Source organism: Anabrus simplex, chromosome 6, assembly GCF_040414725.1.
Source record: "Anabrus simplex isolate iqAnaSimp1 chromosome 6, ASM4041472v1, whole genome shotgun sequence".
NCBI classification, from domain to species: Eukaryota; Metazoa; Arthropoda; class Insecta; order Orthoptera; family Tettigoniidae; genus Anabrus; species Anabrus simplex.
The window spans coordinates 350,811,773-350,883,861 of record NC_090270.1 but is presented as its reverse complement, the minus strand read 5'-3'; the positions used below and the strand labels follow the sequence as shown (position 1 = coordinate 350,883,861).

The following is a 72,089-nucleotide window of genomic DNA, read 5'->3' as shown; positions in this document are numbered from 1 at the left end:
GGGGGCCTCCACTCAGTGCACCAGTGTGAGACAGGTCTCGGTACATTGTAGCCACTGTAAGTTCTCAAGTGTCAACAATGTAGCAAGATCAGGTGATAAGTTAAGTGCTTCATTCTCAGATTTAGCGCAGAGTATTACACTGATTGTTTATGGTGATAGAGCCCATGCAGTGAGCAGCACATGAGGTAAGTGTTTAGTTTGTCTTGTCTTTCTCTCTACAGAATGCACATTGGTGAACCAAGAAATACTCCATAAGTCTGGTCTTCACAGTGCAGAGGACTCTGGATTAAATATTGGGGGAACTTTATTGGGCTCCACCTTCTAAATTTGCCCCAATTACAAGCTGGGATGTTGAACATTCATTTTGAGCATACAGACTTTACTGCTAAATCGTATTCCTTTGAATTTGAACTACAACAACATTTCTTCAAATTACTGCTGTAAATACATTATTAAACAGAAGTTTGTGTTCTACACTACAAGTATGATCTAAAATTATTTTAAAATCTCATTTCCTGTCTCCTCAACCTTTAATTCTATACTCCATTTATTTGTTAACAATTTAAAATTTGAAAGAGCTGTCAGATGGCATTCTTTTGCAAATCCAGGCCACGAGAATATGGCAGCCTTAGTTCTGGTATTGAACTAAGTAGTGGAGAATCCAGTCAAGTACCTATGCAGGGGCACCACGTACGGGATTCAGTTGTCCAACTCGCATAAACAGTTCTCTTGCACATGTTTGACAAATTCCACCTAGGAATCACAATGGCATTTGTCCAAGGAGTGTAAAACTTACAAATATGTTAAGCCGCCGGTGTAATCTCATGTTCCCCAAACATTGTTCATCCAGCTGTGTATGTGGATGACTTCAATAGTCATCATACTCAAAGTAGATGTCAGATAAAGGATTTAACAATATGCATCTATATTTGATCCCAAAGTCAGAAGTACTTTCAAGTCCGGCAGTTGGAGCTGAGAAACCAATTTCAAGTGACCATCAGGGCAACGGTCTTCCTGCTGTATGTAGAGTGTTCTCAAGATTCGCACAAAGTCAACACTATCCGGTTCTTCCAGAAATTAACATTTCCCACCAGCGTAATTCTAAGCCCACTTCGGCAGCCCTGAAGATGCTTTTCCCATTTTCACAAATGCCGGGGCTTCTCTATCCCTTTGTCGCCGGAAAAGCAATCTCTGTCGGTGCGACAAAATCACCACGCCGCCCTCGAAATTCCATAACGCTAACTGGGAGAACTTCCTCTTGTCAATAACTACTACCAATTTGTAAACATGGGACTATGGGGTTATATCCCAGGGTGGACTGAAGCATGGGAGAAGCTCTACAGTGACTTCCAGCAGAATCGTGAAACATGTACCTAGCCGATGAATTCCATCAAATAGATGAGGTCACATGAAGGAAACAGACAGAAACTGTAGAGACTTCAAACACTCCAGCTGAAAGTCTTTCCAAGCAACTAGGAGCAGCCTCCAACACCTCTCGAATTAATTCTGTGTGACAGCCAACCATATTGCTGGTCACATTTTTTACAACATGGCGTCAGCGAAGGATGTAAGTGAAGATAGCTCCCGGTTCTCTTGCGAAATAATCGGGAATAAGTATGGTGTAAATAAGAAGCGAGAAGAACGGTATGCAGCATGAAAAGTGTTTAATTTGATACCATTTTCAGTGTATATGTAGTGCTGGTTTTGCCAAAAAATGAAGATACTTGGACCTGTGTGACCTTCGGCGAGAGCAATTTGAATAGCGGTAGCCAACCTACGCCTACAATGAATGGTCAACGAATCACTGGCGTCTCATTCCTTGGAGGATGGAGGTAATGATAATGTACTTGTAATTGTCTCTTTATTGCAACAGGATTTACAAGCATTAAAAGCGGAGAATGAGATTTTAAAGGAGAAGATACGTTTAATGGAATCGAAAGTACCGGTACGGTACCAGTAAACACTCAGAACACAGGTGGCTCCGTGAATTCTAGCGCGTGGTGTCACGTTGCTACAGATTCTACGGGGAAACGTGTACAGTTAAATAAGGACAACTTTGTAATTGACACCAAAAATAGATTTTCAGCCCTGAGGGAAGTAAGCGATCACAAGGACTTATCCGTATGGGAAGCAGTCAAACGTATAGCGCAAAATCCGTTACGAGAAGCGACAAAGTTAGGCCTAAAATCCCACACAGTGCACCGACGAAAGTGTCGAACATTCTTATATTTGGTGATAGCCAGGCGAGGGGAATTGCGGAGAAAATGGTCAATGAAGATATTGCAGCATCAGCCGTCAGCTATCCTGGGGCCCCAATCAAGAAGGTATTGGAAAACACGGAACAGGCAGCAAGAAATCTCGAAAGTCGTGATGCAGTAGTGACCATGGGCGGGACGAACGTCGGAGCTCACAACGACGCTAAGAATGTCATTTCTCAACTTAACCCTCGCACTGCACACTGGGGCCCACCGACCCAGCGAAAATTTTAATTGCATAAGGTGTTTTTATTTGTGAGTGAATTATTTTCTTTCCCACTTCTAAACTCAGTTGGCATCCCTGCGCCACCCTTACCAAGGTATGTCAAGGTCACTGAACATTAGCGAGGGAGTGAAAGCAGTTGAGTTCGGGTGAGCTAGACCCCGTGTTACGAACTTGTACATCTTGTGATCGGTGTTTATTTAGTTATACTCAACAGACTTGTTTCTTGCTATTGGCTTTACGTCTCACCGACACAGATAGGTCTTATGGCGACGATGGGGCAGGGAAGGGCTAGGACTGGGAAGGAAGCGGCCCTGCCCTTAATTAAGGTACAGCCCCGGCATTTGCCTGGTGTGAAATTGGGAAACCACGGAAAGCCATCTTCAGGGCTGCCGACAGTGGGGTTCGAACCCACTATCTCCCGAATAAACAGTGTTCCTATGTTTTCATCTCGTACTGAGGACATTATATGCTAAGTAGCGGTAACCTACTATGGCTTCAACATCTAAACTTTTAATAATAATAATAATAATAATAATGCTATTTGCTTTACGTCCCACTAACTACACTTTTACGGTTTTCTGAGACGCCGAGGTGACGGAATTTAGTCCCGCATGAGATCTTTTACGTGCCAGTAAATCTACCGACACGAGGCTGTCGTATTTGAGCACCTTCAAATATCACCGGATTGAGCCAGGATCGAAGCTGCCAAGTTGGGGTCAGAAGGCCAGCGCCTTAACCGTCTGAGCCACTCAGCCCGGCATCTAAACTTTTAACGACAGAGGAGGAAATATGCGATGTTCTAAACAGTGTGTTAAAAGATGAAAATTCAGACAGAGTATATTTTGATGAAGATGGAGGAGAGGAGGAAGAAGAGGACAATGTAGAGACTCATGAACAAAGTGCAGAGGAGGAGGAGGCAGGGGAAGAAGACGATAATCACGAAGCCGTAAGACGGAACATTCAAACTCTAAAAGGGAAGAATGGATACGTTTGGAGCACCGTTCCTCGAAAACGAACTGGGAGAACCTCTGCTCGAGACTTAGTCAAACGCTTCCCTGGACCTATAGGACCAGCGAAAACAGCTAAGACTCCGTTAGAATCTTGGTCTCTTCTAATAAATGCCCAGATTATTGACACTATTGTTCAACATACTAATGAGGAGATTGAGCAAAGGCGTTCTGAATGTCGACAGCCACTCAGCTACCACACGAATACCAGTTCTAATTAAATAAAGGCCTGCATTGGACTACTATATCTTGGCGGTGTTCAGAAGTCAGCCCACTTATATCCATAAGAGATATGGTCTGACAAATTCGGACATACTCTGTTTAGAGCTGCTCGCATGCGGCACTTTCAGTTTTTGCTATCGTGCCTTCGGTTCGATGACAGGACAACTCGCAACGAAAGACGAGAATCTGATAAGTTTGCACCCATCCGAGATATCTGGGAGATTTTTATTAGTAATTGTAAAGCATTTTATACTCCCTTTGAATACTGTACGATAGATGAACAGCTGCTAAACTTCAGAGGAAACTGCCCATTCCGTGTTTATATTGCATCAAAACCAGGGAAATACGGAATAAAAATAGTCATGATGAATGACTCAAAAACATTTTATATGCTCAATGCAACGTAGGGAAGGTACCAATGGAAAGAAAAGAGAATGTTCCTTCTTACTATGTGAGGAACCAATACACAGCACGGGAAGAAATATCACCATCCATATCGTTGTTTGACACAAGGTCCCAGGATTTCAACTTGATGATGCTGGGTACCTCGAGAAAAGACATCCTGAGATACCACCTAATTTCCTGCAAGGGAAAACTGTAGGAGAATCCCTGTTTGCATTCGACAGCAACAAAACTCTAGTGTCCTTTACACCAAAAAAGAAGAAAATAGTTCTCATCTTGTCAACCATGCATGATTCACGCACCTTTGACAACACCACGGAAAAACCCGAAATGGTAATGGACTACAATAATACAAAAGGGGGTACGGATACATTTGATCAGCTATGTGGAAATTACAGTACAGCCCGAGCGACAAGAAGATGGCCTCTGAGAGTACTATTTGGGATGCTTGATCAGGTAAGTGTAAATGGTATGGTACTCTTTTTCCTTGCAAACCCACAGTTGAAAATACCTCGGCGGAACGTCATCAATGAACTAGCATGGGGTCTCATTGAGCCCTACCTCCAAACCAGAGTGGAAATTCCAACACTGAGAAGACCTTTGAGAGTCGCGCTTCAAGAATTACTGGGAATCGAACCGAGACCACAACCACAGGAAAGACTTTTGAGGAAACAGAGATGTTCATTTTGCCCAAGAAGTAAGGACAGGAAAACTAAATTGACCTGCCGTTCCTGCAAGAGGCCAATGTGTGATGAACACCCTGCACAGACCTGCGAGGAGTGTGTGTGAAAAAGTGACAAGTTCAAAGTGCTGTGTAAGATCAAGTACTGTGATTTTCATGTCCATATTTGCTCTTGATTTTCATCAAAGTCTATTATATACTATTTTATATCTTATCATTTACAGAACTTATTACTTGTTTCTAACAAAAATAATAACTTTTTTTGTGTGTTTTCTATCAGAAAATTTATACTATGTAATTTTTTGTGTATTAATAAATCTGTATTTAATTCAAATTCTTCTTTTCGATATCATTCCTACAGGAGAATCTTTAAAAAGATAATTTGTAAACATTTTCATAATACACAGGTAATTGATAGCAGCAGTTTCGAGAGACACAAAGCATGGCCTCCATCTGAACAATTCCGGTAAACACAAGATAGCAAATATTGCTCGAGATTTTATTAATCTTAAGATATGTACGGTACTGTAAAAAGTTGAGTTATAATACTGACCAGGAAAACTAGTAGAAAGAGCCAGCGGTACTTCAAGCTGCCTCAGTCAACTAGAAAATGAAACTCAGAAAAGTAAGGAATTTCAAGTTACTCAATTGAAACAGTCAAGTTTTAGGAAGGAAGCGGGTCTGAGACTGCTCTTGGTAAACTGTCAGAGTGTAGTAAATAAACAATTCAAATTCAATACATTGATGGAATCTTATGAGACTGATGTGGTGATAGGAGTGGAATCGTGGTTGAGAGAAGGGGTGGGTAATAGAGAAGTATTTCCACAAGGGTACACAGTCTATCGTAGAGACCGAGGAGATACAAAAAGGAGGGGGGGTGTTTGTTCTGGTGAAGGAAACCTATTGTTCACATGAATGGTTTACCGATGAAAGGGATGAAATATTAGGGATAAAATTAGTTTGTGATAATATGAAGGAGGCGGGAATGATAGGAACATACAGGCCTGGAAGAGAGGAAAGAGACATGGAAATATTTGATAAAACAATAGATTATACTCATAAAAACAATAATAATGATGTGGTAATAATTGGGGGAGATCTAAACTTGCCTGAAGTTGAATGGAATGGAGCTGCAAGTGAAGCCCATGAACAGAAACTGGCAAATAAGTTTAAGTAATTTGGGAGGGAGGATTTACACAAGTAATACAAGAACCGACTCATCTCAATAACTTACTAGATGTATTCTTGGTTAAACCATGGGAAATTGTTGAAAAAACTGAGGTAATTGAATGAATAGGTGACCATAAGGCTGTAATAATGGATGTAGGACTCGTACAAAAAAGGCTTATTAAGAGGGTCACACAAGAAAGAAATTGCACAGAAAAACTAAAGTTGATAAATTTGGGACTTACCTTAAATCACAATTCAGTTCTTGGATAAGTGAAGGGAGTAATGTGGATACACACTGGGCTAATTTTAAAGCAATCACATGGAAAGGAGAGAAGAGATTTGTACCTGTTAAGAAGGGTAAAATGACCTCAGACCCTGTTTATTATACAAGGGAAATAAGAAAATTAAAAAATAAAATGTAGAATAGTAAACAGGAAAATCAAAGAAGGTAGGGAGAGTAGAGAAAGTAGAAAACAGCTAATGATGAAACTGAATAGAGTGAAAAAGGAAGCAAAATAGAATTATATGAATGGCATACTTCAGGAGGGTAATGACCACAAAGGGAAATGGAAAAAGCTGTATTCATATATCAGGAATCAGAATGGAAACGGAATCCAAATTCCTACAATGGTGGGAGAAGGGGTGAACACTAACAGATACTGAAAAAGCAAACCTATTTAGTAGGGAATTCAGAGATTCAGTAGAAGAGTGCCAGGAGTTGGAAACCGAAACAGAAGATAGAGAGGGAGAGAGACAGAGGGAAACATAAAGCTTCTCATTCACAAATGAGGATATTTTCAGAGAAATCCAACTGCTTCAGCAAAGAAAAGCAGCAGGAAGTGATCAAATTACTGGGGGGGGGTACTAAAGACAATGGGGTGGTACATAGTGCCTTATTTAAAATTTCTCTTTGACTATGTCATAAATAACAGAGTAATACCATAAGAATGGAAGGAATCTATAATAATACCAATTTATAAAGGAAAGGGTGATGAAAGGAAACCAGAGAACTACAGACCAATGAGCCTGACCAGTACAGTTTGTAAAATACTGGAGAGTTTAATATCGAAGTACATCGGAGTGATATGTGATGATAAAAATTGGTTCATGAGGAACCAGTATGGATTTAGAAAGAAATTTTCTTGTGTGGCACAACTGGTGCGATTTCAGCAGGACATATCAGATCAATTGGATTCAGGAGGTCAGTTAGATTGCATAGCCATAGATCTTTCCAAAGCCTTGATAGAGTGGAACATGGAATATTATTTAAGAAATTGGAGGGAATAGGATTGGATGTAAGGGTTACACGTTGGATAAAAACATTTCTAAATTCAAGGGTTCAGAAAGTCAAAGTAGGTAATAATGTATCACAGGAAGAGAAAGTTTGGAAGGGTATTGCACAAGGTAATATAATCAGTCCGTTAATTTTCTTAATATACGCAAATGATTTAGGGAATAATATAACATCATAAATAAGACTGTATGCAGATGACATAATTGTTTATAGGGATATAAAATAACATTGAGGATTGTTCAGAATTACAAAGGGACCTTGAGAGTATCCAACAATGGGTTGAAGGTTAATGGAGGCAAATCAACTGTTACAACATTTACAAACAGGAGTTTTAAAACTGAATTTGAATATAGTTTGGATGGGGTAGTTATCCCAAAAGATGGCAAGTGCAAATACTTAGGTGTGAGATTTGAAAGTAATTTGCACTGGAAGGGTCATATTGGTGACATTGTTGGGAAAGCATACAGATCGTTACATGTCATAATGAGGCTACTTAAAGCATGACACAAAGAATTAAAAGAGAAAAGTTACTTAAGTATGGTTCGTCCATTATTGGAATATGGAAAGTGTTTGGGATCCTCACCAAGAATACCTAATAAAAGAAATAGATACCGGAAGTGTGCAGAGGAAAGCAGCAAGATTTGTAACAGGGGATTTCAGGAGAAACAGTAGTGTATCAGAAATGTTAAAGGAACTTGTGTGGGGAAGCTTTCAGAAAGAGAAGGGAGAAAACTAGACTTATAGGATTATATAGAGCCTATACAGGAGAAGAAGCATGGGGAGATATTTGTGAGAGGCTTCAGTTGGAAAATAATTATATTGGCAGAACTGACCGCAAATATAAAATTAGAGGGAATTTTAGCACATGCGATTGGGGGAAATTTTCATTCATTGGGAAGGGTATGAAGGACTGGAACAGTTTACCAGGAGCAGTGTTTGATCCTTTTCCAAAATCTGTACAGATATTCAAGAAGAGAATAAACAGGAACAGAGAAAATAAATGAAATGTTAGAGGGCATTCGACCAGTTTAGGTTAATGTAAATAAAAAATGTGTGTGAATAAATTAATTCCATCCCCTGGTCTAAGGAGTTTGGACAGCCAAAGTAGGGGACTGCGTGTAGGGGTGAAGTACAGTGGGGACTTCGAGGGCCCTGGGACCGCTACGGTAGCTGTGAAGGCCCTTCAGGAACTCTGAAAAGCGGTGGCAAAAGGGGCTCTGGTTAAGACGCAGCAGGTCGTTATGCTACTTAGGTTCCAGAATGGGTAAAAAATAATGTAAATAAATGCAATGCAAATTTTAATCATAAACCAGTTGTATAGCATCATTTGAATAAATTCCACATACTGTATATCAGTTGACTATATTTGTAAGTAGTACAGGAGATATTATAAGTAGAATTTTTTAAACAATATAAATTTATTAAGGACGAGCTGTGTGTTTAATAGAAAAAATTGTTAGCGTAAATTATATAATATTGTATTATAGGAAAATTTTCTTCTCTTGTTAATTTAATATTTAATGCTTGACAATAATGTATTTTAGTGGACCATTTGCCACTGAGGTAGACACTTCATTTGCAAATAAAGAGATTTTGATATGATTTGACATTATAACAAGTAAAAATTCGCACCTGATAAATACCATTAAGACAAATAAAAAAGGATTTAGGAAAGACAAGGTGGTGCAACACATTTTTACTGATGTGCTCTCTGAAATTTTGAAGGGAGTGAAGAAGAGGTCTCGAATATATGCACCCAGCATTCCTGATACACTGTGTGAAGAACATACGGAAATCGCACAGTGTCAATTCTTCTGTGAAATCTTGCTCACAGGAAAGATACCTCCAGATTTTAAAGCTACATATGCTAAACTCAAGCAAACCTGAGGTTCATCCAGGAAGCTATAGACCCATTGCATGAGTGTCTGCCATAGGTATTTGGAATGTCTCACCTATAATAGTATAATCGAGGGTACAAGTGCTCCTTTGTGCAAACTGATTAAATAACTGCTAAAGTTGAATTGTTGTTTATAAAATGGGAGAGTTGTTTTCAAAATGTGTAAGTCTGTGTATATTTTTATGTACGGTTGGTGATGGTAGTGCCCCTGTAAAACACTTGTATTCCTTTTAGAGTAAAGCAGTGGAAACGCAATTTAATATGCATGCCCATCATGGAACAAGGATATGTGAACAATTGACATAACAGGCTGAAGAACACAATAGATAAACAACAAATAATGTAAAAACATAAAATGAAAATATACTGGTGTGTCTCCAACACATGAGACACTGCTGTATTCATAGGTGCTTTCCATATTTCCCCCACATCAGTGTTTACACAATCATTCCCTTCTGTGGTATCTCTTGAACAATGTCCTTCCTGAGACAACACTCGTAATGCTGTACCATTTTGTTAGGCTTTCTTCAGACTTCCATGTCCTCGTCCCCTTCTTCCTCCATGTCCTCTTGTTTCTCCTCTCCGTCTTCTGCATTCATCGTAACTGCTGTCTGAGAACTTATTTCCTTTGGATCCTAACTTATTTCAAGGGACATTAAACTCACGAAATCTTCATCAGACGCAAGTAAATTGATCTCAGTGCTCGCATCTAGAAGAATTGTACCGTAATGCATGTAAGTTAACATAAAAAACAAACCAAAACTCCTGGGCACTACAGCCCTTGAAGGGCCTTGGTCTACCAAGCGATAACTGCTCAGCCCGAAGGCCTGCAGATTACGAGGTGCCGTGTGGTCAGCACGACGAATCCTCTCGGCCGTTATTCTTGGCTTTCTGGACCGGGGCCTCTATCTCACCGTCAGATAGCTCCTCAATTCTAATCATGTAGGGTGATTGGACCTCGAACCAGCCCGCAGGTGCAGCTAAAAGTCCCTGACCCGGCCGGGAATCGAACCCGGGGCTTCCGGGTAAGAGGCAGGCACGCTACCCCTACACCACGGAGCCGGTAAGTAAGTTAACATAACCTGTGAATAATATTATAATTATTGCATAAAATAAGCTATGGTTTATAATAATTGTACCGGGAGGTACACCCCAACGCCGCGCATTTAAATCTTGCGCCCAAAAAGAACTCCTTTACTGGAGAAACCGTGAAGTTGAATCTGGACCAACTTATAAATTTACTCAGAATATGTCGCTACTGAAATTTAACGTAATTTTGTTATTGTGAAGTTCCCTGTACTGTGTGATTTCTACTTGTTTTGTTTGCCATTCATCAAGATGTTTGGACAGTCTGCCATAGATGTCACTGCTAAAAAACTATGATCATGCACCCTGGTGTGAAGTGAAAGAACTTTTGATTTAGATAAGTTTTGTATTCATAAGTTTTTATTGATTTGTTTTTGGGTTGGCAATATGTAGTTAATTTTCCGCCTATCATAGGCTTCTTCCTCGGTTCTGAGTGCCACTTTTGAATTTAACCAATAACATCCTGTGGGTGTGTCTTGATTATTTGTGAAAAGTCTCGAACTTTCCCCGAGGGTTTATAAACTGCGGATTTTCACGTCTCTTGGCCACTTGACCGTGTCAGGAGGCGGGAGGCGCCTCTTTCATCAGGCAGCAGTTCTTCAGCAAGGTAATGGCCATCTAACATCTTACTATTTTGCTAGCTCCGCAGTTTAACCCGAGGGAAAGTTTCGAAACTTTAACTATGTAACCAACTTCTCTAATATATAAATCTCCTTTCGCTTCACGTAAATTAACTGTCAATCGGGGATAAAGAGTGATGTACCTTCTCGAGCTCCCCTTCATCTTGGTTTGAGGTGACTCCATTCTGTACCTTCTTATTCGAGTCACCTCCATAGCCTCTGTTTCATCGGCCTAGTGCCCCTGAGGTTTTAAGAATGCAGATTTAGGAGTGCAAGTCCTCGCCTCCATTCAGTTTGTGTTTCAGGGCCATTTACTTAACCTGTTCTTTTCCGCAACGGCCCAATAGGATGGGTACTAGATACCTCTGTTTCGAATTTGTAAGTTGTGCCTTGATGGCAAGTGATTGTAAGCTGCTGATATCGCCTAAAATAGGCTTGGAAAACTGAAAGCAGGTCAGCTCTTTTCTAGTGTTGTAGAAGTGCCTCTGGGAGGCTTGATATCGTGTGTTGGGAGCGAGCGCTCCATGTATTTAGGGATTTCTGCCCTTGTGTAAATTTGTACTCTTTGTAAGTTTGAGCGGAGAACTCTAAAATTGCAAAACTAGGGGCTTGTAGCCCAAGAAAGTTAAAGTTCTGTAATCTTGGATTTTTCTATTATTGTCATTGTTATCTCACTAAGTGAGCATTTGTTAACTTGTTGCTTTCCCAAAAATATAACCTTCCATTTCAGTTTAAATTCTTCCTTGACATGGTATTTAGACCCATTCACTCCGATATCTTCTTTCACCTCTGCGTTCCACGGGTAACCCCGTAACAATAATAATTAAACAAATTGATTACATGTAAATAAAATGCATGTGAACTGAAAATTGCTAATGGATCTGATATCGCCAGTTGTGTCCTAATAACACAAACCTACCATCACAGACAGGAATTGTATCACATACGCAGTATTTAAACGTGCATTGAACATTACCCTAAGAACTCTGTGCGCTACTGCTGCACAATAAAACATTGTATTCCTGAATCTTCATTCAGGAGAGCAGCGATGTGTCTTTTCTCTGCCATGTCACTTGAACTGGTTGTATTAAATTCGCATCAAGTGTTAGAGCTTAAAGCACAGGAACTTCCTTTACTCTGAAGACTTTAGCTTTCCCAGTGTGCACTTAGGCCTCTTGTACTATCAGCGCCTCCATTTCCGAGATTTTAGCACTCCTTCAGTTGAATAAGAATGTTTTTGATCTCCGTGGAGTTGCGAAGACCAAGTTCTTGCTGTAATGACATACAGTGAAGGAGGCTTTGAGAAATGATTAACTAAATGTGGAGCAATGTTTGTAGATGTGACAGCTGCATACAATACTGTCTGTAGGGAAGTTGTCGTGTATACATTCTTCAAGCTGGTGGGATGTAACTTGCTCTCCTTACAGTACTGCATAATAGGCGCAAGAAGATAAAATTCTAAACATTCATTTACCTGAAGAGTCGGAGCTATGTCTACTGATTTAACCTCTAGAGTACAAGAATATATAACACCATCTCCAAAAAGTTCGCTTATACTGACGATCTGCCATTAGTTACTCAAAGTGTTTGTAGGAATGTGATAGAAACAAATCTTGCAACTCTCATGGTGTACTTTAGAAAGTGGTGCTCAACACCAAGTACCATCTACACAAAAACATTCATATACCAAATTTAATTGCTCATTCAATGGAATTTCTCAGCCTCACGACACCAATCCCCAATAGCTTGAAATAACTATTGACAGGTTGACGTATTCCAACAAGAATCTCCCTAAAGGTGCTGCTATATAAACTTGCAGGTTCCACATCCAAACTACGTACTGCATCTTACTGGGACGTTAAGAAATAGATAAAGTGGGTCGAGAAGGCATTCTTATTCCTGTCCTTTTCTTACCTGGCTAGTCAGCGATGACTTGATCGCATTAACTAAAATTCAACTTAAAGATCTAATAGGACAGGAATCGCGATTGGTTGAGTGAATGAGGATAAGATTTATACAAACTATTTTTAATGTTCGATAACGTAAGAATCGGCCAAAAGTAGCATCCATAGACTAATGAATTTATATACATAAAACACAACTTCACGTCAGTGGCAACTCAATGAAATAATTTCGTCGGAAGCCGTGTGAAAATTAACGTAAAGTATAAGTACACTTCAATGAAAAGTATGAAGAGATTCACTTCTGAAATCGTTGTAAAAACGTCCTGATTCACGAGATTAGGAACAGAAATTCTTCGCACATAAAGAAATTAAATTTAACCTTACTCCCTTAAATTGGGGATACAAATATACATGAACACAAACACAGGACTATGATTTCCCTCCAAAGCACTGAAGTTAAGATGAGACTTCGCTCATTTGCACTGATGAGTCTTGAACTCAGAACTCTACCTAGCATACGTGCTATCCCTCTTTCAAAACATAATCAGATGACAACATAGAACAAAAGTAACACGATGCACTGCACGTGAAATACACTCATCTTGCGGGCTTAATGAAACAGATCTTTCTCCGTCGTAAGAACAACGACCTTCCTTGGGGTAGTCGTCGGTCCCTCGGGTAGAAAGAAAAATTACATCATCTGACGTTCCGCTACACGCAGCTGCTGGCCTCTCATCCTTTCCACTGAGCTGTCAGTCAGGGAAACATTCATCCCTTCAGAGCCTGGGTATCTTGCAGGCGCTCACGGCCTTCATTACTTGTTATATGAGAGTCGCTTATATGTCAGACCCCATTTCAGGTCATTCACATCTCTTATATAACTCTCCCCAGTTCAAGCCACTTGCACAGTCATGAGAAACGATCCTCTTTTATACAACGTTGAGGATACATGACCCTCAGCCCCTGCTGCATCTGTGAAGAAACTTATAGCGTGCAACTATGTCCTTAGATTTTCTGGTCTCTCACTCGACGTTACAAGGCATCTATGCTCTTCATATTTGAAAGATCCTAGCTCCGCAAAACTGCCATACAATATAACCCAAAGTAATAACATAACATTACTGACACTAAATCAAACCTAACTCCCTTATTACCGAATAAACAAGAGATACCGAGCCACTACACTTACTATACATGCTAAATTCCTATGTAAATATACGATTGCCGGAAAAGCTTATTAAGTAATTATTTATAAGCAAAATATATGCAAAGCTAACTGTCCCTATCTCATGATAATGACTTCACGGCTCCCCCATGCCGGACTCAGTCACTGGACTTAGCCCAACATCAATCTATCGACGTCCTGGGTCGATTGTCATCGGTTCAGCTCCTGGAGTTGATTCATCGTGTTGCCGACTACTTGACTAATGATTGTTGGGAGGACTCGTGCTATTGGCAGCGCTTGTCGTAGCTTCCACGCCGTCCTGACTGCGATGGACATTCAATTAGACGTCTGCCGGCGCATTCCAACCACTCCTATATCCCTATTGATTCGTTACGGCTGAAACTACTGCCTAACTCACTCCAAAAATTATTTGGCAAATTCCTAGTGCTCAACCGCACACGAACTATGAGCTGAAGTATGTATTCGTTAGTGCTGAATGTATCGCCTAAACCGTTTTCACAACGTAATTTGCCCGAGGTGAGTCCACTGGACACTGTTAAGAAACACGGCTTTTACTACGCTTCATATCCATTTAATACAAATTTGTGTATCACTACACTGTATTGAAATACATTCTGAAACAATCTGTGCATATTTGAAAAATTCTAGCAGGTACCAGCTTACAAGAGAATATGTACTAAAAGTTACAGACAGTACATGAAATTACTCATCCTACAGTGCCACATACAGTACCTACTTAGACCCGTTTGCATATCAAGCATTTTCTTGCACAAGCAGTGTGTTCCGAACATACATTTTTCGTACACTGGTCACATACTTCTCTTTGTATTCGATCTTTTTTAGCAACGCATAAGTAGCACCTCTTTTTCTTGGGGATTCTGCTGGTGAAGATGTCGACGAAGTTTCAGCTGGATCTCGCACAGTAGCTTGAACAGCTGCCAACGTTGCTCTTTGCAAACAAATTCTTGGCCTTCGATTTATATTTACTTCAATAAGACTTTCTACTAAGTCGATCAAAAATAACCTTCTCCTTGTCTTCGTTATGGATTTCTTCCACTCCGGGTTTAGAATTAGCCACACTACGTAGAAAGCCACACCACAAACCTCAATCAGATTCATAAAGAATGCTACAGGCCAGTGGTTTGTCTTTCTTTTGCAAGAAGAAGCATGGACCATCTTGTCCAGAGTATCTACACCAGTATTCATGTCATTGAAATAGAGAATAATAACAGACTTCCTTTGCTCTTCAACAAATATATCATTTGTGTTGTGCATATTACTATGAAGAATTACTGCTTTATGTTTTGCAGGCACAAGAGTGAAATCCGTTGTGAAACCAAACAGGGATGACTGAGGTGCTCGTCTTGTATTAGGCTGAAATTCAGAAGGAATAAATGTCTTGTTTTTTCCTAACAGTGCCTATTATTGTGAGACCAGTGTTGAGCAAATTCTTTCCAAGTTCCAGACTTGTCACGAAGTTATCACACGTAACATTTCTATTAGTGTGATTGTATGGCTCAGTGAGATTTTGAACAACTGTCGAACCTACGTTTGTGGCAACAGTACTACCTTCCTTCCAGAGGTATGGAGGACCTTTCAAAGGGTAGAAGGTTTGTGAGTCTCAGACCCAAAAATTTTTCATTCCATATTTATCAGGATTAGATACCATATACTGCCGAAAGGGGCAACGTCCTCTAAATGGTACTAATTGTTCATCTACTGTGATATTAGTACCTGGAAGGTGATGTCTGGTGAAATTTTTTCAGACTGCTTCCCAGACATCTCGAATCGATGCCAGCTTGTCTTTTTCACGACGAGCACTTCTGGATGATTTGTCATGAAATTGCAGAAAAACTAGCAGCTACTTGAATTTTTCTCGGCTCATGGTAGCACGGAAAATAGGAGGGACGTATTTGGAGCTACACAGTCTCACGATTAGATTTCAGGTGGCCTGCTGTTATGAGGAGTCCAATGAAAGCATTAATTTCACTGCGTCACACATTCTCCAAGACACATTTTTATTCTTCAGGCTGTAGACACTCTCAGCTTCCTGGTTAGTGAATTTTACTATGTCCGTTTGAATGGTCGTTGTAATGAAGAGTTCAAAACTGTCCCTCAGACTGTCTATTGTTTTGTGTGGTGGAAGAACAACCTTATGTGTTGGTGTCTTTATTATATTAGAAGCTCTTGTCTTTGACGTAGAAGGTGGACATTTTTGCCATTCAAATTGGTTTCTACCTCTGTAGTATCACCCTAGGAAGTCACATCTTCAGTTTCACTTCCACTTGCAACATCACTGTGTTCACTGGCAGTGTTAGTATGATCCTCTTCATCGTCACCGTCTGATAACAGGGCAAAACTTCGTTTCTTTCTACTACTTCTGACTGCATTATTTCCTTGTCACTAAGTGTAGACATTGTAGAACATCACAAACAAAACCAAGGACTGTGCATATGTAATTTATATAAACACAACAGTTAGTATATGAATTAGACCCATTATTGGCACTTTGTGTAATATAACAAGCACGTCTACCAACAGTTGTAAAATAAAAAGGTAACTGTCATCTGGAGAGCTTAGAGTCCAAGAGACTCACGTCAGGTGTTAAAGTTATGAAGTTACCTTTCAACAAATAAATAAAGAACCATTGTTTGTGAATCCACAAGGAAACATTATTGATAACATATTTCAAGTGTTGAAGAATACTTAGGATAATTCATGAAATAGAATTGTCGTGAGTCCAATCGACTCACGTTAGGCTTTCCAGGGTTAATGCTCAACCGCCCAAGAACTATGAGCTGGTCTATAAATTGCTCCCTTTCAATATCAGGTACTAGAAAATAAGCACGACACAGCCTCCTGCACAGTTAACTTCCCTAATGAGCAAGCCTGAACACATGAATGTTCGTCTTTGTGTATAATGCGAATTCACACCGCAACCTCGTGCGTGGCTGACATACACACTGGGCGAGACTGAAACAACAAGAAAATCTTACTTCACTTACCACGCGCTATTTATTGATTCAGATAGAAACGCCATGCCAGAGAAACCACCGAGATACACACTTGACTCCTTTGTGCAGAGAAGAGTTTCGTTCCCACGCTACTTGTATAATGGAAGGCAATGATTATTAATACCAGAAATCGAGTCTTAGCACTCAGAAAAATATGACCAGTTTTTCTGTAGTCTCCATTTACGTGGATTTGAACCATGAGTTAAGATATTCTCCTCCTCTTATTACTTGCCAGACATGCATTCTACCACCTTTCTTCTTATCAGGGTGGCACCTGTAGTTGCCCTAACAGCATTTGAGTCGCTCTCTCCTCTCCAATACCAATTGAAATGGTCCGTTATTGGGCATTGTAAATTTTCCAGCTAACTCACTCTTGGTTGCCAGTGTTTCGCTCTCATGTGCTAGGCGGGCCTCATCAGTTGGTACCTAGCACACCTACCAAGATGCTGGCAAGTGCATACCGTAGAGGCCACTGTGTAGGCTACTTGGAGCCACTGGCAGTGCCAATGCACTATGAGAGACTTTGTCCCTTTACCACGGCATGCACTAACCAGCATCCTGGTAGGTGTGCTGGATACCAACTAATGAGCCCAACCTAGCACACAAGGACGAAATGCTGGCAACCAGGACTGAGTTAGCTGGAAAATTTACAATGTCCAATAATGGACCATTTAAATTGGTATTATCAATTTATTCATTCAGGACAAATATTTCAGATTCCCTAGGGGAATCAACATCTATATCATCCGATAGCCAAGCAGGCATCAATTTTTGGTAATGAGACAAAGTCCCTCATAGTGTATTGGCACTGCCGGTGGCTCCAAGTAGCCTACACAGTGGCCTCCACGGTATGCACTAGCAAGCTTCTTGGTAGGTGTGCTAGGGACCAACTGATGAGCCAAACCTAGCACACGCGGGCAAAAGGCTGGCAACCAGAATTGAGTTAGCTGGAAAATATGTAAGATCCAATAATGGACCATTTAAACTGGTATTATAAATTTACTCATTTGGGACAAATATTTCACATTCCATATGGGAATCAACATCTATATAACCGCCCTTTACAGGAGAGTTTCTTCCATGCTCTCATAGCAGGCCACGCTCGGTGAAGGTTTGTTCTGCCTCTTCATGCGCCATGCCCTTTCTGAATTACTCACTGATTCCACATTTCTGATGCATTAAATATTTATTATGCATCTATAATCTATCTTCAGTGATTTTGACTTGATGCAGATAAAATAAAACATAAAAGAATGAGGAATCAAACTTATCTTGAACTACACCTACACTGGTGCTTTAAGAGGGTTACAACTAAAAATTACAACTGAACTGAGATAAGATTTTATTTATAGGAAATAAAATAGGGATGAAAATAAGGAAACCATTAATTACATAATTTCAATTGGTATCATTAGTTTCTTAGGAAATCACATAAACTAAAAAACAAATGTACTTCTCATTAAAGGCCTCTAAGAACTCAAAGAGATAATTAAAATTGAAATTATTCTCAAAATTATTTGAAATTTTAGACAAGAGTTGTCTCAACTGTCTTTCTCCAGAAAACTAATTTCAGTCCACACACAAATAAATATATTGTTAGAGTCACATTTGGACATTGAAGTAAAGTCCAGTCATAGCCACAAAAAACATTTCATAGTGGAGGAAAGATGTTTCACCCTCCAGATGTTTTTAAACCTGGATAGAGCTGAGCAGAGGGTGGAGCAGGTATCTTCTTCGGATAGGAGCACAATTTTGGAAATCTTTATCATAAGGGGATTAGCAAGATAGTTCCTGGGCTTTTCTTTCACCAACAGAATAGATTAATGTATTATTGGAGTGACTCAATCATATTCTTATCAAGTAATATTCTTTTCCATCAGCAGCTTTAAGTATGAAATGTTCTTCTAAATTTATTAAGTTGTGTCAGAGTTCAAAGGAAAGGATGGAAAGTAAGAGATAACATGGAACAAAGTACTTCTTATCACTAGCTTTTAAAGAGACATCAATGTTTGCCTGCCAGGTTCAGCAAAGAAAGACAAAAAAAACATGATTTCTCTTGCATTCATTCATTCATTCAATAATAACTGCTATTCAGCTCATTCCAAGGAATGAGTCTCCACAATAGTAACACAATACTTCATTGGTGAAATTTTTACCATATCAACAATATAGCATTAAGATTCTAGAGAGCATACATCATTATTCATAGAAAGTCATACTTAAATGTGATCAAAACACAGAGAGGAGGTGCCTTTTGAGATCAAGAAATCAGAACAGTTCATGTAAAAATATGAAATCATCTCAAAACCTATTATATTCAGTACTGAGAGGTGTCAATGTGAAGAGCACAGATGTTGGAGCCAAAAACCAGCACTTCTTCAGTCTGCTGCTATTTCAGAGTGCTTAAATAGGAGAGCCCCTAAGGCTCCTTTTGTTACTGTCTTGAGTATATTGCTCAGCAGGCAAACATTCAACCATTAGCTCACGCTAAGTAGGAATTTGGTTTGTACATAGTTCTGGCAGCACATAGGAATTTCCTTTATATTAATACATTTTACTGAATAATTGAAAATGGAATATCAATAAAACTCATTTTTCTACGAATCAAAACATGTAATGAACAATGTTTCCATCCTGTCAAGCCATCAACATGATATTAAACACTGGTTGCTGTTGATGGAATTTCATTCATCTTATGCTGAAGCTCATGATTTCTCAGTTTATAACGCCATACAAATGCTCTAGGACAGATAGTACACTTGAACGGCTTTTCTCCTGTGTGAGTCAACTCATGAACTTGTAGATGTATCTTCTTACGAAAGGCCTTCCCGCAAAGGTTACAAACGTGAGGTTTAACTTCAGAATGAATCAGCATATGGGTCGTAAGCTGACACTTCTGAAGGAAAGATTTACCGCACAAGTCACATTCATGAATTTTTATTCCGAGGTGTGTCATACTATGTCCCTTGAGAGCATAACGGGTCTTGAACCCCTTACCACATGTACTACAAGAAAAAGGTCGTTCATCAGAATGGATAATTAAATGCCTCTTAAGGACAACAGCTTTGTAAAATGATTTGCCGCAGATATTGCATATGTGTGATCTCTCACCTGTGTGTGTTAGTAAATGGCCTACTAATGCAGAGCGCTCTGTGAAGGATCTTCCACAGGTATCGCAGGTATAAGGCTTCTCACCAGTATGTGTCAGGAAGTGCTTATTAAGAGGGCTTCGCTCAGGGAAAGACTTTCCACATATTGTGCAGGTGAAAGGATTGGACTTAGAATGCTTTAACATGTGGCTGTTCATATGATTCTTCCGGGTGAACGTCTTTCCGCAAGTTGTACAGGAGAAGGGACGATCCGCTCTATGTACAACTACATGATTTATCAAGTCAAATCTTTGGGCAAACATCTTTCCGCAAATGTAACATGAAAAGGCATTTTCTGTGGAATCAGCTAAAGTACCCGCTGACTGCTCATAAGGAATTATAGATGGCTCATGTTGAATGTTGTGTGTTCTTAAATGTTCTGCTAACATTGATTCTTCTTGAAAGGTCATGTTGCAGACAAGACAGCTCCAGGGAACTCGACTGCATAACATCCCCTCCTCATTCCGATTGTTGGTCATCTGGCAAACTCCATTAAAATGAGACATCAAAACACTAGGACAAGAATATAGCTGCCGGTGTTCCCTGCAAAAGAACAAATCCATAGGAAACAAACATTTATAGAGAATGCATCATAATATTTAGAACCAAGACTACTGAGAGATAGGAGAATGTATACGACAACAAGTTGATTTCGCCATTAGACCTTCTTTTAAAGTCACCATTTAAGTTCTGTTGCAGTAAAAGGAGTCTTGTAGGAGACTTGTTCAATGCAAACTACTGAGTGACTGTAATTGTGCACCATTCTGCAGACACTTTTTCAAACTGCTCCAAAAAGCACAATTAAATTGACAAAGTGTGCCAGGTCTGCCATAATCCTGAACTGCGTTTTGAAAAGATTCCATATCTCATAGTTGTTTGTGTAATTGCTGGTATGCTTTCATGTCTGGAAGATACCAGTTGGAAAAATGATCCGCTTACAGACATCCCTGTTTCTGCTAGCTTCACATTTAGAAGATTCATAGCAGCCTCAAATAAATGCCCAGCTCCCTGATGCTTAGAAGGGGAGCTGTGGTTAGCAAAATTACTGTCCAAAATTTCAGTAAATTAACATTATAATAATATTAAGATTTAACACACCAGATGCTAATTCAAAAATTTCTCCAATTAAATAAAATTAACAGTTTTTACTATTAGTTCTCATTTATGTAAAACATCAATGTGGGTGTCAAAGAGCATTGGTTTTGAATTTCCCTCTCAAAAATAAATTTACAGTTTATTCACAATTACAACCACAAAGCCAAGATAGCAATCATTAAATTTAATCAATTACCATATGAACCTTCAATTACAGCATTTGCCCACGTGGCAGATTGCCTAGTTTTTCTTAAATGATTTCAAAAAGGTTCTATTCAGCAAACATGGTAATTTATTTCAGTCAATAATTCTTCCTATAAATTAATATTTGCCCTGATTCATCCTCGTGAATTCCACAATTATCTGTACATTATGATCTTTCTTACTTTTCAAAATTAAACAGAGTTTATTCATCTACTAATGACATTCTTCGACATATCTCCAATCACAGTTAGGTATATATTGTTTCATCTCTTACCAGTCCAAAGTTTGCAATATTTTTGTAACAGAGCTCTTCTGCTGGAAATGTAATGCAGTTTTATTTTAAATTCTATCTTTTCCACTTCTTGAATTAAGTAATCCTGTTGAGGGTCTCATTAACTAACTGTGCCAGTGTCTTTTAGGCCTTCTCTTTTACCTCTTTACCAAAACCCCTAAATACCCTCCTAACCATATCAACAGTTACAGTTTCAATCCCTTTATTTTGTGATTAAACCAATGAACCCTAGGTACTTAAAGAGATCCACATGAGGTACCTTCACCTGATCAAGACACTAATTATTAAAACTGAGAGCACTTATCCTCCTAAGGAAATATCCAATCTAAATCTTCACCCCACTTACCATCATACCAACATCTGCTGACAATCTCATAACATTGTTCAGGTCCTTCTGCAGTTGCTCCCAATCCTATAACTTATTTAATACTCTATCAAGTATATTGCCTTATCTGTGATTCCAATCCTTTATTCACATCAATTTTAAACGCATCTCATGAAAGTTTGAAATATTGTGGCATTAGAGTACTACTGTAATGCAAAGAGCACTGTATAGACAAAAGAAGTTCAATTCCTCTTCCACAATGCAGAAAATGTCACTGCTAACAGTGTGTGGGGTGAACTATGTACCCATAATGTATACAAGCTGCAGCTAGTTTTTATGTTTAATTTTCAAAGCATATTTCCTTGTTTTACCAAGCCAATGATCAAGGGTGGACATACAAATGCAGTACTATCTAAATCATGGGGGTCACCCAAAGTGCGGTGTCAAAAATCTGCAAAAGTAACCACGCATCTGACAGACTGAGGGAAGGTCAACCAAGGATGATTCTGGGGTCAAAAGTAAAATAATCAGGAGAAATTTGGCAGCAAATCACGACGTATTACGACACATCACTGATGGCAGAACATGTATTACTAATTCATTATAATTCAATACATTAACAATTCTATTTGGCCCACATATATATATATATATATATATATATAATTTATATGTGAATACTAAATACAAGACATACCTGAACTGTAGGAACATGTGACTTCTCATCCTTCAATATGGTGATCACATACGACTAATTGTGTTTCAACACATCCGTAGCTGACTTAGCCCTCTTCAGAAACTAAGAACTAAATTTTTGCTTGAAGCACTTGCGTTGCTGAACTGATTTCAAGGTTAAAAGTTTCTCCAAAGTTTGTTCAGACAGCAAGGATCTGAACTGTGTGTTTGTCTTTGTGGCTGCCAAAAATTCTTTCACATTCCACCTTACGATGTTGAATTGATAAAATAGCAAGCATCACCTTAGAGAGTCTGTCCTATTTAAGAACACCACGAGCTGATTTCATCTGACCTGCCAATGCCCACTGAAAATCAATTCTTCCTTTTGCCAGGTCTTTTTCTTTGAGCTGAAAGTTACAGAACGTGGAGTGCAGAATATCAGTTTCTTTATCCAAATGTTCCATTTGACTGGTCAGAATGTTCAGAAACTTCTTAATGAAAAATCTAAGACTGGGAAATGATGCCTTACTTATAGCAGAAATATGTGCAAGTTCTGCATTAATTAAAGCTTCATCTTTGAACAGAAATTTGAGTACCATGTAGTCACATCATAATATAATAATAATGATCCTTGTTTAACGTCCCACTAACTACTTTTTAAGGTTTTCGGAGACGCCAGTCACATCATGAAGAGAAACACTTTCTACCAGATTGAAAGATTATCCAATTTTCCCTATCATCAGATCACAATCATCCTTTTGATTTGCTGGAGTATGATAACCTACATCAAGGAGAGAGGAGGATCTTTTAATAACGCCCGGTTTCACAAACCTTGCCATCACATTCTTCAATAGTTCCTCCAAAACTGACCTCAATAAGTGGATGTGCGGTACACTTGACTGAAGAGCTACGTCTGGATTCTTAAGATATCCATAAAACTTGAGAGAAAAAGACAAAAAAGATTTATGTAAATTTGATGAAAGGAACATGAACAGTCGTTTTTCAAATGACAACGCATGGCTCTTAGTGTCATTACTTGTTTCTTTTTTTAGTGAAACTGATGACTGGGTTTACTTTTTAACTAAGGAGTGTGGTGAAATGTTATGACAATTCTTCACCTTTTCAGACAAACAAGACACATCTGCACTTAAACTGTGCTTAGGAATTTTGCAAGTCTTGAAAGTCCCCATCTGATAATCCCTGTCTAATGGAAACAAGAGAGGTCCACCTATTCAATACCATATGTTATAAGAAAAATTATAACATTATATTACACTCTGTACCGGTTTCAATGCTGGTGTGCATCATCATCAGCCAAAAATAAGAAAAACATCATAGACAAGGCTACAATAAACAATGCATAAAGTACATACAAATTTTACAAAACTTACAAGACCTAATTAAAAACGGGATCCATAAACATTAACCTATGACTTAAACTTAAAAAATAGCACCTACTGTCTTAAAACTATGAATATACGTCCTCTTGATAAAAGTCCTCTGAATCAAAAAACATTAAACCATGTGCGAGCAGATTAAATTTGAGGACGAAAACCAATGCTTCACTATCATAAAAGTCCAAGAGATAATTTTAATTTTGTAAGAACATATGTATAAAACGTTTTCTTGCTAAACATTCACTGAGTATTAGAGTAACAGGTGCAAGAATTAATCTGGATGATTGTGATCTGATGATAGGGAAAATTGGATAATCTTTAAGTCTGGTAGAAAGTAGAATTTCCTAATTCTTGCACCGGTTACTCTAATACTCAGTGAATGTTTAGCAAGAAAACGTTTTATACATATGTTCTTACAAAATTAAAATTATCTCTTGGACTTTTATGATAGGGAAGCATTGGTTTTTGTCCTCAAATTTAATCTGCTCGCACATGGTTTAATGTTTTTTGATTCAGAGGACTTTTATCAAGAGGACATATATTCATAGTTTTAAGACAGTTGGTGCTATTTTTTAAGTTTAAATCATAGGTTAATGTTTATTGATCCTGTTTCTAATTAGGTTCTTATAAGTTTTGTAAAATTTGTATGTACTTTATGCATTGTTTATTGTAGCCTTGTCTATGTATATTTTTCTTATCTTTCGCTGATGATGATGCACACCAGCATTGAAACCAGTACAGAGTGTAATATAATGTTATAATTTTTCTTATAACATATGGTATTGAATAGGTGGACCTCTCTAGTTTCCATTAGATTCTCGGTTCAATACGGAATAAACATGAAGTTTTTAAACCTGAATGAGAATCCCTGCTCATAATTTCGCTCCTGAATAAAGTAACCAAAGGGTCCCACTGCAGCAAAATCCTATTTAAACACCTTCTCAGTGATAACCATCAAGTAGGAACATGTTTCAGAATATTCCAGATCTCTGTGTTGAGTAAAGTCTGAAGTTCCCTGAACTTTTCTTTCCTCTTTGCACTCCTTTCCAGATAATAAAATAAATCAATTATACTTTCGTCTACATTTACGGGCAAGCACGCCACACTCTTCTCGGCAGCAAGATTAATTAGGTGACAAGAGCAGCCTACGATGGTTATGTTACTATTTTCCCGCTTCAGACGTCCTGCCACACCATTTTTTAATCCTACCATTACTGAAGCATTATCAGCACAAGAGCTAGGCAGATTTTTAATGGAATGCAGAATTCCTGAGAAGTTGAGAGCAAAAGATTGGCAATGTTAGCTCCAGTAGCATCCCCTTCTAAATTAGGCACAGAGAGTAGACAACTCTGAATTTCATCGCGTTCAGGCCTACAAAATGTTACAACAATGGGATATATCTTCAAGTCGCTTTTAATGCTACCATCAGTAGCAACAGAAAATGCATTCACCTGCAAATGTGATACAATTTTTTTCCATTTCTTCCATGCACATTTCTGTAATGATAGCCACTGTTTTTCGTTCTAGCATGCCCACATCATTTAGCGAACGTTTTGTGAAACAAAGGTCCCTCATGATCGGTGCAATTGACAGGCAGGTTATGTTCTACAATACACAACGTAAATAACGCCTTGGCATTCATCACAGGATTTACATCGTTGTATTTACATGAAAAGTTCAGTTTCTACACACTGGACACACACTCTCCTTATGCCTTTTTTGTTTTCATATGCTTCAGTATATCATGATTCCCACCACCACCAACTGAAAAATCAAACCTAAATATAGTACATAATGTGAACGTTGGTCCCTTCCTGGATTCACCCAAGCATGGAAATTCTTCGCTATAAGCACATTTAAACACTGCATCATATTTCCTTTTTGCAATTTTGGCCAAAACAAACACAAAACACGAGCACTTCTGCAGGTCCTGACATGGGTATAATAGATGACTATAACGTGCTACTTCTGAGGTTAGGTTACAAGGTAACTTGCTTCTTTATCTTCTTCTCTCTTGATGCTTATGGGCTCTTGTATTTTTACCCAGTCACTACACTTCTAATATAGAAAAACACAAGAGAAAGTGTATGGTTCTATAAAGTCACACGTAAAATACATTATGTAATGAGCCTCGTATAGAAGATTACTCGCTTGCAAAGAGATTGACTGTATTATAGACCAAAAGGAGCGACCGTGCCCCATACTGCCATCTGGTATCAATATTAGAACTACTATCGACCAGCCATAGAACGAGGAAATCCGCTGGAGTTTAAAATAACACGAAAATTACTGATAGTGCTCTGAAAATCGGGAGATCAGTCCTGGCGATCTGGAGATTGAGAGGAACAATAAAAAATCGGGAGTCTCCCACTTAAATCAGGAAACTTGGCTGGTCTGAGTGGGTATCTGTGTAACAGACACACACCAACTTTGAATGCACAACAATTAAGAGACGTTTTCTTGGAGGTAACCGGGGTCAGTGTCATTTCAATCGATTCACTACAGAATTGTCATTGTGCTGAGACAGGATGAAACGCGACCCTACATCTTAATTGGGGATTGGATGAAATGGCATAATGTAATGCTTCCAGATGAAACAGAAATTGCGTAGGCCAGATAAATGGAGACGTAAAGGACATGGTGGAATGAACCCCCCTGTTCAACAGCTACATGCATGTGGTGTATGGTTTTGGACTGGCCAACATACACCCTCGACACCTTCGAGGGACATTAACCGCACAGTGGTATACTGATGAAATTCTTTCACAATTTGTACAATGAATATGATGCTGAATTCATTCTTGTCGACAACGATATTGGCCCACATCATGGAGCATGAAAGGGGCAGGTGTCAAGCAGCTAATTCACCAGACATGAACTTGATTGAACATGCAGGGTAGAGATTGAATATGACCGTCACTCGCAGATGACATTCCTCCTCAACTATATTGGTATTATAAATTTACCCATTCGGGACAAATATCTCAGGTTCCCTATGGGAATCAACATCCATATCATCCTGAAGATGACATCAAGCACAAGGACATACACAACATGTAAAGAACTAAGTGTTTCACTTTTAATTTGGCCACCCTTTTCTCTAGTCCAACAGGCCTCAATTTCATCAAGTTTTCAATGATCTAACGTATCAAATGCTTGAATAGGTTAACAGTGATGCAGTGCACTTGACCTACTGAACTGAAAACATCTGCTAAATCTTGCTGGAATCCTACTAGTTAAACCTTTCATAAACTCGAACACCTTTCTGTCTAACCAGTTAGTAATGTTGCAATAAGAAAGAATGCTTCGCCACAGCTTTACATATCAAGCTGAGTGCTCCATAATTATCTGCTTTATGTACACTGGGGCTACTATAGCAACTCTCCATTCTTCATGCAAGATATGATGATATATCCCAACGAATTGCATCCCCAACTGAGTGAGTAGGTAGGGTCACGATACTGTCAGCTTGCGCTTGGGAGATTGTGGTTTCCCACTCTCACACCAGGCAAATGCTGGAGCTGTGTCATAACTCTACTTTCACTTACAGAAGTGCATCGCACTCTAAAGCTCACATTTCCGCCATTACCTATGTAAACATACAGAGCTGTTGTTGAACAGATAAATTGTTATTATCTTTGTAGCAATTATAATTTGGCATACATTTCTGAGATGTCAAAAGAAAATAGTGAATTTGCAGGGCCTTGTGGGTGCAAGAAATATCACCTAATAGGCTCCCTAAATCAATCACATCACATTTTTCCAGTAAACGGGTGACTAAGGAGAACGGGCACGGACTGCGCAAGCTGTGCAGACAGTGTTTTGCTTTATGCTGCACTATTAGGGGCTACTATATTGACTACGTAAGTCATAGAGCAAGTTTGCTCAAACACTTATTTACCTGCTATATATAAGTTACTGAAAATCTACAACTGAACAAAACATTCTACGGCATGCCACATGTCAAACAGCACCGTGGTAGTGCCGCGTCTAAAATACAAGAAAACAGGAATAAACTCTGTTAGAAAAACAAAAGAAGTTACCAATAGCCAGGAATTAAGGTGAGAGTGACTTTGTTCCCGGTCCTAACCATAAGACATAATAGAAGTATCTATCTCCAGAAATCTCATCGGTTCCAGCTGTTTCTGCGGTTTTAGAATTTTGTGTTTTTGTGTAAATATCTTTATTACTTCCTTAGCATTAGTCAGTTCCTCTATCTGAACATCGTCTCTATATCTTTACATGCTGCTAAGTGTCTTCTGTGTTCCGATAATCCTCACATACACTACCTTCTTCATTTATGATTCTTCGAACGTGTTTCTGCCTTAAAAGTACCAATACAACATATTATTTCTAATTTTGCAAAAATATATTTTGCCTCACAATTTTGCTTGCATGATGTTATTGTAAGCTGACTTCTTTACTAAATTCAACTTCTCAGTAGTAATCTCTCCTTTCCTCCACAACCATCATTAACCCTCTATTTCTTCCCAACCTGCTACTCCTCCTTTGTTTAAATGTTGTATGCCTTACCTCCTCTTAGTGTACATGCAACTCATGGTACTGCTTACAACCTTCCTTCCCACTGACCACCTATCTCTACAACATAGCTCATCCAGCTTTATCAGCACCATGTCTAGAATATACTACCCTGCCGTTTGTTCCATCACTTTTTGATTCATCTGTCCTTCCAAGATCAAAAAATAATAATGTTATTATTGCTTTTACATCCCACTAAATACTTTTATGGTTTTCGGAGTCACCAAGGTGCCAGAATTTTGTCTCGCAGTAGACCTTTAATGTGCCAGTAAATCTACCAGCACCAGGCTGATGTATCTGTGCACCTCCAAATATCACCAGTCTGAGCCAGAATCGTACATGCCAAGTTGAGCTGCGAAGGTCAGCACTCTACTACCCGATCTATTTAGCCTGATTCTTATACGCTTTTACCTCATAAAATTTGAGAATTGCTGAAACAGTGACTGTCTAACCTGCATTAAGTCTCTTAAGCTATGAATATTTAATTATATACAGCTGAAAGAGAAATGAAATGCAGCAATATCTTCGAGGAGTCCAGGCAATGAATTCTCCAAGAACCAAAGGTACAGATTACCAATTAGATGTAATCAAAGCAAGCCTGACCCTAACAATACCTGGCCAGAGCAACTGTCAAATGACAAGTGGCACAAATAATAATTTGAAACCTATGGGCATTTAATAAAACATATTTATTTTGGCCTTTTCTATTATCCCTAGACGTTTCAACCTTGAATATTATTACACCTAGTATCAATGTACGAGGTTAATACCAAAATTATGTCCTCCTATTTTTTTATAAGTACAGAGCTCTGTTGATCACAATATTGTGAAGAGTGTGTCCCGCGCTCGCATATAAACATGCGCACGCCGCACTCAGTCTTGGCTTAGCAGCCATTGAGAATGGAGCTCCCGTTGGATGTTACCACCAAGTGCAAAGTGCGTGCAGTTATTAGGTTTATGAACGCAAAAGGTACTGAACCAATTGAAATCCATTGCAAATTGAGTCATGTACGGATGCCAAAATGTCTGTGAGTGGTGTAGAGAGTTTGCAGCCGGTCGGACTGAAATTCACGACGAACAAAGGAGCGGGAGATCATCAATTTCCGTCAAGACAGGTTGACCAAATCATGCGCGAAATTCGGTGGATCACCCTGGATGAACTCTGCATTTGTGTTCCTGAGGTTTCCCGAAGTGCCGCTCATAGAGTTTTAATGGAAAAGTTGAAATGCTGGAAAGTGTGCGCAAGATTGGTGCCATGCATGCTGACTGAAGACCACATGCGGCAACGAGTTGATTCTTCCTGCGCATTTCTTCAATGATTTGCAGCTGAACAGGACAACTTTTTGGACCTAACTGTCACAGGTGACGAAACCTCGGCGTTCCACTTTACACATGAGACCAAGCAACAATCACACCAGTGGCAACATCGCTTTTCACCAAAGCTGCGGAAATTCAAGTCTGTTGGTAAAGTCATGACAACTGTGTTTTGGGATCAAAAAAGGGTATTGTTGGTTGACTTTTTGCCCGCTGGGACCACAATTAACATTGACAGGTGCTGTGAGACCCTGAAGAAAATCAGACAGGCAATTTTGAACCGGAGAAGAGGAATGTTGAGCATGTCAACAGTTTCAGTGGAATAACATCCCCCACCCACCCTATAGTCCCAGTGACTATCACTTGTTCTCTAAATGTTCACAACTTCCTGAACAGCTGGTATGACATGGGCAAACAGTGTCTACATCGACCGAAATTGTGATTATGTAGAAAATTAAAACCTACAACCTGTTTTCCAGTCATTGACCGGGTCAGAGATGTACGATGGGGTCGCCACTCCCAAAGTGATTTATTAATGAATGATAGATGCTATGAAATGAGAACGGAGAGTGTTGCTGGAATGAAAGATGACAGGGAAAACCAGAGTACCCGGAGAAAAACCTGTCCCGCCTCCGCTTTGTCCAGCACAAATCTCACATGGTATGACCGGGATTTGAACCACGGTATCAAGCAGTGAGAGGCCGTATGAGCCACGGAGGCTGTGATTATGTAGAAAAATAACTAAAAGTTCAAGCTGTAAAATGATGTAAACCGTTGTAGAAATAAACAGGTCAATGTACTTATAAAAAACCTTATATTTGGGATTATCTTCATAAACAATAGATAATTTAGTACAACATGAAATAAGAGTAATAGAATTTGATACATAATAATTTCATTCAAAGGGAGAATTCAATGAGATTACTTACGCATTAACATTAATTCCACTTATGTCACACTCCGTATTGGCAGCGTCCTTCTTCACATCCTAAGAAGAAAAAACAGATCTGTTTTTATTCAAGATTATAATACCCTGACATAGTTGTGTATTTTGACAGATATTTCTACAACCTCTCCATATATTTGAAGAATTGCATTTTTATGATATTTCACTGATTTCATCTGGAGCATGCATGCATGTACGTGCATTTCATGGAAGAATTTATTTTAAGAACAAATGGCCTACATCCAGCTTACACCACCAAGAATACTAACAAATGATTGACAGCCAGGTTGCTTAATCTCTTTTAGGCTGAGAAGACCCAAATATTTGTGAGAATGATATCCTGCTGGGTATCAATCAATTAGTCACTACTGATCTGCAATTAGGACAGTCTCCAGGTGGCAGATTCCCTGTTGTTTTTCTAGCCTTGTCTTAAACAACTGCAAAAGAATTTAGAAATTTAGTGAACATCTTCCTCGGTAAGTTATTTCAATCCCAAACTACCCTTGCTAGAAACGAATACTTGGCCCAATTTGTCCTCTTGCATTCCAACTTTATCTTCATATTGTGATCTTTCCTACTTTTGAAGACACCACTCAAACTTATTCGTGTACTAATGTCCAGCTCGGAACATACCACTTATTTTGCACAAGACTATCCTCATTCTTCCGCGTTGAAAGTCTATTAAAACAGAAACAATAAAACTTTTGTATATCCCTATTCAATACATTTTTGGATACAAAAGTTTTATTGTTTCCTGTTTAACATACCACTTAGTCAAGCAGCTCGTCTCCTTTTCTCCTAGGTCTTCCCAACCCAAACCTTAGCAACATTTTTGTAATGTTGCTCTTTTGTTGGAAATCGCTCAGAACAAAGCGAGGGTCCCATACACTCAAACGAAACTCTAGTTCGGGTCTTACCAGAGACTTGTATGCTCTCTCCTTTACATCCCTACAACAACCCCTAAGTACCCTCAAAACCATGTGCAGAGATCTGTACCTTTTATTTACAATCCCATTCATGCGAGTACCCCGATGAAGATCTTTTCTTATATTAACACCTACTCTCATCGGAAAAAGCATAGACAACTGAGTTAATTCGTTAATAAAAAGTTTATCCTCCGTTGCACATACAATCAAGCTGCACAAAAATTTAGGCTATTTTATTCTATCTTCAATTATGAGGAGCAGAAATGTTTATCGTACCCAGTTCAAATTTTAACACAGGGTGAACAAAAGAAGTGCCAGTATTTTCCATTTCCAATGGAGCATTCACTTTGAAAATTCATAACATTAAAAGTATTGATCTGATCATTACCAAACTTCAATATGTCTTAAAGTAACTTATTGTTAGTCGATATAGCAAGTTTTTATTTGATCTAATGTTTGTGAAAAAGTAGTAATTAATTTGTGAAACAAACTTTTCTCATCACTGAGTGATCATAGCTGTAAATATTTTGGCTTGTTATGAAGCTCATAGAATGTCAAGCTAAAATGAAAATGGCTTTTTGCCTGCACGTAATTCTTGATTTTATATTGATTTATATTTAATTCGTTGGTTGTGTGAGAAGAAAGCAGCCTACTGGCCGGCGAGAACAATACACGTGGTCGTGGAAACCCTAGCGATGTTGCTGTACAGAAAGTGGGTGTTTGTTGTTTGAAACCTTTATTAGACTAGGGCTTGATAGAATTACGTAGTATATCTCGTATTTTGCCGTAAGTTCCGCCTTAGTTCATTAGTGATGCACTTTGCAGAATTAAGGGGAAACTTTCTTTCCTTAGAAGTAAAGAAGAAGTCATTGTTTCTTCAAAACATCTCATTTCTAAGTGAAAAACGAGAATCACAGGCAAAATGAAAGATACTTCACTGGTCGGTTCTGAAAGAAGTGTGAACGTTGCGTGTTTATCCCTCATCATTGGATTTTTTCAGGCAGGAAAAGTTAAGCTCCTACAGTGCGGCAAAAAATTCTTTATTCTTTGTCAGATTCCTTAGCGAAAGAGTGGGTTGTATTTCCCGTACAAAGCACCCGGATTCGATCATTGACCAGGTCCTGCTAATTTATCTTCACTTGGGGCTTATTCGACATGTCAATAGAAATACGAGGATGCGTTCAACTTGTGAAATGTTTTGTATTAAAGTTCCGGGTGGTGGTGGGGGGAACTACCACTCTTTGTAATCTAGCATGTTATTTCACCTCACAACAACACATTCATTACAAAGTAGCTCTATATCACTCAAAGCTGATAGAGGGCAGTGAGAGATCAGCTGACGCAGCAAATAGGCCGACTGGACAACAATGATCGGCCTATACATAGCTTTCTCCCCTCAAGACCACTCAAACATAAATCAATAAACAATTAACATTTGCATGCAGGCAAAAAACTGTATTAAATTTTAGCCTGACATTCTCATGAGCTTCATAACGAGCCAAATTTTTTATGGCTATGATCATGCAGTACTGAGAAAGTGTTATTTCACAAAATTTCACAAAATTTACAACAACCCTTTCCACAAATATTAGATGAAGTAAAAGCTTGGTATATGGACCAGCAATAAGTTACTTAACCCATTCACGTACCATTTATTTTTATTACTTTACATGATATTATCACCATCACTAAAAAAGCATGCTTCACAGCAACACTATTTATGTCACCAGTTGCGATGTATTACTTACGTGATTAGAAGACGTTGGTGTGGCATCAGTTGTAGGCCTAAAATTCAGTGACATACTTGCTGGCAAAACAGCACTTTGTTCAACCCTATCAGTGCGCACATCACTGTCACACGAATTACTTTCACTACTTTCATTGCCACTAAATTATTTGTTGGTTATTTCTATATCCGTGACACTCTCTTCTAAAAATTCCCTTATAATCACTTTGTCACTCAACTTGAAGGCAGCCATGATTTCGATTGTGATGAGGTTGCTAAGATACAGGTCATTCATTCCACGCAATAACTGCACAGGAGTGTTTATCGAATACATCAATGAAATAAAACAGTGCTTCCATCTGTCAAGAGGTTACCTTACTAATATCAAATCCTTTAACAAAGGAAACCGGCTAGAAGCGGGTCCGGAAATAAACACTACGTGTAGACGGAGAGATCCGTCTTTGTACCAGAGTGCGGTCGAAAGCCGGGGTGGAGAGATCCGTCTTTGTACAGGAATGGGTTAAAATATATACAAGTTTGGCAATGATCACATCAATACTTTTAATTTTGTGAATTTTTTAATTGAGTGCTTTGGTGGAAATGCAAAAAAATCCAGGCACTTTTTCTGCATTCGAATTTTAACTCAGTATGATAAAAATTTCCAGTCCACATAATTAAATATACAATAAAATAATCTAAATTTTGGTTTAGCTCATTTGTATGTGGATAAAGGATAAACTTTTTATTAAATTATTAATTCGGGTCTCTATACTTTTTCGCATTACAGTAGATACTTACAGTGATCCCCATAAGGAACTTTCACCCCATCAGTGGAGTAATTAATACTGAGAGGACTTTTCCTATTTGTGAAACTCACAACCTGACTTTTAACCCCGTTTATCAACATACCATTGCCTACTGTCCATCTCACAACATTATCGAGGTCACTTTGCAGTTTACTCACAATCTTGTAACTTATTTATTACTCTATAAAGAATAACATCATCAACTTGCACTGTGTAACTAGCAAGCCCTGTAAGAACCTCACTGAAATGTGAATTAGTGATGAATCTCGTCCCTCTCTAGCGTTGTAAACATTACTTCATTTCACAGAACAGAAGCTTTTGATGTTTCACTATTCTTACTTATTGAGATAACATTCAGATATGCTTATTAAATGAGTAAATAACAACACAGAACAAAGCAAAATGATTTTAAAAAGAATTAAATGTAATGTATTGCTGAAAATGACTCACATTTCTGTAACGAGCAAACCATAATCAATGTGAGACTCTGGTTATCTTTTACTAAAAAGCAATGCAAACCTGCGACCATCCTACAAAACAGAGAGCACCAGTTTGACGGCCGATATCGTCAAGGCAGAGTCAAACCAAACGAAGGTGTTGTCGTGTTCAAGATGGCAGATAAAGCCACTTTCTCACATAAAGGTGGGTGTAAACTCCAAATAACTCAAGGTCAAGGAACATGAACAGAAGAAAACGTCTGATATGCCACTGGTAAGAAACAAACATTTCCATATTACACATTTCTATGGCCGTTTCCTCAAAAACTTTTCCAATCTGTCAGTTCCTTTGTATTTGTTGAAGAGGAAAATTTGACGTTTTGTGTGGGGTGAAGCTCAAGATACTGCCTTCAATCAGCTGAAGACCACTTTGTGCGAGGCTCCCATTCTGCACAGCCTTGATTTCTCAAAGCAGTTTGGTCTATAGTGCAGTGCATAGAGAATGATAAGCTGGCACCTATTGCCTACTCCAGTAAGCTTCTCTATGGAGCCAAATTAAAGCACTCCATTTATGAGAAAGCATGCTAGCTGAGGTCTTAGGAGTGGAAAAATTTCACACATACCTTGAACACCATTATTTTTTGGGTCCATACCGATAATGAAGCACTTTCTCGGATGTCAGTTAACGTAAAGAATTTAGGACATACTGCGTGATGGATTCTGCATCTATCAGCATACAAATTCACAGTGGTACATGCATGTGGGAAAAAATATTGTGGCTGATGGCCTATCACGCATGTTTGAAGGACAGCCTATTACTTCACACACTGCTGATGCGATACCTCCAGAGGAAGGTACTATCTCACTCCTTCAACATTGTCCTTGTTCTTCCGCCAACCTACAAGAACATCAGAGGGATGATGCAGATTGCGTAAACTTGATGAAGAAAGTTTCGGAAAGGCCTGGAGAAAAGCCCGGGTTCCTAATAAATTCTGATGTATTAGTGCATTGTAGGGCTCATAATAAGGCCCCTAAGATGTTTCCTCTGGTGCCACTAAGACATTTGTTAATGCAGTATTTCCATGAATCCATCCTCGGAGGACATCTAGGACAATTCAAAACTCTTCACAAAATGTCCGAAACTTCTGGTGGCCAAAGATGAAATATAACATTCAAAATTACATTTGCAGCTGTGACCAATGTCAGATGAGTAAACTAGCTCAGAATTCTTTAGTTGGCTCGCATATCCCCTAATTCACAGCCAAATCAGGATGAAAGATTCCACCGTAACCTAAGGTCATGTTCGAGTGCCTTTCATCATGCTAGCCAGAATGAATGGGGCGAGAATACCATTTCTTCAATCTGGCAATCCAAGAAGCTAACCTGTGTATCCCAGCTGAATTATTTTTTGGGAGGAATATCACTAACCCACTGAACCTCAGATGGAATATCGATTATCACTCGCAGCCTTCCAGGAGAGTTGATATACATTGCAAGATGAGAGAAGCTGTTGACCATTTAAGAAAAGGCCCGCGAAAATGTTGCTCCCAGATACAATACAAAACGCCGAGGGTTTGCTTTTACAGTAGAATTAGTGACCAGGTAGTTGTGAAGCTATTCACCATTAGTTCCATGAAGGGTGGAATATGTAAGAAGCTTAGCTCCAGATGGTCCTCTCCTAAACATATTGTGAATTTCCTTACACCTGTCACCTTGGAGCTCCAAGATTTATCTACTTCCAGGATGAGTAAGGCAAGGGTTTCTTTGGTAGAAAGGCACCATCCTCGTGTTGTGTAGAATTGATGTCATGTACTGACCCGTGCCCAACACCATGAAGTTTTGTAACTCTTAAATTCCCACTCTCTCACCCAATCATCTTATCCGTAACGTTTCTCTTATCCTTGTGTAATTTTTATGTTGTAGGTTCTATTTGTTTGTTTTCTGTTACAGTGTGTTGACAGTTCCCAATGTTCTGTTATTAATAATTTCCCAGAGGAAACTTATTACACTGTAGAGATTTACTGGCACATGAAATAGCTCCTGTGGGACTAAATTCCGGCAACTCGGCGTCTCCAAAAACCATCAAAGTAGTAAGTGGGACGTAAAAGCAAATAACATTATTATTACTTATACTGTAGTGATACCTGGAAATGAAGATGGCTATCTGGATGCCTCAACCATGCCAAATACTCATACACTTCTGATGCAAAGGAAGTGAAGACTGCGCATTCCTATCTCGGACTTCATCATAAGTGAGGTGACGTGAAATAGTGTCATACAGACAGCCGTTCTCGAAATTCACCTCTAACAGCAAAGACATTATACCTTGGATCATATGCAAATACTCTGAGAAAGCAAATATCTAACATACTTGAGCATGTAACATACCGTATAATCTCAAACACCATCTGCACATTTTCCCCCAAAGTATTGGTTCTACATTTTGGGTGTGGATCGTATTCAAGCCGTTCATTCTCATAAATATTTACTACATTTTTATGGAGTATAGAAATAAATCTGAATACACTTACCGTACTCAATATACCACATGTAAATGGCCTTATTGTGTTTTTGTTGCATTCTAAAAAACAAGATAGATTTTTCTCAATTTGGTTACAGTGGCATGTAAACGTGAAATGTAAGGTAATGAAGTATGGTAAATCAAAGAATATGGGTAAATGTGTGGTAAATATGAAACCCGCTGCTGCGGATGCTTGATCTTCGTTTGTTTCACAAGTGTTGCCGGCATACTGGGTGCGCAAATAGCCGATCTCGTGGGACATCGTACTTTGCGAGGGTCGAGACTGTTGGTTACGGAAGTCTACCTCGCTCACATTCGAGTTCTGCATGTGTCCCGTGAAAGTTATGTCTCGATAGTAAGCGATGGATTCAAAATGGCGTCTGCGGTCATTTACTGTGCGTGAGAAATATAAAGTTGTAAGCGAACCTGAAATGTCGAGCCGTTGGCAGAGAGTACGATATTGTATCATGAATGGTGGAAGAAAGAAAAGGTTCTAAAAAGTAACGGCAATTACAGAGCGTTCTGTGGGCAGAGTGCAGTGTTTCTGGAAATTAAGGAATAACTCCACAAATTTGTGATAGAAAAACATCAGTTAGGATATGGCGTTTCCAGTGAAATGAGTCAACTGATAGCACCAGAGATCTCAAAAGAACTCAAAACAAAGGATTTTACTGCAAGCCGTGCATGGATCCGAAACTTTTATCGGAGAAAGGGATTGTGCATTCGGAGACGTACGTCTATTTCGCATCGTCTACCTGGAGCGAATGAAGAAAAATTACCATCCTTTCAGTGTCACATTATTCATTTGAGTAAGCAAAATTGTTATTTGCTGTCACAAATTGGGAATGCTGACCAGACACCTACCTATTTTGAAATGCCATTGGAAAATACAGTAGATACAAAGGGTTCTAAAAGTGTAAAATTCAGAAGAGGTAATAAAAAGCGATTGCACGGTAATGTTGTGCGTATTAGCGGATGGAGCCAAACTCTCTCCACATGTGGTTCTGAAAGGGAAAACACTTCCGAAAGGAAACTTGCCGTCCAGTGTTACTGTTAGAACACAAGTCCGGTTGGATGGACAGTGCGTTATTTGAGGACTGGGTGAAGTGCGTTTGGCAACGTCGTCTGGGAACTTTGTTACAAAAATGAAACATGCTTGTGTTGGACAGTTACCGAGGACATACAACTGATGCTGTAAAAGATATGATGACGAAAGTAAAAACCGATCTTGCGATAATTCCTGGATGACTCACTTCTATTCTACAGCCATTGGTTATGTGCATGAACCAGCTTTTCAAAACTGCAATGAAACAGTTGTACACTGTCTGATGTTGACCACGCGTTAACACCAACCGGACGAGTGAAGAGGCCTGAAGTGGGACTAATATGCAGCTGGATCAAGACCACATGGGCGCGCATACTCAACGATCTAGTGTCCAAAAGGTTTAAGAAATGTGGAATTTCAAACTCAGTGGATGGTAGACAGGATGACTATTTGTAGAAAGATGCCAGCGAAGAAAGTTCCTATGGTGATACTTCAGATGATGACTGTGAATTGTGAATGATCTGAGTACTGGGCAGATTTTATTTACGATTTTATTAATTGTAAGCTGTTTGAATTTATATTTGTGGCATTTTTGAAGAAAATTACATAGGTATGTAAGTTATTTGACTTTTATTTTTTCTGTATTTTGCCATCTCAAATTTAGGATTACATAAAATCAGCTTCATGGTCCGTATTGCACTTCAATAGATTCACAACTAAGTATTCATTTATTTTCCACCTAGTCGACACAATGATTGTATCATAAATTAATTCTTAGTTGTGAATCAAATTTAGGGGGCGGGTCTTATTCGGTGGCGGGTGGTTTTTGGGATTATAAGGTATGTGCACATATTTATAATTTCTATGTATCTCAGGTCTGGGGTTACACTTATGTATGTCCTTATTCACTCAGTTTTTCTCTTGTATCTCGACATGAAATTTCATCTGCCTGATCAACAAACCAAATTTCATGTGCGGCAGAAGGGAATCTGAGCCAAGAAACATCTCCTTAACATTTAACCATTTTAAGATAGGTAACTTGAAGGATCCAACTTTTCAATACAAATAAATATTATAATGGTTAAGTTCCAACATGTTTACTTGGTACTAGTTTCAATGCTATTTAGCATCATCTTCAGCCAAAATATGAGAAATAAGCTCAGGTACTTACATACAAACATATACATTACACAAAATATTATAGCATTATGATTAAATAAGGATAAAGAGAGAAATAAAATAGTGAATGGATATTCAGTCACAAGTTCAGAACAAGTTCAAAACAACCCATGAAGGGTGAATTAAAATTGTACAAACACGAGTTAGGACTCAACAAACATAATCTTTTCAAAATACATACAACATTTTAAAACTGAACTTGACAGTCAAAGATTCGAATTTGTAGTCACTTTTCCGTAAATAATGTCACTTATTAAATAAGAGTATAGTAAACATTTTCTTCAGCTTTTGACAGAAATACAACATTCAATTTGCGTAAGATGTTCCTCTGTGAGCTTGAAGTTAGTTTTCCGTCATGGCTCTGCTGTTGTCTGCCGTCTATCGTTTTTATGTTGCAATGTAACGTGTAAGGTGGAGACCAAGCTTCTGAACCTACGTTTCTATGATGTTTGCAGTTCAATGCGGGACCTGCAGTGTAAAAAGGAGATATTTATAAAAGTTGAAATAGTGAAGAAAAAGAGAGCTTGGGCTACCCCAACACTAGCTGCTTCCCTGACCTAAGCTTATCCATCATGCTCAGTTCCTCTTCATCACGCGTCACAGCTTTGCCGGCTCAGGTGATTGTCACTCAGTCTTGGCCCAAGCTCTCTTTTTCTTCACTATTTCAACTTTTATAAATATCTCCTTTTTACACTGCAGGTCCCACACTGAACTGCGAACATCATAGGAACCTTGGTTCAAAAGACTGGTCTCCACCTTACACGTTACGTTACAACATAAAAACGATAGACGACAGACAACAGCACAGCCCTGACGTAATACTAACTTCAAAACACTCAGAGGAACATATAATGGATTTTAAATTCTTTGATACGGCACATGAAGTATTTCATTGTTCTGTCTAAAGAATTTACGATATTTGAATAGACTTCAAATCTCGTAAATACAACAAAATACTTTATGTGCTGCATCAAATAATTTAAAATCCACTATAGCAAAGATGATAAAGGAATTGCTAGATTCATTGGCATGACAAATTTTTTTAGAAAGTTTGCCCCTAATTATGTGGAAATTGCTGCTCCATTGAATACCTTACGAACGAAAGATGTTAAATTTGTGTGGGATCGACCTCAACAAAGAGCCATTGAGTCCTTGAAAAACACTCTTAGCAGTGCTCCGATGCCTGCAATTCCTGATTTCAATAAGAAGTATATCATTCAAATGGATACTTCTAGGAAGGCTAGTGAGGGAGTCTGAAATGGGTAGAAGACCTATTGCCTATGTGTCTAGATCTCTTCCTCCTCTGGAAAGGAGGTATTCAATCTATGAACTGGAATGTATAGCAGTACTATTCTCATTAGAGAAATTCCGCGTTTATGTTGAGAATGTAAACTTCATTTTAGAAATCGACAATGAGGCTCTTTCGTGGGTTCTTAGAAGGCCCAAAAGAACTGGAAGGTTGACGAGATGGGTTCTGAGAATTTCTGCCTTCAATTTTAACGTTCACTACAGTTATGGATCTGAAAATGTAATAGCTGATGGGCTTAGTGTTTGATGGAGAGGAGTTTTCTGAAAATTCTGAAAGAAATTGTACATCCCACGATGGTTTATTAATGGTTAATTCTATTTTGACTAATCTTCCCACGTTGTATCAGGATATTGGTCTGCATCAAAAAGATGATCCCAAATTAAAGGGAATTTCAGAAATAATTCATTCTGGTGAAATTATTAAACCATATTCTTATGTGCCTTGTTGTCAATCCCGTCATGATAAAAGGATAAAGATTGTTGTACCGAAAATTTTAATTCCTGCCATCTTCCAATATTATCACGATGGTCCTGTAGGTGGACACTTGGGTAATTTCAAAACGAGGTTGAAAATTAGAGAGTTCTTTATCTGGAAAAACACAGACCGGGATATCAAGTCCACGGTTGGATCTTGCAAAACTTGCGCTATTAGTAAACCTAGCCTAAAAAACTGTGTGGGATTGTTGTCATCGACACAAGCTTCCAGACCGATGGAGCGACTGTTTATAGATCATGTGGGACCTCTTCCGCGTTCTGCTCGCGGGAATACTCACGCATTGGTATGCATTGATGCATTTACCAGGTTCTGTTGGATCTTTCCAACCAGGTCTACTAATACACAATCTACTATTTCCTGTTTGAATTCTATCTTCGCCTCTTTTGGAACACCTAAGGTTTTGGTCTCAGATAATGCTAGTGGGTTTACTAGCCACTTGTTCAGGAAGTATTTATTCCATTTGTGCATTTCACATGTGATAACAACTCCCTATTATCCTAACCCATCGTATTCAGAGAGAATTAATAGAAATTTGAAATCAGCACTGATAGCAATCACTCCAAGTGGGATACATGTCTACACTGGTTGTCCTGTGCCTTCAATTCTGCAACCCACGAGTCCCATGGAACTGATGTTCAGTTTTGTTCCATTTTCACCTCTATCAAACCTCCTTCGTACTGAGGAATTGCTACCTGAGGTGTTTACTCCCTGTGATGTCTGGAAGGTGTGGGACAAAACCAAAGCGAAGTTAGCTGTGTCATATGAAAAGGTACGAAAAACTATGACAAGGGGTGAAAACCCACTACGTTAAGTGTTGGAGATCTGGTCTTTGTAAAATGTTATCCTATCAGTAAGGCTATAAATAAATTTTCCTCTAAATTAGCTCCCAGATTCCAGGGACCTTGTACTATTTTACAGTATTTAAGATCGGTATCTATGCTCATCAGTGACCCTATTGCCAAAAGGATACGGAGAGTGCATCTATCCCAACTGAAAGCTGCTTGATGTGTTACGTGTCATTATGTTGGGTTTTGATGTAAAAGTTTTAGTGGGAATATTAATGGTAATCAGCCAGCTGATAAGCTTGATAGAGCTTGATGATGGAAGTATGGAACTTGTCCTGTAGGTATGAATATGGAGAATCTGTGAACCTGTGTAACTATTTTTTGGGTGGTTCTTATTTTGGGTGACGTCGTCTGGGATCTCCTTGAAGTCGCGAAGCATTAAAAAAACTGTGACTGGTGATCTTATGATGTTAATATGATGTGCAGACATATTGCATATATGGTCACACATTTGTATATTGCTATGGAATCAACATATCAGTGAGTGAATTACTGTTAATTTCCCCAAATTATTATAATTATAGTTCTGGATATGTGTGAATTTATTTGGTGAGCTGTTATGGTAAATGATTTAAATCTTGATAACGCATGTGATTCTCTGTTTGGTAATGTGTCTGGAGCATAGTGATTCAGTGGAGTGCATGATGGATGTCTGTATGGGAATCTTACTGTGATTAAATTTTCGCTGCTCTGTTGCTATTGATGTGGTAAATGCCTAGAATTTTTTTTAAATAATGTATAACTCACCTATATTGAGCCTGTTTATTGTAGAGTAGTGACGTGGAGGTTATGTATACATAATACCTGATTTTCTAACACTAGTTATATTCAGAGATGTTTATACCCTTAATTAATGGATGGTATCCTGAAAATCTTCAAGCAGATCGATTCTCCTACACTTACAATCCAATTGCAAAATGCTCTTGATTCACTGCCACGTTGGTGTACTACATGGCGTCTTAAACCTCATCCCTCCAAGTGTTCCACCATTTCATTCACACTTCGTAAATCCCCTGTTCTATAAGGATATCATCTACTGAACCAATCGATTGCTCTTGTTGACAACAAAAAAGACTTAGGAGTGCATTTTGACAGTAAATTGTTATTTGTCTCGCACATAAACGGGGTTACCTCACGTGCTATGTCACTCCTCGGTTTACTCTACAGGTTTTCTGACATCACAGACGTAAATGCCCTCTGAGCATTCTACGTTTCCTGTATCTTACATATTGTTGAATACGCCTCTCCAGTCTGGTCCATTTCTGCTTCTTCAAACCCCTGCCACCTTGACCGTGTATAATCTTTTTTCTGTGCTATCGTCAGAGCCAGGGTCCCTGCATGTCGGAACCTAAGCACTATCCAAGTGCTTGGGAAACTGAACCTCAAGACTCTTTCTGCTCGGAGAAAAGTAGCCAACCTAAAGCTGCTATACAAAGCAGCTAATGGTCTATTTAGGTCTCCTGATTTAGTTTCCTTATTTCCCCTCCACGTCCCATCCCGTAGTACCAGAATGAAGACTCTATTCCATATTCCTTACTCCCGGCTTTTTCTCTCAGCCAAAGGTCCCTTTCTATACGTATTCCAGCAACGTTTAATACATTATCTATCAACAAGAACCTGGACATCTTCCTTCCTTCTGTCATGATATTTCGAATATAACTTAATTTTCCTCCTTGTTCTTTCTAGTTCTGCTCCTGTATTTACTGTATTTATGTAATCATAATACTATAACATTTTGTGTAATGTATATGTTTGTATGTATGTACCGGAGCTTATTTCTCACATTTTGGCTGAAGATGATGCTAAATAGCATAGAAACTAGTACCAAGTAAACATGTTGGAACTTAACCATTATAATATTTATTGGTATTGAAAAGGTGGATCCTTCAAGTTACCTACCTAACTCAATAGGGATATAAAATGAAAGTCTTAACCATCTGTTCTGTATTTACGGTGGTCTCAACATTGCTCTTGTGATCTCCATCACATCTTTTAGTATATTAATTTGCGACATGAATATTCTATTCTGTGAGATTTTGTTCACCAGCTTGTCAACTTTTTACAATCCCAAATGAAGACTGTGTTAAAATACTGTCCCTAACTATGAAGAAAGCTGGTATTTAGGGCACGGTTCTAGGTGGAAGGTTTGTTATTTATGTTTAGTAGTGTCTTAACCTCATGCGAGAGTCAAGTCTCATCCATGCGGGGTTTTGACTTGTTTCCTTTTGCTTTTCTTTATGTGATGTGCCAGCCAATTCCAAGTGGCAGTATCCTCGTACCTAGAACATGAACAACGCGAGATATTTTAGTGCCACTGACCCTCTGGAGGAAACTTTTACTTGTACGTACTGATGGTTCAAGCGTGCATGCTCCGCTGCATATCCATCCCCACATTCTGCCAAGCCCAGATGGTGTTTATTTACCTGCATCAGAAATATGAGTAAGTGATGAGATTCTACCATCGTGACATGAGGAGCTACTTTATTTGGTTCTCTATGTGGACCATTTGTATACTGAATCTGCCCCCTCTGGTGTTTCTTAACTTATATTGCCTTATTTGTATTTACTTTAGTTTTGTGGCAGGTCATTTTGTTATCGTGACGTCAAGTGCCCCTTTTTGCTTCTCTTTCTTCATTTGCAATTTTCTTATTCCTAGTTGCTTTATGTCGCACCGACACAGATAGTTCTTATGGCAACGATGGGATAGGAAAGGTCTAGGTGTGGAAGGGGAGCAGCCATGGCCTTAATTAAGGTACAGCCCAAGCATTTGCCTGGTATAAAAATGGGAAACAACGGAAAACCATTTTCAGGGCTGCCGACTGTGGGGTTCGAACCCACTATCTCCTAGATGCAAGCTCACGGCTGCACCCCCCTAACCGCATGGCTAACTCGCTTGGTAAGCCATTTTTAGTCCATGTGTCACTATATCTTCCGTGCTCCAAAACAGGCTTTAAACCAGAAATGTTATTTTGGAAACGGAGAATAATAACGGATTTTGCGGTAAACAACAAAGAAAGAAAGTCACTGAGAAGAAAGGTTCAGCGACATAAATCATAAGAGATAGGAATTCTCCCTTATAATCCAATAAATACAATACTAGTAATAGAATTACTGGGCTTCTCTTTTCTCAATTTTAAGTGCATGTTCATTAATTAGTGCCTTAATAAACACATGGAATTTCATCTTATAGTGTGTACGCTTAGCGTAGCTCCAAGGAGCCTGGATCGAGACAATTTTTTCTCCGTTCTGAACAATGTAAAGCCGTTGATTTTTATAAGATTCAGCGGAAAACGATTTCATGTTTGTTCTCTCAAGCTTTTCACACTTTTTAGTGCTCATCTCCAGAAACAGTAAATACAGCTTTCACTGTATGTGTACAACGTAAAATGTACGCAAGTCCCTGTTGGACATTCAGTACAAAGGTTTTCCATTTAACATGCTCTCCTTCCTAGTCCGAGCTTGTATTGTAAATACATAACAAACTATTGCTACTAAAATGCAGGAGAGCACAAATGTAGGTTACTTCCAGCTCATGTTGTACAAAACACCACATCAGGATTTAAGTCCTCCACAAGGGAGCTGGGACTTGAACCTCAGCTAATCAGGTTGAGATACAACAATAAAATGTTTCAATGCAATACTGAACCAAATATTGTGATCACCTGAATTTTATCTTCTTCCTTGGCAAATTCTTTACCCTCCTCCTCTCCAGTGAGATCATGAATTATAACTTCTGGTTCCAGTTTCATTGTCATCAGGTCGTCTACTGGTATCTCTTCTCTTGGCTGAAACAGTACACAACACTGATCCTGAGTTCGTTAAGTTAACAAAATGTACAATTTCATATGAATCACGATCTTCATGTATTCGAAAACTTAAGTCCTTACGACCCAATTATTCATGAAAAAATAAACACACACTACATATATTTTCACTTACAAAATTATAAGACTGCTCAGGATCTGACGGCCATTCTGGCTCACACTTAACAAAGACAGTTTCCTCCATAATGTCCGAGGACCTGCAATGCAAGAAAAATTAATAAATTAATTTAAATATACCAATTAATCACTATCCAAGCAAGAAAATAAAACCTGTATTTGAAGCAGCATAGGTACATACATATTATACATGTACATTACATTTGTTATAGATTGTGATGCCTCTCAGCATTCAGTCTGCAAGCGCTGTGAGTTAATTATGTTCCTCCACAACAGTTCTCAAACTTTACGCACACACAATCCATTTTTTTAGAATTAAATTATTGGTTGCACTTTCCATTCACTCTGCTGTTTACACTAGACAGCCCCACTTTTCCCTTCTAAAAATTGAAATCAGGCTTAAAACCTGCCTTAACCCTTAGCACTCGAATTTGTTTAGTTTGTCAGACACCCCAACTCGTATTTATTTTTCTGGAAATGTATGGCTATACTGCCATCTCTTCTTAAGGCTAAAACAACTTATTTTGTGAAATTGAATATAAGCCTGCATGAATTCACTTGTCAAACTGTGCAGGAACTTCATAAAGTCAAACCAAACATCTCCGGAGCCTTCTTCGACTTGAGATTCACTTCCCAAACCATGTACATCCGTACTGCCCGGCCCACTTGATTTGCTTGAGGCGTCTTCCAACTGTAAGCACAGCGCTGGACTGGCTGTCCAAATCACGATAAGAATTATATTCAGAAGGCCATGCATTCTCTAAAGTGAAGGTACTGCACGACAATCACCAGCTACTTAAATTCCTCTATTAAAACCTGTTTTTCTGGGAGTAAACATAGTAACAGAAAACTGCACTGTTGGAACATTTCGAACACAAGGTTAAGAAATCATATTCTTTATTATAATTGATGATGATGAAGTTTAAAGGGGCCTAATTTATTATAATTACCAGCGATTTTAAGTTGAGGAAAAACATAACACATGCAAATATTGTGAAGGAATATCAAAATAAAACCCAGCATTACCAATCCGTACAATCGAATACGAATGGTGACTTTGCAGCTTTACTACAAATTGTTGGAACTCTTTGCATGCACCTGGCAACAATGGCCCATTATTACTTTGCATTTTTCTCGAGCACTTTCCTCTGCTCCTTCTCTACATCATTCGCAAGTCGTACTCCTTATCCCATCCCATCTGACAGCGACAATCTCTTCTTGCACTTTTTATGCATAAAGTTCACAATTGTTTTTCAACTCCTTTAAAGCATCCTTGTTGCAAGCCAATGAACGCTTTTCTTATACACTATGCATTTATAAAGCAATCTTTGTCTCTTCACAAGCGCCGAACATTGCCTTCATTTAAACAAATTTTTTTTACAGGTGCACAATAATTACCAATTTCCATGTTTAATAACCATTACCTTAAATCTGACATAATGTTGACACGAACATGTTGAAATCTTGTTCCATATCTCTACAATACTATGATCCATCACGAAAATATTTCTGATTGCTAGGAAGTGCCAGACATGCCAGCTTTGGATGTTTGCAACGATGAGGACATTTCTCATACAATAGATGGTACAACATTTTGCTTCTCTGCCATCTAGCATCGGTGCTTGAACACAGAAAATGTAACTATCTGTCCACGTGTTGAACTGAGAGTGACATCAACCAGAGAAACAAGCCAGTTGATGACAGCACACTCTTTAAGGACGTACCAACTTATAAACATAACATAAATGTTCCTACAATTCATCAATTAAAAAAGCGTGATTTGACAGAATATGATGATGTTCTTTCAAGAACGAAACCTGTCATAAATTTAGTGTCTGACAAGCTTCCTCCTGCCACTATTCCCACCATATTTACCAGCAATCATTCTTGTTGGTCTTATCTCCGATCAATAACATATCCGGTGTTCATATAGCAAAGTTCACTGAACTCTCTGAATACAATCAATCACATCTACCATCCCTGATGAGTACTAAACAGATCTAAAGTCAGTAAAATGATCCATTAATTGTAATTTTGCGTTTCCTATCCAAGTTTCTTGTCACCCACCATCCCTTGCTACTTTAACACCCAGCTGAACCCCTTACCTTCCAGTAAACACGTAACAAAGGTGTTTAACGTAGTCATGTTAGTCCCACTGTCAACACAAATGCCTTTCATTGCCTGTAATAACATAACTCGCAGGCTAGGGGAAATAAGACTCCCTCATGCCTGGAAGTCCCGCGCTCTACTCCTAGCCATGTCATGGGTTTTTACTGGGATCTGAGGACTGGTTTGAAGTCAATTCAGGCAAAGTGAAGATAACTGAGGAGCTATGTGACAGTGAGGCGTCAGCTTCAGGCTCAGCTAATATCCATCAGAATGTACAATATATTTTTCTGATCGAAGAAACATTGTGCAATCACAACTCTTCATTACATATTGTTTTTCCAATTACTTCATGCATCTAGTTCTGACGGTTGTCCTCCACCCTTTCTCAAATGCCTCTGATCACCTCGATAGTTGTTGCAAACCTTCCTGTCCCTTGCTTATAAATAGGTGCAATTACTGCTTTCGTCCAATCGGAAGGTACCTTCCTACCTTGCCAGTCCTCGTCCTGCGTGTGTGACACAGTGCTTGGCTTAGCTTTAGATAATTCGATCATACCATCGATTCAATTCGGATTTCATTTCCATTGAGTTGGCAGCATTACCAGAACCAGAAGAGCTCCCTCCTTGCTCCTCACCCCCCCCCCCCGTAAAACCAGCTATCACTAAAAGTTTTGCGTACTGTACTTACTCGTCTTTATGCACTAACAAGCCCAGAAATATACAATAACAACATTAAACAAACAGCGTGATGTTCAAATACCCTAACTGCATTTGTCATACATGTGAAGCCTTCTGGATGAGTTACGTTAGCACTTGGTGATGTTAAGCCTCAATTAAGTGCTTCTACTCAAGTCAGCACTCTGAAGCCTACCGGTACTTCTTTTTTTAAGAAAAGATAGAAAAGCGCCATCACTCAATACTACGACATTCTCTCAATTAGAGATGGGTACTATCGACTGATAACTAGTCAACTACTTAAAAACAATTAAATAAGCTTATAGTAGGTTCCACCTTTTCAATACGTTTACAATGTTGTTATCTGATGTTTACAACATTATTTATTACAAATTACAGGACATGTTTCGGTGTACAATTTTTAACACCATCATCAGCTGCATTGTTTTGACTGCTAAGTTTCTATACACTTTTCAAACAGCTGATGATGGTGTTAAAAATTGTAAATGTATTGAAAAGATGGAACCTACTATAAGCTTATTTAATTGTGATCTCAGTTCAATACGGATAAAAACATGAAATTCCTTACGCTTAATACTTAAAAACAAGTCAACTGATTTCAGTCGTGTACCCCGTCATGGATCTCTGCACATTTCACTGTCCAGTCAGGACAAAACAAGTTGACTGAATTCAGTCACATTCCCCGTCATGGATCTCTCCACGTTTCACTGTCCAGTCAGCACAAAACAAGTTGACTGAATTCAGTCACATTCCCCGTCATGGATCTCTCCACGTTTCACTGTCCATTCAGCACAAAACAAGTTGACTGAATTCAGTCGCACTCCTGCCACAGCGACATGGAAGGGAATGGAACTATTGGTCCATAGTCACTTCGGATATCTCCAACAGCTATCGGGGGTTTTTGGTATCTTGCTGTCTATATAAATACATTTCTTGTTATTTGTAAATATTGCTAAATTCATGTTATTGTGCAGTTTGTTATTGTGTAGCAGAAAAAATGAGTCCCAAAATGCATGAAGTATGGGATTACTTTGAGAAAATAAGTTCAATATCTGCTTTGTGTCTCCTGTTTAAGAAAGAACGCAAATATTCCAGTACCACATCGAATCTGAGGGAACATTTAACATGTGACTGTTAGGCAAAACACGGGCGGAATACGATTCCTAACAAAATAATAAGTTTATCTGGAAATGAGACACAATCCACACTCACCACCTTAACATGTTCGTCCACCTTCACCGCCAAAGAAAACGTTTCACAGCTAGATCAGAACCCTAGAACAAGCCTTCTCGCCAGTTGCATCTCTACGATAGTTACACAACTAATGATATTTCGGATGCTAGAACTGAAAAAAATGACTTATTAGTGGTTAAAATGGTTGTCAGAGATATGCAGCCCTTGTCAATTACAGAAGATTGTGGTATCAAAGAATTAATTCATGAACTTGAACCAAGATACATTCTTCCAAATCGGAAATGGCTTACCCCTACAATTCTACGAAGCTTATACGACTCGACCCACACTGAATTACAGAATGAGTTATGTGCAGCTTATCAGTGACTACAGACATATGACATACTAGACATAGGGTCTTCTTTGAATACCAAATTGTTTCTCACTGTGACTTGTCACTATTTTGATAGTGAAAGAGATAGTTTACGGTCGTGTGTGCTTGCTACGAAAGAACTGTCCCAGAGTCACACTGCACAATACTTATCAGATGTTCTGAAACAAGTTTTTGGACGACTGGGGCGTTACAGATAGAATAGTAGCTATTGTAACTGATAGTGGAGCGAATATAAAAGCTACCGTAAATAATCTTGGCATACCAAATACGCCATGTGCTGCATTTAGTTGTTAATGATGCTATGGCTATCATGTAAAATTAGCAAATATTCTTCCGTGCATTGGTCACACATTTTATGTCAAGTGTTGCTGCTGCAGATAAATTCAGGTCAATGCAAAGTCAAATGGGATTTAAACAACTCAAAGTGAAGCAAGATGTATGTTCCAGGTGGAACTCCATACTTACAATGCTTGAACGATTGAAGGAAATCATGCTGCCCCTTTTGGCTACTCTTATGTCTTTACCTAAAAGTCCAGAGCCCTTAACTGCCGACCAATGGTAAGTTGTTGAAGATTGTATTCCATTGTTAGAATTAATGGAAGCAATGACACAGAAACTTTTTGCCAATAGAATTTATAGTCTGAAACAAAAATCCAAGCCCGTATGTTCCGCCACTGTCATACTCCGCCAGTATATCGAGAAAGCCTATGAAGATAGAAGAAACTGCCCTGGAAAAATAAGGCATCAATGCCAAAACTCTATAAACTTGCTCAGAAGTAACTGCAACGTCGGTTCCAACTGAGAGTATTTTCTTGAAGGCTGGAATGACTATCTGAAAAAAGGTACCACCTAAAATAGAAGAAGCTTGATAAACTTATTTTCCTCAATATGAACTTAAAGTGACTTGTAAGATACCCAGCTTTGCCTCTGTGAACCAAACATGTTTGTATGTGGGCTGTTGTATGTTAACTTTATAGGTAACTACTTGATACTTGTTGCTTATGTGCTCTTTGTTTCCTTGTATATTTGTTTACATTAATTATGTTGTTAATAAATAAGGCCTAATTACAATAATAATCTAGAAAATACCATAGTAGTGTGTTTGGCTATTCTCATCCCGACAGTGTACTACAGCAACAAGGTTTACATTAGCATTGTTCAAGAATAGAGCCTCATTGCAGTATTTCTACGTTTCACTGTCCAGTTAGTACCAAGAAAGGCAATTCGTATTATGTTGGTTCATAGCAAGGGTATCCCTATTTATTAGCCCGGTGTACGGATGAGTGCGTAAATTGGATTTTAACCTGTGTAACTTCCTTGGAAGCGTGATTATATAAGTCTGGGATTGGGGTATGCACCCAAAGGTACAGTACCATACTATTGTGTCATCTGCCAGGAATGAATATAAAAAAGTGGAAAACTATATTAAACTAAGGATACTGTGTCCACTGCCGGTAAATGGGATATGAACCTGGGATCTCCAGGTGGTGCAGCTTCTTATTCCTAATGTGGAGTGGAGTGAACTTCTTGGCTGCGAACGTGGGTCCCTTTGAATGAATTCGTAAGTCAATATAACACGGAGACCTGTACTGCAGAAATACATGCATAACATCACCGTGGAATAGCGGGACGCACTCACGAAACCACGAATTACAGTATGAAGATTCTTGAGACCCATTAGTGGGGTAGGCTGTGGATAGTACGCCCATGACGTCCACGTTTCTTTGAATTTCTTCGCTCACTGTCGGAAGCAGAATTTAACTTGCCCTGATGAAGGCCAATGCAATTTGGCTGAAAGCTTGGCTTCATTAAATAAACATAATGGCTATGATGCAGTGGTCATTTATTTATTTACTTTAACATTTATTTTGTTCTAATGGGTGTCTACACAAGTGATTTCAAATTATTGGTAAATTGCGTTTAAAAACGAAGCCTAATTAGTAAAAGTACGGCTCTCCACTTTTGATACGGAGAGTTTTGACTGAAAACACTCCAATGTTCTTCATGGAATGACTAATGACTTGCGGTATATGAATACTTTCTTTCACTGAAATCATTCGACTATCCAGCCTTTCCGACAGGAAGTAATGAATACTATCGTTCGATTGAAAACATTCGACTATTCATTCCTCTCGACTACGAAGTTTCCACTAAGGAAAAACCACCTTTCATCGTCGCAGGCATAAACAAACATTTCACATCACTCCGCAAGGTCTTTGTGCTCCTTACGTAGATAAGAAGATAAATAAAAATTGAAATACATTAACTTTGCCACAAAATAACAAGTAGGCCTACTTACGTGACACGTATTCCATTAATCCGAATGCAAGAGGCTCAATTCCCTGTAGACAGGAAGATTTGCTGTTATTGCTTCACTAGAATCCTCTCCTAAATAAATGATGAATTCGCCACGCTCTACATACAAAACACTAAGCACACGTGGTCTAATAACATGACCAATGGTGAATAATTTTCGTGCACTATAAATGCTTGAACCAGACATACCACTGAACTTGGATGGTAATACATTTAAATTAAATACATTTATTAAAATAGGCCTGGTCTTCTGCCCAACTTTCAGACATTTCGCTGTCTTCTGTTTTACATCAGCTGGAACCTATCCGTATATAGATCTCAATCAAGGTTGTGCATAACCTCGGAGCTGCTACAAAGGGGATTCCAATGAGCATACGTTTATAAGATATTGATCAAAAGCTTAGAAAAATATTTTCAATCAGCGAAACGCTTTCACTTCAAACTTTCAGAAACAGCTTGTACAATTATATTTTTAAATTTAGAATATCTACTGGGTGGACAGACAAAGAAGGAAGTGTGTTCTCCTGAAAAACCTGGCTACGGGCCAAATTCATAGTCAGTACTTATACATAAGTGGAACCCTTCAGCAATAAGGCATCACTTATAATAAGTAGTCACTTATATTAGTTTACATTTCATAGACAGCACTTAATGACTACACTCATTGCACAGTAAGTATTCACTGGAGATGTGGCAATGCTGTATATTATTCCCATGCTTCCTGGATCGTGTAGTTCTGGCTACCGAATAGTGGGATGATCTATTGTGTTTTGTTTATCATAGGACATTGCGCGACATTTTTTAGGTTAAAAGATCATCTATTTTGTATTTGGTTATCAGAATGTATAACAAAACATCGAGCTGAGACAGTACCTGCAAGAACATGCGCACAATATCAAAAACTCTTTATTTGCAAATGAGGTGTCTACCTCGGTGGCAAATGGTACACTAAAATACATTATTGTCAAGCACTAAATATTAAATTAATAAGAGAAGAAAATTTCCTTATAATACAATATTATACAATTTACGCTAACAATTTTTTCTATTACACACATAGCTCATCCTTAATAAATTTATATTGTTTACAAAATTCTACTTATAATATATCCTGTACTATTTACAAGTATAGTCAACTGATATACAGTATGTGGAATTACTTCAAATGATACTATACAACTGGTATAAGATTAAACTTTACATTGCATTTATTTACTTTTTCTTTTCTTTACCCATTCTGGAACCTAAGTAGCATAACGACCTGCTGCGTCTTAACCAGAGCCCCTTTTGCCACCACTTTTCAGAGTTCCTAAAGGGCCTTCACAGCTACCGAAGGGGTCCCAGGGCCCTCAAAGTCCCCACTGTACTTCACCCCTACAGGCATTCCCCTACTTTGGCTGTCCAAACACCTTAGACCAGGGGATAGAATTAATTTATTCACACACATTCTTTATATACAATAACCTGCACTGGTCGAATGCCCTCTAACATTTCATTTATTTTCTCTGTTCCTGTTTATTCTCTTCTTGAATATCTGTACAGATATTGGAAAAGGATCAAACACTGGTCCTGGTAAACTGTTCCACTCCTTCACACCCTTCCCAATGAATGAAAATTTACCCCAATCGCTTCTGCTAAAATTCCTTCTAATTTTATACTTGCAGTCAGTTCTGCCGATATAATTATTTTCCAACTGAAGCCTCTCACAAATATCTCCCCATGCTTCTTCTCCTGTATAGGCCCTATATAATCCTGTAAGTCTAGTTATCTCCCTTCTCTTACTGAAAGCATCCCCACACAAGTTCCTTCAACATTTCTGATACACTACCCTTTCTCCTGAAATCCCCTGTTACAAATCTTGCTGCTTTCCTCTGCACACTATCTATTTCTTTTATTAGGTATTCTTGGTGAGGATCCCAAACACTGTTTGCATATTCCAATAATGGATGAACCATACTTAAGTAACTTTTCTCTTTTAATTCTTTGTTGCATCCTTTAAGTAGCCTCATTATGACATGTAACGATCTGTACGCTTTCCCCACAATGTCATCCACATGACCCTTCCAGTGCAAATTACTTTCAAATCTCACACCTAAGTATTTGCACATGCCATCTTTTGGGATAACTACCTCATCCAAAGTATATTCAAATTCATTTTAAAACTCCTGTTTGTAAATGTTGTAACAGTTGATTTGCCCCCATTAACCTTCATATTATTTTCTTCAACCCACTGTTGGATACTCTCAAGGTCCCTTTGTAATTCTGAACAATCCTCAACGTTATTTATTTCCATACAAACAATTATGGCATCTGCATACAATCTTATTTTTGATGTTATATTGTTCCCTAAGTCATTTGCATATATTAAGAAAAGTAACAGACCGATTATACTACCCTGTGCAATTCCCTTCCAAACTTTCTCTTCCTGTGATACATTATTTCCTACTTTGACTTTCTGGACCCTTGAATTTACAAATGTTTTTATCCAACGTGTAAGCCTTACGTCCAATCCTATTCCCTCCAATTTCTTTAATAATATTCCATGTTCCACTCTGTCAAAGGCTTTGGAAAGATCTATGGCTATGCAATCTAACTGACCTCCTGAATCCAACTGATCTGATATGTCCTGCTGAAATCCCACCAGTTGTGCCTCACAAGAAAATTTCTTTCTAAATCCATACTGACTCCTCATGAACCAATGTTTATCATCACATATCCCTCTGATGTACTTTGATATTAAACTCTCCAGTATTTTACAAACTATACTGGTCAGGCAGCAGGTAGAGACCCTTTCGGAGGCAGCCCTACCCATGGAGTGGTGCCCCTGCCTATGTGAGTCCCAGAGCACACTGACCCGGTGTGTAACATCTGGTATGGGTCCCAGCTCAGGGTTACGAGTGAAGACCTCAACGGCATCTACGGCAGAGAAGGTGGACTTCGGTACGGCGGAGATGGCGGAAGGGGCATACCCGTAGCGTCTGTACTCCAGAGGAGTGGCTACTAAAGGCGTCTGTCTCCATGTTAGGGGCGGCCTAATTTTGAACCTGGCAGTAGGTATTAAATGCCTTTGGGTGTGGCGAGCCCATCGTAACAAAAGCCTATATGGACAAAGCAGATATGGTGCCTCGGAAAAGGTTAGGGCGTCCCCTGCTAGAAGCGATGCGCAGCTCTTCAGGTGCTGGGGAAACTGTGAAAAATGGGCAACCAGCACCAAACTACATCAACATTGCAACAGTTAATGTACTGACACTGACGGGAAAGACAGAAGAACTGGTTGACTTCATGATAGAAAAAGATATAGCCATACTTGAACTGTGCAAGACCAAGAAGAGGGGTACAGGGGAGATCCCTCTGAGGGAAGGATACAGGCTGTATTACAGCAGAGGACCTGAAGCAAAAAATGGAGTGGCCATCATACTTAGAAGAGAAATCCAAGAATATGTGGAATATACAAAGTACGTCAGCGATAGGATGATGATGATGAGACTCCAGTTTGAAAATGGCGTGAATGATCTATTTCAGTTGTATGCCCCACAAACTGGTTGCATAGATGAACATCTAGAGGACTTCTTAGAGGAATTGGAGAGACAGATAGAAGATAAGGAAGTACTATTGATGGGAGATCTAAACGCACAAGTTGGAATGGAAAGACAAGGAAAGGAAGATGTTGTAGGGCCCTTTGGATATGGAAATGTAAAACCAGAAGGTGAGTTGTTGGTGGATTTTTGCATGAGGAATCAAATGATTGTTGGAAACACCTGGTTTAGGAAGAAGAACAGTCAGAAGATTACAAGGTATGGCTGGGGAGACAGACAAACAAAAACCATGATTGATTATATAATCATAGAGAAAGAACACCGGAAGAACCTTGTAGATGTAACAGCCATGCCTGAAGAAGCCTTTGGTTGAGGTCATAGAGTTTGACAGGAAAACTGAAAGTTGGAAAGATTGAAAAATCCCAATTAAGAAGAGAGAAAAGAATTAAAGTATGGAAGTTGAAGGAGAAAAGCATACAAGAAGAATTTCAAAGGGAAATAACACCCTTGGTACCCAGGACAGAGGTCGGGAATGTTGAAGAGGAATAGAAAAGATTGAAGGAAGCACTGGTTGGATGTGCAGAAAAGGTGTGTGGTAGAACATCAGGAAATGTGAAAGACAAAGAAACACACTTTTGGAATGATAGGGTAAAGATTAAAGTGAAGGAAAAGAAAATGGCATGGAAAGCATGGAAAACATCTAAGACTGAAGAAAGTAGAAGAAAATATGTGGAGGCAAAGAATTTGGCCAAGAAAGTAGTGGAGGAAGAAAAGAAAAAACCTGGGCCTTATTCACACAGAAATTGAGGGATGATACGCAGGGCAGCAAGAAATTACTGTATGGTATCTTAAGAAACAAAAAGAGAGATCAAGTAAACACCAGATTTGTGAAGGATGAAGGTGGCATAATTTTAACAAAGCCAGAAGAAATAAGAAATAGATGGAGAGAGTATTTTCAGAAGCTGATGAACATAAGAAAGGATGACAGTCATTCAATGGACGACCAGGAAAGGCAATTAGTTGATGAAGAAATGAATAAAGAAATTACAATGAATGAAATTGAAATGGCAGTACGAAAGATAAAGAATGGAAAAACTGCTGGAATAGATGAAATTTCAGTGGAGATGATAAAGGCAGCTGGAGCTGTAAGCCTGCAGTGGACATATCGGGTTCTCAGGAATATCTGGGAGAATAAGGAGGTCCCTGAGGATTGGCAAAAAGGAATAATCATCCCAATTTTCAAGAAAGGTGATAAGAAAGTTTTGAAGAACTACAGGGGAATTACTCTAATATCCCATGTTGCTAAGATAACAGAAAGGATACTGGAAAGTAGAATAAGGCTGAGGCTTGAGAATCAGATACAGGAAAATCAGTTTGGTTTCAGAAGTGGAAGGTCAATAATAGAGCCCATTTTCATTATGAGACAACTAATGGAAAAGCATTGGGAGTACGGGAATGATATGGTGATGACATTCATTGATATTGGAAAGGCATATGACAGTGTCCCCAGGATGAAAGTTTGGGACAGTCTGGTGCAAAAAGGAAATGGACAGGGATTAATAAAAATGATCATGGCATTGTATAAGGAATGTTGTAGTTGCGTGCAAACACAAGTTGGCAGGACAAGTTGGTTCAAAATAACTAGTGGAATGAGACAGGGAAGAGTTCTATCACCAATCCTGTTTACAATAGTAATGGATGACATCATGAGAACAGCAAAAGCAGCATATGGAGGAAGAGAAATGAATATGATGTCATTTGCAGATGATATTGTGATTTGGGAAGAAGACGACAAGAAGGTTCAAGAACAGTTGAATGTGGTGAATGGGAAGATTGAAGAATGTGGATTGAAAATAAGTGTGGAAAAGAGTAAAACTCTTGTTATGACTAGAGGGGAGAAAGAAGTAAAAGGTCAGATTAGACTTGCAGACAAGCCTCTGGAAGTAGTGGAAATGTTTAAATACCTGGGGAGTGAATTAATGGAGAATGCTCGACTGGATGCTGAGATTAGTAAAAGGATTCAAGCTGGAAGTTGTTTCTATCATAGTGTAAGAAACATGTTATGGAACAAAGATGTGCCAACGGAAGCAAAGGATACTATGTACAAGATGTATTACGTACCCATAACAACTTACGGAGCAGAAACTTGGACAATGACAAAGAAGGATGAGAGTCGAATACAGGCAGCTGAAATGAAGTTCTTGAGGAGTATGATACAGAAGAGTAGAAGAGATAAAATAAGGAATGAGAAAATCCGGGAAGAAATTGGAGTGGAAAAAATGAATGATAGAATAGAGAAGAGCCGACTAAGATGGTTTGGGCACATAAAGCGAATGAGCGACGAATGAATGCCAAAAAAGGTGATGGAAATGCAAATCCAAGGAAGGAGAGGCCGTGGACGACCACAATTGAGATGGAAGGATACCATCCAACGCAGCATTATAGAAAGAAACCTGGACTGGGTCACAGGAGTGGTGGAAAGACCGAAGAAAGTGGAGAGGAACCATATTTGCCCCTACCCGGCTACAGCTGGATGATGATGATGACTGGTCAGGCTGATTGGTCTGTAGTTCTCTAGTTTCCTTTTATCACTCTTTCCTTTATAAATTGGTATTATTATAGATTCCTTCCATTCCTTTGGTATTACACTATTATTTATGACATAGTCAAAGAGAAATTTTAAATAAGGCACTATGTACCACCCCATTGTCTTTAATACCTCCCCAGTAATTTGATCACTTTCTGCTGCTTTTCCTTGCTGAAGCAGTTGGATTTCTTTGAAAATATCTTCATTTGTGAATGAGAAGCTTCTTGTTTCCCTCTGTGTCTCTCCCTCTCAATACTGTATAGAACAAGCAGACCGACACAGTTTCTCATCAGAATATGAATGACGTGAGAAAAACTTGTTGTGGACAATGCATACTACGAAAATGCCCTAAGTCTAAAATTTTTTCTTAATATAATATGTTTGTAGTTATCGAGGTACTCGAACCTATACAAATAGTCATACAAATGTAGAATATCTAGCCTTACAATGCTTGTTATGATTTGACTAACATATCCGCAGCCGTTACGTTGTAATAGGCCTACTTACTTCCCCAATAAAATGTATATAGTATGTTTTGATGTGTGATGGTATAATTTCAGAAACTTCTGATATAATCTGGCAAACGATTGGTTGCCTAACCTGATATAATTAGCACAAATCAACCTTTAAATAAATGGTGGTAGGACAACAAGTTCATTTTTCTTGTCTTGATAACTTATCAACTTGTAGACCCCTAACACGTTTCCAATTAATTAAGTGAAATACTGGTAATGACGATGGTGATGATGATGATGATGATAATAGTAACCTGAAATGAAGAGGTGGCATAAAATCTCAAAACAATATCATCATTAATAGTGAGACAGTGAGTCCTCTAGAGGTTATGTTCACTCTCTCACACAAAGGGACAAGAATATTCATAGTTCTCACTTTACTGAAATGAAACCTTCTTTCAATTGTTGGTCACATTACATTTCGACAGGATTTTCCATCTCTATTGTGTGCACGGAAAGCATTCTGTGAATGAAGCACAACAAATTATCCTCCATCTTGCTACAACACAAGTGAGTCACTTAAGTGTGTGTGGGAGATCCACTTATAGCAATAAGTGGGACACTTAATATGAAATGAAACCCGGCTTACAATGGGCACTTATGTATAAGTGCTGTCTGTGAATTAGGCCCTACTTGTGAAATGCAAAGAATACGTTCGACCGTTGACTATGAGATACACAAGGCCGGGAAATACAGCACACTAGACTCGCCCTCGAGATACTTCCGGCAAGTGCCGCTAGAGTTCTCTTTACTGATCGGTCTCGCCCGCTCATTGCAACACATTCAAATATGAAAAACTATAAAAATTCATTAAAACTAGTAATTTCAGAAGGCAGCAAACAGATATGAGATCAAAGATAGACCAAGAGCAATTGTTTGACTTATTTTCTACAACGTATTTCTTAAAATACGCGTAAATGAAATAAGTAATTCATGAAAGAAGCAGAGAAATCTGATAGAAAGTTTGTCACTTCTTACCGATTCCTTTAACCCAATCGTATCATTTGACGACCCTAGCTCGTCATAGTTACTCGTGGCATATGAATCAAATGACGAGCTCTGCTCGCGGCGATGCACAGCTGCACATCATTCCATATAGTTCAGTCACTAACCCACAGACGCCACTGGTATGCATTCTGAACTGAAGTTCACACATGTGGCTTCGGTTTTTTCCCTTTCACCAGGTTCTCGCACACTTCCGCAAAAAGAGATAAGAGAATCTTTATTCACATAATTTCGCTCTTGTCAGTTGCCATCATGGCGTCAAGCAGATGTGCTGGTGTTGATGAAGAAGGAATGCGGAAGCTAATAGATAGTGTTCTGGAGAGTGATATTGAAGGTGGTGATGTTTGTGATGACGAAATAGAACCTGAAGTCCTTAGTTCGAGTACTAGCGATGCGTATAATAGTTCTGATGACACAGAAAGTGAAGCAAATAACGACGGTGTGCCGAGTCTTTCGAAACGAGTTCGCACCTCGGCACAGACTAACTTGACTGAATGGAACTGGACAAAAGGTGACAATAAACCTGTTGTACATAAGTTTAGTGAATACAGTGGGGTTAGTGAAAATTTATTGAAAAAGTTTGATACGCAGCCACCATCTGAACTCTCAGTTTTTTGTGAATATATGAACCCTTTTTTGACAAAATATCTGTCGAGACAAATTCATATGCAGCAAAACAGTTGAGCAATCCTGACATAAAAAAGTTGAAAGACGATGACAAATGGTTTGAGACTACACCCGACGAAATTAGGGCATATTTTGCGTTAGTTATACTAATGTCACAAGTGCGAAAGTCAAGAATACAGTTATACTGGAGTAAAAATAGGTGTATAAATACTCCTATTTTTCGTGAAACCATGAGCAGGGGAAGATTTATTATAATTTCACGATTTTTACATTTTGTTGACGAAGAACAAGTCGATAGTAGTGACAAACTAAGAAAGATTAGGCCTATAATACAACATTTCTGCTCCAAATTTTCAGAATTATATTTACCTTCACAAGACATTGCTCTAGATGAAAGTCTAATGAAATTCAGAGGCCGCCTTTCATATGTCCAGTGTAATAGGTCTAAACGTTCTAGGTTTGGAATAAAAATTTACAAAATTTGTGAATCAAGTTCTGGCTACTATCTGTCTTTCAAAATTTATGTAGGTGATGATGTAACGGATCCAAGTCTGCCAGCAAGTACAAACGTTGTGCTCAACATGTGTGAACCCTTGTTAGGCCGAGGACATACATTGTTTTTAGATAACTGGTATTCTTCCCCAGATTTATTCAAAAGGCTACACGACAACCAGATGAATGTAATTGGAACTGTTAGACAGAACCGAAAAGACATGCCTCGCGATATCAGTAAGACGTGGAGAGTATGAGACGTGGGCTGTGTGTGAAGTGGAAAGATAACAAGGATGTTTGCTTTCTCACCACTAAACACAGGGACAGGCAAACTCAGACGAAAGAGAGGATAAACTCTGAGGGAAGAAGTGATAAAGCCCAAGTGTGGCCTTGAATACCAGAAGGGGATGGGTGGTGTTGACCTTCAGGATCAGGTTACAACTCTGTTCCCCGTCATGCGATGCACAGTGAAAGGATATAGGAAAATATTCTTTTACCTCCTGGATATGTGTACTTTCAATTCCTTCACTGTGTATCACAAGATCGCTGCTAACAGAAAGACGAGCTACACGGACTTCCGAACTAGCATTGCGCAGCAGCTACTAGAGACTGTTCAGTTGCCGGAGTACTCGGTTCGAGGTCGACCTTCAGCGAGCACCACCCCAACCAGATTACAAGCTAAATCATGGGCCCACTTTCCCATGCATATTCCCCCTACAGAGAAGAAATCAAAAGTCACAAGAACGTGTGTTGTGTGCTACAGCCGGGGTAAAAGAAGCGAAAGTTGCTGGCAGTGCAAAAAGTGTGGCGTAGCTCTTTACTTAGAAGAATGTTTTGAGGTGTACCACACCAAGCAGACGTACTAAAATAGCGGCATTGGTAAGTTTATTACTTCTTTATAATGCATGCAAATTTTCAGAAAGGAATATTTATTGGTTGGTTTTGTATGATTTTCTAAATAATAGTGTGATGACGACGGCCGTAGAGCGGTATTTAAATGTGATTTCTTAGTGAACTCCTATGGTATTTAAATGTGAGGCAAAAGGGTTAATTGTGCCTCAGAGTATCCAATAAGCGGATCGAGATTGCGGTCATAAATAACTTTGGGTTTAATCGCCCTTTTTACCACCTATCAGCGATCCAATCTTTTCCTCGGCACATCTGATATTTTGACATTCGTATTGAAGCCGCTGTTTGGTGAGCAATGTTATGCCCGTTACGCAAATATTTAGCGACGTGTCACTGTATTTCTTTTTTTCGTCCCGTAAAATTAAATTTGTGTTCGCCTCTGTGGTATAGTGGTTAGTGTGACTGGCTGTCACCCCCGGAGGTCCGGGTTCGATTCCAGGCCCTGTCACGAAATTTGAAAAGTGGTACGAGGGCTGGAATGGGGTCCACTCAGACTCGGGAGGTCAACTGAGTAGAGGTGAGTTCAGTTCCCACCTCAACCATCCTCGAAGTGGTTTTCCGTGGTTTCCTACTTCTCCTCCAGTGAAATGCCGGGATGGTACCTAACTTAAGGCCACGGCCGCTTCCTTCCCTCTTCCCTGCCTGTCCTTTCCAATCTTCCCATCCCTCCACAAGGCCCCTGCTCAGCCTAGCAGGTGAGGTTGCCTGGGCGAGGTACTGGTCATCCTCCCCAGTTGTATCCCCCAACCCAGAGTATGAAGCTCCAGGACACTACCCTTGAGGCGGTAGAGGTGGGATCCCTCGCTGAGTACGAGGGAGAAACCAGCCATGGAGGGTAAACGAATGAAGAAGAAAATTTAATTCATTCTAACAGGAATAAAGCTCCTAAATGACCAATTTTAGCATGCTTATCAAATTTGGTTTGCTTTTTGGTCAAGTTCAGATATGGTAAAAAAAATATTTCTGATTTCGTTACCCGTACCCTACTTCTCAATTTACAGATTGTTTTCTGTCATCTGGCATTTAATTATCTCACCTTTTTTTTTTTTTTAAACAGAGATACTCGTAGACTTTCCTTGATAGAGAAACGAGACTTGTACTCCTTTTTCGTTTGTGGCTGACGTATGAAGATATGGTATGTTTATCGTTATCTGAATCGGAACTTTTACTACATTTTGATGGCAATACATCATTTTTGGGAGCTAGACGCTTCCTGCATTTGACATTTGCCTGTTTGTGAACAGGATACACAATGAAAACAGAAGGAAGTTTGATTGATGTGCTCACACTGAAATCTGTTTTATGAGAAGAATTGCTAGGTACTTAAAGAGATCCTACTATATCACCTTGCCTAGAAATAGTTTGCTTCCATTTCTCCCTTAAACCGCACTCGGAAGGGAAAGTATGGAACGTCAATTTTCATGCTTTTTTAGTGTCATCCGAAATACAGCGAGGTACACAACAGTGCACCTTCTTCTCAACCTCAGACACACTCACCGACAGAAACAGTATTAAACAAAATATTCACAATAAATTGCAAAAATCAACACAGCATCACAATTACTCCGCATATCACACTGTTAAAGTCCGCCAAGAACAGAACGGAAACCTGACATCTAGCGGCCAAACCGTCAACACGGTCGGGTCACTTTTTCATCGAAAAACTAGTGGCTATGTCCCGGCCTTGTATGCCTCGTAGGCAACGGTTCGACTGAAGACATTTGACTATTCAGTCGATAGTGACCATCTCTACTCTCGATCGCAAAGCATCACATAACAGTTGCATGAATCCCACTTCAACAACAACCTACGCTACAATGCTACGTCACAATTTCCAAAACAATGAATTAAAAAGGATATACAAAAAGGGGCAGCTGTATCTTGCGTTATGATCTGCAAGAATGTTAACACGCATAGCCGCGATCACAGGGCTTTTGGAGTAATACAAATACTTTGTCGCAACGGCACTTGGTAATATTTCATAACCGAACAAATAAATACAGCGGATGTTTTGTGGGACTGCAAAATAAATATGAACAGCTTACGTGAAGATCTGAGAAGTACTTTCTAACATGATTTTATGACCATCGATGATAATAAAGAATGTGGGTCAGAGAAGTCTGTAAGTTAAACAGCAATAATGTAAATAGATTTCGACTATTCTAACAACGCAATTATAAATTAACTCATTATCCTTCGAAGTACAGTACAGACCTGAATTCTGAGTTCTACAGGTGAAAGAACTGCAGCTTACAGTCGTGCCGCAGAAAACAGATCAATGCATCAGGCTCACGTAGTGTCCTTGGACCGAGTGGGTTCAAGTCGCGTGCATCGGCAGCTGGTCACTTCGAACCCCATTGTGGTTTCCTATTGTCAATCAAGGCACATGCTGGTTCAGTTCCTAAATGAAGGCCACGTCAGCCGTTTCCTTTCGTCTTATTGCGACTAGCAACAAGAAACATTCCAGGAGACTTTAACTATTTATTCCAAACAGGGCAAATAACCGACTGTCTCAGGCTCAGATTAACTTTCTTTACGTCTAGTACAGCATCACGGGAAAAGGGATAAACGAATGTTCACGAACCTTGGTATTAAGGTCAGGATAAGAGCGAATAAGAATTTAGCTTTATAGACCACTGTTCAAAAAAAAAATCAGCAGGACTGCAGGAGGTGGCTTGAGAAGTAACCTAGGCCCTATCTTCCTTACGATTGTTGTTTAAAGGAAAATTGCTTGTAAAAAATATATTTAGAATATCATTTACAGTTATTTGCTGATTACACTAGTGTCCATACCGCCTAATAGGAATGTCAGACGGATTGCTGAACAAACGGAAGGTAACTCACACACCATAAAATATGTCGCACAACTTGTTCAAAAAAACAGTGTCAGAAAGGTTCTGATAGCTGAAATGAAATGGCGTATGGCTTTTAGTGCCGGGAGTGTCCGAGGACATGTTCGGCTCGCCAGGTGCAGGTCTTTTGATTTGACTCCCGTAGGCGACCTGCGCGTCATGATGAGGATGAAATGATGATGAAGGCGACACATACACCCAGCCCCCATGCCGGCGAAATTAACCAATTAAAGTTAAAATTCCCTACCCTGCCGGGAATCGAACCCGGGACCCCTGTGACCAAAGGCCAGCATGCTAACCATTTAGCCATGGAGCCGGACTTCTGATAGCTAAGGTACACCTTTGACAGCAACTAACAAAACTTGGCAATGTCTTCCACAATAAAACATGCTGTTAATAGGGTGTATGGTAACCCCTAACGGCCATACATGCTTCACAGCGACGTTGCATGCTCACTATCAGATGGTCCTGAAGCTCTTGTGGCAGTCGATCCCATTCCTCCGAAAGGGCAATGTGAAGGTCTTGCAGGGTCCTTGGTGGAGGCTGACGGGATGCAATTCACCTCCCCCAATGCATCCCAGGCATGTTCTATAGGATTCAGATCCGCAGACCTCGCTGGCCAGTCTATGCGATGAATGTCTTCCCCAGCCAGAAATCCATCCACCAGAGCGGTGCGGTCGGGCATTAACGTCCGTTAAGAGGAAGTCTGGACCAACCGCACCTCTGAAGAGTCAATCATGTGGTCTCAGTACCTCATCCTTGTGTCTCCGAGCGTTAACAGTGTTCTTCGGACCACCCTTGAAGATGTGCAGGTCTGTACGGTCGTTCAACATGATGCCGCTCCACACCACGACGCCACCACCACCATACTGGTCCCCTTCCACGATGTTCCTGTGGTTGTATCGGCTACCCAGTTCTCTCCACATTAATGTGCGACGGGAATCGTTCTGCAAACTGAAGCGGGATTCATCTGTGAAGAGCACATGCCTCCATTCATTCATGGTCCAGTTTCGATGTCGACGGCTCCACAGTAAATGGGGCCGTCTCTGTGCTGGAGTAGGCGGGACACATACCGCTGGACGTCGGGCAAACAGCCCTGCTGTTCTGAGCCTCCGGTACACAGTTTGCCAGGAAACGGCAACAGCTGAGACGGCTGCAAGCTCCGCCGACTATTGTCATGCATGTGCACTCCGATTTCGTCGGGTGGTTAAGGCCAAGTATCGGTCCTGCTGTGGGATGGCTACCCTTGGTCGACTTGGTACTGGCCTACGAACCTACAACTAACATTTCCTGATCTCCAAAGCCTGAATTATTTTCAAGATGGCGGAACGCTGTTAGTGCTGTGTGTGTGTGCTCCCAGTTTTCGATCATTAGCAGGTGTAGTAAAGGCGTAATTCGTTACGAAAATAGTGAATTTCAACTTTAAAAAGTGTGTGTTGCTTACTTCACATCATCACTCTGTGCTGTACAGTTGATTTTTGCAAATATAAACAAAATTTAAGTATGGGAAGAGACAAGAGGAATGCGGCCAGCCGGGGAACCAGGACCGAGACGGGACCTGTAGCCGGCAGCGGAAGTGAGGCGACCCTAGCGGACAGCATTGTTCAGCAGGTAAGAGAAGCCCTACAGTCGAAAGACATTCTCTCGGCTATCGTTGAGGCAATAACTGAAAGTGTCACAAAGGCCGTGGCTGAACAACTTAAGGCCACCCTGGACTTCAACACTGAGATTATCAATGAACTTAAAATTGATATTAAAAATAGGGAAATTGAACTGAAAGCAGTGCAGGATGAACTCAAAAGGAGTACTGATGCTTTGGAGCAATACCAACGTAGAGGAAGTGTGCGTGTGTTCGGAATTCCCGAATCACCTAATGAGAATACGGACGAACTTTCAGTCAGGTTGTTTAAAGATAAACTTGGCCTTGACATTGCCGTGCAGGATATTGATAGGTCTCACCGAGTTGGCAGGCCGGGGCTGGGAGTGAAACGCCCTATAATAGTGAAATTCGTAAGCTATAGGAAAAGGGAGGAAGTCTTCCGTAACAAGCGCAGGTTAGCAGGCACTGGAATCACTATCAGGGAGGACCTGACTGCGGCTCGCACTCTCATATTAAAGGCGGCTGTAGATAAATTTGGAGTGAGAAATGTCTGGACCATACAGGGACGCATTGTTGTAAAAAGAGGGGAAACCAGACACAACATAACAACAATGGATGAACTGAACGCTCTCAAATAAATGAGCAATACCATAGTGTAGTATCTCACCATGTGTATGTAGATTCTACTGTGAAATAGCTTTCTAGTTCCTCAACTATTTCTTCATTTGTAACAAATTCGTAAAATAGTTGTATAGCATTCACCAGTTCTACCCACACGTACAAACTCTTTCTCTTCTACTTATTTCTGAAATTCTCGCCGGCAGGTGCACTTAAAGCCTGGAGCACAGCACCTTAGCTAAATGCTACTATAGACTAACTCTTCAACTGTATATTAGTGTAATTTTATTAGTATCCTTATTTAATTATTATTATTACTTATTTTTCTATTGAAATGTTCAAACATATGCTATGTGAATGTAATTATCTGCGTGTGTCTGTCAGTGTGTGTGTGCTATCAGTGTTTGTTCCAGGAATGAGTCACCTACTCTTTAAACATGTCAGCAGCTGGTGTCCTTAAAACTACAGTTACGGTAGATGAGGCATTCCTGAGTGTCATTGATCCGAGTGTATTCCAAGACGAAAATAACCCTCGTGTACCTTCACCAACTGTCCCCAACCCTCAGCCTACTGAACTGTTATTGAAACAATCTCTGTCTCAGTTCTCGCGAAGTCTACAGTGTTGCCATATCAATTCTCTCTCACTCCTCAGTCACATAGATGAAGTTCGTTCGATAATATCAACCTGTAACATGCATATTATGTGTATTACTGAAACCTGGTTATCCGATAAAATTAGCTCTAACCTTGTAAATCTAGAAGGATATACTCTCTATCGGCATGATCGCACTGCCAGACGTGGTGGAGGTGTAGCAGTTTATTGTAGAGATGATATTAAATGTAGAATAATTATCAGATCATCATCTGGCATCACTCCACATACAGAATATATGTTTGCTGAGACCATAATTAACCGTCAAAAAGTATTGGTAGGAGTTGTCTATAAACCACCGAATGTTACTAATATCTCTGACCTTGAATCTGACCTTCTCAAACTAGTACCAACCTACGAGCATATACTACTTCTTGGTGACTTTAACTCAAATATCTTAGCCCCGACTGGCAAATCAGAACGAATCAGCAACCTACTTACCTCCGTCGACATGACGATCTTACCGCTTGATGCAACGAATCATGTTCATACATTTAAATACACAAGCCATACTGGAATTGACCTCCTAGTTACAAATAACCCGCATAAAGTTCTGAAGTACGGTCAATTTCCTGTACCTGGCATATCAACTCATGACTTAATTTACCTGTGCTACTCTCTACGTGTACCAAAATACAGAGCTAAATACATTAGTTATAGGGATCTGAAAAATATCGATCTACAACAACTCCAAAATGATGCGTACAGTTTACCTTGGGAAGGTATAAAGCGGGTGCAGGACACAGACATGAAAGTGAGAAGATTTAACTCTCTACTCATAGGACTATATGACAAACATGCTCCAGTTAGGCAAGCTAGAGTCACTCGCTCGCCTGCACCTTGGTTAACAAACGATATAAAAGCAACAATGGCTCGCCGTGACGCAATGTTCCGCCGATACAAGGAAACAAATAATGAATTAGATTTCGAACAATATCGTCTTTTACGTAACAGAACAAAGCAATTAATTCGCAATAGCAAATTTAATCACATTAAAAATGTAACACGGAATTTAAATGCACGTGAAACCTGGAATGAACTTCGAGCTATGGGTGTTGGAAAATGCAAAGAGCCACATATGCCAACTATATCTCTCGATACACTTAACTCTCACTTCGTAACTAACCCAATAAAGGAATCTCAACCTCAAAATCATATCAATCTAAATAAAATAATCAGTGACCTTACAGAAAACGAAAATAATTTCTCTTTTCACTCTGTCAGTGTAAATGATGTAAAGCGTATTTTAAATTCAGTTAAGTCACAAGCTAAAGGAGCAGATAACATCCCAATAGGCTTTATAAAAAACGTTATTGGCGCGGTCCTACCAATTATTACCCACATTGTAAACCATTGTCTCACCACCGGGACGTTTCCAACTGCATGGAAGGATGCTCTAGTAACCCCAATATTAAAGCATACCGGTACCACAGCAAATGCGCCATCTGATTACCGGCCTATTTCGATTCTTCCCCCTCTCTCGAAAGTTCTTGAACGAGTTGTACACGAGCAGCTAGTAGAATTCTTAACCAGGCATTCTCTTTTTGACCCATTGCAATCTGGCTTCAGAAAGGGACACAGTACTACGACTGCACTTCTTCGGGTAACAGATGACATAAGACTAGCAATGGACAAACGGCAGGTGACGATACTGACACTCCTTGACTTTAGTAGTGCGTTCGACACGGTAAATATAGACATACTATTATCCAAGCTACGCTCTCTGCATATCGGCCCGATAGCCCTTAATTTTTTTAAGTCGTACCTTACAAATCGTCGCCAGTGCGTAGTGGTAAACAATCAAAGATCCCAATGGGCTGTCAAATCATCCGGTGTCCCTCAAGGGTCTGTTCTAGGGCCCTTACTGTTCGTCTTGCATATTAATGACATATCTTCCACACTTCAGTATTGCAACTACCACTTATATGCTGATGATATGCAGATATACAAACACACCACTACAAACAATTTACATGAAACAGTTCAGCATATTAATTCGGATATTGAAAGGCTTACCGCCTATGCTAAAAACAACCACTTACTCCTAAATCCTCGTAAAACACAAAGTATTATCATAGGAAACTCTAAATTATTACATGTAATAAGCAATATCAATCCTCCTCCAATCATAATCAATGACATTGCTGTACCGTACCTTAAAAATGTAACTAATCTTGGAATCTCCATCAATGAAAATCTGACCTGGAATGAACACGTAACAAATGTATGTAGAAAGGTTCATGCAGCTCTATATCCCCTGAAACGTCACAAGAATTCTTTTCCTCAAAAACTTAAATTAAAATTAATCCAAGCATTACTATTCCCAATTTTAGACTACTGTGATACAGTACTAGTCAATCTAAATGCTGAACAAGCTTTGAGACTTCAGCGAGCACAAAACTCATGCATACGATATGCCTTCCAACTGCGACATGACACTCATGTTACACCATATTTCAAAACATTGGAATGGCTACGCATAAATGAACGAAGGAATTATCACCTAATGACACTTGTTTACCAAGTGCTCTCGACGAACACTCCTACTTACCTCTCTTCTAATTTTCGTTTCCTTTCCTCATTCCATGAAATTAGTACCCGTTCTGGTTCCTTACTTGAAATTCCACTAAGTCGAACCAATTCCTACAATCAATCCTTTTTAGTTACCGCATCGAGACTCTGGAATACACTCCCAATGGACATTCGGCACCTTACTTCCTATCATAAATTCAAATCTGCCTGCAGAAAGTTTTTCCTGGTAACATAAAACTGAGTTGTGTGAGTCATTGTGTGTATGTTGTGTGAATGGGTTTTCTTCATTTACTATTATTATTATTATTATTATTAATATTAATATTGTTATTATTATTATTAATATTGTTATGATTATTATTATTAGTAATTATCACATTAATTGCTGTACTGATATGTAGGCCTAACTTACCGGTAGTCTTAGAATTATCTGTTTGTAGTATTATTTCTTTTTAGAATTTCTATGTCTTACTTTTATGTTTACATTTTTATATTCTGTTTATAGTGGTTAAGTGTAAGAGAGGGCCGTGAGCCCTAACTTCGCCACAAATGTAAGTCAGGAATAAATAAATAAATAAATAAATAAATAAAATGACACTTCATGGCGCATTCAAGTGTACGGCGACTTTGGTCTGTGTGTGGCCTGCTTCCAGGCGGCTGGGTATTCTACCCTGCAAAACGAGGAATAAATGGCGACATTGTGCCAATATGTTGTCACGTTCACCACGAGGCTACACTCCGCACACTATAACAGGGCGAACACGACAGGGATTATGGGGCGCAGGCACTGGCTGCGTTTACCTTCCGGTTACGCCGCTAGTCAAAGCAGGGAACACCCCTTTCCTACACACAGTGAACATGTGAGGTTGGTAGATGCATATGTCATGTGAATTGCGGTGTATTTCCTGTTGCCCTGCTTACTCGTAACTTATGCTTAACTTTTGGACACTACTGTATACACCTTCTTCGTGTGAAGCCAAAGACAAGCGTAACAAGAACCGCTAAGGTCCCGTCATTCTTCAGAGTGTAGAGGCAGGAAATATAGCTTCCCCATGCCTTTCTTATCAACCATATGGAATTGCCTAATGGTTCTGGTTTTATAGCCTTTTATCCAATTTAATTTTTAACTGGGACAGAAAATAGCTTCTTGATCACTTATACCGCCTATCACTCAATGGTGGTCATCTAGATTTATCAGCAAAAACTCTAGAATATTTTTCTGTCTAGGTAGATGGTTCATGTTTGTGGGTTACTGTAGTCACGTCCTAGTTCATGAACCATGGGCAATGGCTGAGTGGCCTAGTAAGTGGTCCTGAGAGTCGGGATACCAGTTGCTATGGAATGGG

At 39.2% G+C, this 72,089-nt stretch overlaps 1 protein-coding gene across 3 annotated transcripts; it reads right to left on the bottom strand.

The window, feature by feature from the left end:
* Positions 1-18,299: 18,299 nt before the first annotated feature.
* On the bottom strand, positions 18,300-64,793 carry LOC136875819 (gastrula zinc finger protein XlCGF57.1). Of its 3 annotated transcripts, none has more exons than XM_067149437.2 (5): positions 64,704-64,793; positions 46,130-46,211; positions 45,853-45,975; positions 30,885-30,943; positions 18,300-20,657 (listed from the first exon to the last, which is right to left on the bottom strand). In XM_067149437.2, exons 2-5 carry the CDS (start codon positions 46,196-46,198, stop codon positions 19,622-19,624), a joined length of 1,287 nt encoding a protein of 428 aa, XP_067005538.2. In that variant the 5' UTR covers positions 46,199-46,211; positions 64,704-64,793; the 3' UTR covers positions 18,300-19,621. The 3 variants fall into 3 exon arrangements, with proteins under 3 accessions (XP_067005538.2, XP_067005539.2, XP_067005536.2); XM_067149438.2 differs by lacking the exon at positions 64,704-64,793 and adding an exon at positions 63,987-64,052; XM_067149435.2 differs by lacking the exon at positions 64,704-64,793 and adding an exon at positions 46,333-46,413.
* Between the last annotated feature and the right edge of the window lie 7,296 nt (positions 64,794-72,089).

Excerpts from the sequence above, each read along its gene's own strand:
- LOC136875819 (XM_067149435.2), bottom strand. Across the intron at positions 30,944-45,852 it reads AGGAAGAAGATAAAATTCAG|GATGTGAAGAAGGACGCTGC; the intron begins GTGATCACAATA and ends TTTTCTTCTTAG. Across the intron at positions 20,658-30,884 it reads AGTGGAATTAATGTTAATGC|GGAACACCGGCAGCTATATT; the intron begins GTAAGTAATCTC and ends GTTCTTTTGCAG.